A 72089-nucleotide genomic window follows, 5' to 3' on the forward strand; every position below is an offset into this window, starting at 1 on the left:
TTTGAGTACCAGCACGAATATGTTACCGTGTTATCCCAAAAAGAATAGAAAAGATGGTTTCCCGTAAATTTTATAACGTTAATTCCTTTAAGTGAGTCGTTATAACCATACTAGATAATGACAATTTCGCCTGCCTTGGCGTTTTTCAGACGCCGACGGAACAAGATAAGGTTTTTGTCACCCTAGACTGGCCTAGTCTAACTGTAGCGAACAGCTCAGGTGTGGGGTGTCACCCTCGTATAGATCTATACACAACTCCCGCTCTCCCTCCAGGAGACTCTGGTTATAACTACAGGCTATGATTGTACACTCAATAGGTGTGAACCGAAACGTCTCACTAGATCCTTAATCGAATTTACGCGAAAAAAGAAAAACATATAAGGTATATTCCAGGCCCAATAAACATGTAAGTGGACAACTAAGGCCCACTAAGCATGTAAATTACTTTTAGGCTCAAAAGGAATGAGAATATATATCCAGGCCGAATATACATGTAAAAGGACAACTAAGGCCCATTTAACATGTATATTATTTCCAGGCCTAATAAGGACGTGAATACCAAAATCGATCCGTGGTTTGTTACGTTGGTTGTTTAAGCTACATTGTTTACTAACGTGACATAAAAAGCTTACCTTTTTGCAAAAAAGTCATTTTTGGTCCCAAAAACCAAAAATTTACAATTGTGGCACCTTTTCGATAAAAATGACAATTTAGGTCCTTTAAGGACGAAATTTGCGTTTAAGGCTAGTTTTAAGTTGAAATAACATTTTTAACCCACTTTTGTCAAAAATATTATTTTTTGGCTTGGTTTTATGAAAATGTGCATTTTCGGCCCATTTATAAATAAATTCATCATTTTGGCCCAAGTTTTAATAAATTCACATTTTTCGTTCCTCTTATCAAAATTTATATTTTTGGCACAACTTTGTTGAAAATGACATTTAAGCCCACAAAAGTCAAAAATTTACAAACTTGGCCCAAAAATTCGTAAAAGCCCAAAAGAAGCCCATTTATGAACTTTTACACTTCTAGCCCTTTTAAGATCACAAATCTCATAAAGATTCATATTTATCAAAATACATTCTTTTTGGTCCCATAAAACCGTGAGTTACATAAAAATACCCCATTTTTGGTTATTTTGTCACTTTTGGCCCTCTTATGCAATTTTTTTAGTTTTAAGTAACTTTGATGTATTTTTAAACCTTTTCTTTGCATAATAAGTTTAAATGAGTGTTATGTTCTACAAATATCATCACATTTTAGTAGATCTTCAAGTTCATGGAGTTTATAACACATAATCACACATATATCATGAAAAACACACAAAATCATGCATACACACATAGATCTACACAAAACAACTTGTATTCTCCCCCAAAACATAGTAAAAACCGAAAATAGGGGGTATGAACTCACTTTTCTTTGGAGATTTCAGTTCTTGATGAAGGATGCATGAGATCTCGTCCCTAGAAGCTTCTTATGTGGAGTTTTTCGAACTTAAGATGGGTCTAAGGGCATGGATCATGAAATGATGTGTTAAGGAGTGAAGTTTATCATAAAGTGAAGTAAATCATCATAATTAGAGAGTAGCTTACCAAATGAGTGATGATCTTTGAAGACAAACTTGATGAACACACACACTCACTCGAAATTTTAGAGAGATAAAGAGTGGGAGAATGTTGAATGTTGAAAGGAAGTGAGTTGGAGTTGAAGTGGTGAATGAGGGTGGAGAGGGAGAGAGTGGCCGAGAATATTAAGGAAGAAGAAGAGAAGAGAGAAGATGAGATGTGACATGCATGGAAGTATGAGAATTGCTTAGATATTTTATGGGTAATTACATGGAAATCCACAAGATAAACATGATGTGTCAAGCCTTAATTAATCCCACCTTTTCTCTTTTTTTTGTTTTTTTGTTTTTGAGTGTGGGCCGTGAATGGGGTTTACGACCCAATGATATTAGGGAGATGAGTTTACGGCCCAAATTAAAATAGAGAGATGGGTTTACGGCCCACCATGAGGAAAGAATGGGGTTTATGGCCCAATAAGGCTTATGAACCCATTTAGGGCCCATTAAGGCCTATGATGACAAGGTGAGACATTTTAGGCCCAATAAGGCCCATGAGAAGTCTTATGGCCCAAAATGTTTATATTTAACGAATATAGGTCATATTAAGGTCCAAATAGGGTTCCTTGACCCAAAATAGTCAAATTCGAGAGTTTACTGGCCCATTAGGCCCAATAAGAAGATCCTGGTCCATTCCGAGTTTGAACCGGGTCATTAGGGTTTCAAACCCATTGCTGAGTATATGAGATGTATTTAATTAAGTTTTGAACTTCACTCAGGAATTTTGGGTTCAAATGGTTGATTTTGATTGAGCATAGCACTTGACATCAGTTCAGATTACAAGTTATATAAGAGTTGATTTCATGAATACAGAATTTCCAAGCCAAAAATGCTAGTTGTTACAATTTTTGGGACGTTACAAGTTGGTATCAGAGCCTTGGTTTGATGGATAAGGGCATACTCTCGGGTGTGCCTGAACTCAAACTGAGGGTTTGGTGAAATTTTTTATAAAATAAACAGTTGATTAAAATGGAATTTATAATCAAGAAAGGGGTGTGATGCGCGCAATCGGCCGAGCTCAAGTAAGTGGTTCCCAAAATACCAATACATGTTTATTATGACATATGATATGATTATGAGAATTCCATGTAAGATTAGGGCTAAGGATCTGCTCAGTATTATATGATAGGAGAGATGTATTTTATGTGCCTGATTGTATGAGCTTTAGAACTGCATGCTAAAATTTTGTGACAACCCGAAATTTCTAGTCTGTATAACCATTCACTTCAATAGAAGTCAGAACAGTTTCTACTAACTTTCAAGCTTTCTGGAATAAGTTTGAGGGTTTTAAGATTAGTACTTCAGGAGATATCAGGAGAGAGGATGCCCTAGGGTTTATTGTGCAACAATAATATTCCAAAACTCCAAGAGTTTGGAGTTTACGGCCTAAACAAAGGTGTTTACGGCCGTAAACCCCAAGGGTATAAATATGGCACTTAGCCATTTTTAACACTTTTTCACAATTTCAAAGCTAGAACTCAAATCCTCTCAAGTATCATCTGATTTTTCTTCTTGATCTTCAACTTTGTAAGTGTTTCTATCCCTAAAAAGTTGATATCTTACTTAATCTAGTGATCTTACATGATTCCATCCGTGAAATCTTTCCAAAAGTGTAGATCTTCAAGTTTCACCAAGAACACACACTAGTGTTCTTGGACTTTTAGCACCTTTCAAGCTTCTCTATTGTAAGTACTCTTACCCTAGTGTGTTATAAGGCTAGTTACACTTCTTAATCACCTAGAACACACATGGAATCAAAGGATCAAAGGTGTTTACGGTCCAAGAACACCTTGGACCGTAAACCCTAACAAAGGGGCCAAAGTGGCCCTAGTCCCTTACCAAGCCTTGGAAACTAGCCTAGACCCCTTCCTTGATGTGCTTAGTACTTGAAAACATCAAAAGACCATAAAACATTTTGGTTTACGGCCTTAAACCCAAGGAGAAGTGGTCCAAAGACCGTAAACTCCCTAAAGGAGTGAAATGGTGCCCTAATCTCTTCCTAAGGCTTAAACATGAAGTAGGAATGTTTCTTATGATCTTAATGGCTTCAAAACACCAAATGGTCAAGTACCATGAGTTTACGGCCGTAAACTCATGGGTTTACGACCGTAAACTCAATGAGTTATGGGTTTACGACCGTAAACTCAATAAGAGTTGGTCACAAAACCGTAAACTCCAAAGGAGTTTACCCTTGAACCCTAAACTCAATTACAAGGTCCTACCACCCTTAGATGCAATCCTTAGGACTTATAGCACTTAAATCAAGTGTTTTACATGTCTTAGGATGTCTTAAATTTGGTTAATTAGTTGTTTTATAATTAATTGGATACATATATGTGTGATTATATGTTAACTAGGATCTTTGTGTGTGTACAAGTCTTCACTTGACACCTAGCATCCTATCCATTCCGTTCATCCAAACCACCCACTACAGGTGAGTTCATACCCCCTTAATCAATCTTTTAAATGATTTTAAATGCTTTCATGGGGGGGGGGAATACAAGTAGAAAACAGGAAGTTATAGAATCAATCACATGTGATTTATAACTGTGTTTTCAAACAACTGATTTCACATACTTCAAAATGTGATAAACACAATGCTTTTCAGTTATTTTTACTTTGTTATCAACAAATTACTTTTGAATTATTTTATAAACTGGCATCAAGTCATTATTATTTATTGTTCAAAACTCTTAAATGTTTTACAAAACCTCTTTCAATTTACTGTTAAAAACCATATCTATACACTTATGTTTCATGTATATATGTATTGATATGAGAGCTTTCATTCTTTCTTCAGTTCCAACATTCTTGAGTAGGAAGGGTGTATAACACAGTCCGCATTCGCCAACTAGAGTCTGCTCATGAAAGGACTCTGGTCCACAATGCAGTTCTGCAGAGAGAACTTGCTGGAACCCAAGCTGAAGTCAGGGAACCTCGAGCTCAGCAAGTAAGATCTAACAGGCGTGTGAGGGACATAGAACGCCTTCTGTCGGGATCAAGAACTCACTCTAGTAGTTCTAGTCGCCGATAGAATCTCATCGACTTCTCTTTTGGATATAACCTAGTTATGTAAAACTCTGGTCTAATTTCCTATCTTTGTAAATCTTAGACCTGTTAGGTCTTGATTAGGTCGTAGTCCTGTCAAAATTTTCCATCTTGGTTGATGTAAGGCCTCCTACTAGGCCATTTTTCCCGAACTTGTTACATCTCTAATTCCAGTAATATTGACACGTACCTAATCTCATGGAAATTATTATCCAAATGCTATCATCTATTAGTTCTAGATCTACATTCAATCGTGTTGTTGGGCTATGAAGAGTTAGTCCATGAGTCATTTTCATCAACTTTCCTATTAAATTCTTATCAATATCTTTATCTTTCTAAACTTACAGTTAAAAGATGCCTCCTTGCAGAAATCCGAGGCGTAACAATAATAACGAAACACCGATACCACCACCTCCTCTGTTCGACGCTGCTATGTTCCAAGCAGCTGTCACGGCGGCCGTAGCGGCTGCCATGTCACACATCAATACTCCTGTCCCTAGTGGATCAGGAACTGGTGCACCTATTTCTAACCATGGCGAGAGCCATGGGCACTCCTAGGAATGCACCTACAAGGATTTTACGAATGCCAAACCTAAAAATTTCAATGGAACTGGAGGGGTTATGATCTTAAGGCAGTGGATCGAAAAGACAGAAGCAGTCTTTGAAATCTGCGCCTGCCCAGAGAGCAATAAGGTCAAGTTTGCTACTTGTAACTTTTCTGATAGGGCTTTAACTTGGTGGAATGGCCACGTTAAGTCACTGACTATGATAGTGGCAAATTCGATAAGCTGGGAGAACTTGAAGGCCATGTTGATGAGAGAGTACTGTCTACAAGGGGAAATTCAAAAACTCGAGCAGGAACTATGGGGTCTTGTAATTGTTGGTTATGACATATCAACCTATACTAATAGATTCTATGATCTGGCAATTCTTTGCCCTGATATGGTTGCTCTAGAGAGCAAGAAAATAGAGAGATATATTTGGGGACTGTCGCCCCTGATCCAGTCAAGTGTGTTAGCATCAAGGCCTGTTACTTTTGACAGCGCTAAAGAGCTGGCACAATCTCTTATAGATCACGGAAACTACCAGAACCCAACGATTTCTACACCCGAGCAACAAAAGGGAAATAACAACAACAACAACAACAATAACAACAACAACAACAAAAAGGGGTGGAACAAGAGGAAAAGCAGGACGTCGCAAGAATCCTCAAAGATACAACAACTAGTTACAATCAATGCTGCCACGGTAACTCCTGTTGTCCCTGCTAATCCCTTACCAGCAAAGCCTTATGCCGGTAATCTTCCGAAGTGCAACAAATGCACCTTCCATCACAACGGACCTTGTCGGGAAATGCAGTGCACCAACTGCAACAGAAGGGGGCATACTGCCCGTTTCTGCAAGACTCCAGCAACGCCGACCGCTCAAGTTCCTAACCCCGGTGTGGGCCAAGCTTGCTACGGTTGTGGCGAAGTGGGCCACTACAAGAGGAACTGCCCTAAGGCAGGGATAGCTGGCGGAGTAGGAAGAGTTCTGGCCATAGGCCACGAGGAAGCCGTAGCTGATCCTACAATAGTTACTGGTATGTTTCTCCTCGATAACTCATATGCTTGCATACTTTTCGACAGTGGAGCGGAGAAAAGTTTCGTAAACCAGAAATTTGCACACTTGCTTAAACAAAAACCACGTGCGCTAGATAAATCTTTCACTGTAGAAATGGCATACGGGAAAACAGAAAGTACTAACTGCACATACGTAGGTTGTACTCTAACTTTAGATGGCCATACTTTCAAGATAGACCTCATGCCGGTCCCAATTAAAAGTTTCGACGTCATTATCAGCATGGATTGGTTGAGTCTTCATCGCGCCGACATCTTGTGCTTTGAAAAAGCAGTTCGTCTTAACCTCCCTAACAGCGAAACCCTAGTTATCTACAGCGACAAACCTAGTACGAACCTTCGCATCATTTCGTGTATACAAGCTCAGAAGTGCTTGCGAAAGGAATATCATGCATTCCTCGCACACATCGTCGATACGAGTCAAGAAGTGAAAGATATTCAGAACATCCCAGAAGTACGCGACTTTCTCGACATCTTTCCAGAAGAACTTCCAGGATTACCACCCCAACGCCAAGTCGAGTTCAGAATCGAATTAGTGCCAGGAGCTACTCTAGTAGCAAAATCTCCATATCGTCTGGCACCAGCGGAGATGCAGGAACTTTCCAGTCAGCTTAGCGAACTTCTCCAGAAGGGATTCATTAGGCCAAGCTTCTCACCATGGGGAGCACCGGTCTTGTTCGTCAAGAAGAAAGACGGATCGTTTCGTATTTGCATCGACTACAGAGAACTCAACAAGCTTACCATTAAGAATCGTTATCCCTTACCCCGCATTGACGATTTATTTGATCAACTTCAAGGAGCCAACTACTTCTCGAAGATAGATCTACGATCCGGGTACCACCAACTACGAGTGTTAGAGGAGGATGTTCCCAAGACAGCCTTCCGAACTCGTTATGGGCACTATGAATTCGTAGTGATGTCATTCGGATTAACTAACGCGCCCGCAGTATTCATGGATTCAATGAATGGGGTGTGTCGTCCTTACTTGGATCAGTTCTTCATCGTCTTCATTGATGACATACTCATCTAATCTCGTAGTAAGGAAGAACATAGTCAACATCTTCGTCAAGTCTTAGAAACATTGCGATCGGAGAAGCTCTATGCGAAGTTCTCCAAGTGCGAATTTTGGATTCTAAGAGTCGAATTCTTGGGCCACGTAGTTAGTGAAGAGGGAATTCACGTGGACCCTTCCAAAATCAAGGCCATTGAGAACTGGTTAGCACCGAAGACACCTACAGAAATTCGTCAATTTCTAGGTCTCGCTGGCTACTATCGCAAGTTCATTCAGAACTTCTCCCGAATTGCGAAACCTCTTACAACACTGACCCAGAAAGGTGTGGCCTTTGACTGGGAAGAGAAGCAAGAGAGAGCGTTCCAAACGCTCAAGCGAGCCTTGTGCACCTCACCAATTGTATCCCTCCCCGAAGGGATAGAAGACTTCGTTGTCTATTGCGATGCTTCAAATCAAGGGCTCGGCTGTGTTCTGATGCAACGAGGTAAGGTCATCGCCTATGCCTCAAGACAGCTGAAGACACACGAGGTCAACTACACCACCCACGATCTTAAACTAGGAGCAGTTGTGTTTGCTCTGAAGATCTGGAGACACTACCTGTATGGTACAAAAAGTACTATCTTTACATACCACAAAAGCTTACAACATATATTCAACCAGAAGGAGCTCAACATGAGACAACGACGGTGGGTCGAGCTACTCAGTGATTACGAATGTGAAATTCGTTATCATCCGGGTAAAGCCAACGTAGTAGCCGACGCCCTAAGTCGGAAAGAATACTCTGGTCGTAGAGTCAAATCATTGACTATGACTATCCATTCACACTTGTCCATGCAAATTAAGGAGGCTCAGCTCGACACTTTGAAACCTGAAAATGTGGCGAGTGAAACCCTAAGAGGGATGGATAAGAATTTGGAAGTCAAGGGTGGCGGAGCCTTATACCTCATTAATCGGATCTGGACACCGAAACACGGTGGCTTCAGAGACTTGGTCATGACCGAGGCACACAACACTCGTTATTCCGTCCACCCAGGTTCAGATAAGATGTATCTGGATCTTAAAAAGCTATACTGGTGGCCTAACATGAAAGTAGAGATTGCTACCTTCGTAAGTAAATGCCTTACTTGCGCCAAGGTCAAGGTCGAATACCAGAAACCCTCCCGTCTTCTACAACAGCCGGAGGTACCTGAATGGAAGTGGGAGCGGATCACTATGGACTTCATAACCAAGTTGCCCAAGACAACGGGTGGACTTGATACCATATGGGTCATCGTCGACAGATTGACCAAGTCCGCACACTTCCTGCCTATCAAAGAAACAGAAAAGATGGAGAAGCTTACAAGAACCTACATTCGGGAGATTGTACGCCTGCACGGTGTTCCCATATCCATTATCTCGGACAGAGATAATAGATTCACTTCGAGGTTCTGGCAGTCGCTACAAAGTTCCCTAGGAACTAGGCTGGACATGAGTACAGCCTACCATGCACAGACCAACGGACAAAGTGAGAGAACTATCCAAACCTTGGAAGATATGTTGCGAGCCTGTGTGATCGACTTTGGGAAGGCATGGGATACTCATTTACCCCTTGTCGAATTTTCCTACAACAACAGTTATCACACGAGTATAAAGGCTGCTCCATTCGAAGCCCTCTATGGCCGAAAGTGCAGATCCCCTATGTGTTGGGCTGAGGTGGGAGATACCCAGTTATCTAAAGTACGAGTTCCTGAAAGCACTCTCACAGGTCCGGAGATCATTCGGGTAACGACAGAGAGGATCGTTCAGATTCGTGAACGATTGAAAGCCTCTAGAGACCGACAGAAAAGCTACGCTGATAAGCGAAGGAAACCGTTGGAATTCCAGGTGGGCGACCGTGTTCTTTTGAAGGTCTCACCCTGGAAGGGCTTGATACGCTTCGGAAAGCGTGGAAAGCTAAATCCAAGGTACATAGGGCCTTTCAAGATTCTCGGAAGAATCGGCCCTGTAGCTTACAAACTTAACTTACCACGCGAACTCAGTAACGTATATTCTACTTTCCACGTCTCGAACTTGAAAAAGTGTATGTCCGACGAGACTCTTGTAATCCCACTCGACGAGATCGAGATCAACAAGAGCCTCAGCTTCATGGAAGAACCAGTAGAGATCATGGACCGGGAGGTCAAGCAAACGAAACAAAGCCGCATCCCGATAGTGAAGGTTCGCTGGAACGCCAAGCGAGGACCAGAATTCACTTGGGAGCGAGAGGATCAGATGAAACTGAAATATCCTCGTCTTTTTACTTAGTTATTTGTAACTACTTATTTGCTTAAACTCTAATTTCGGGACGAAATTACTTCTAACGGGGGGATGATGTGACAACCCGAAATTTCTACTCTGTATAACCATCCACTTCAATAGAAGTCAGAACAGTTTCTACTAACTTTCAAGCTTTCTGGAATAAGTTTGAGGGTTTTAAGATTAGTACTTCAGGAGATATTAGGAGAGAGGATGCCCTAGGGTTTATTGTGCAACAATAATATTCCAAAACTCCAAGAGTTTGGAGTTTATGGCCTAAACAAAGGTGTTTACGGCCGTAAACCCCAAGGGTATAAATATGGCACTTAGCCATTTTTAACACTTTTTCACAATTTCAAAGCTAGAACTCAAATCCTCTCAAGTATCATCCGATTTTTCTTCTTGATCTTCAACTTTGTAAGTGTTTCTATCCCTAAAAAGTTGATATCTTACTTAATCTAGTGATCTTACATGATTCCATCCGTGAAATCATTCCAAAAGTGTAGATCTTCAAGTTTCACCAAGAACACACACTAGTGTTCTTGGACTTTTAGCACCTTTCAAGCTTCTCTATTGTAAGTACTCTTACCCTAGTGTGTTATAAGGCTAGTTACACTTCTTAATCACCTAGAAAACACATGGAATCAAAGGATCAAAGGTGTTTACGGTCCAAGAACACCTTGGACCGTAAACCCTAACAAAGGGGCCAAAGTGGCCCTAGTCCCTTACCAAGCCTTGGAAACTAGCCTAGACCCCTTCCTTGATCTGCTTAGTACTTGAAAACATCAAAAGACCATAAACCATTTGGGTTTACGGCTGTAAACCCAAGGAGAAGTGGTCCAAAGACCGTAAACTCCCTAAAGGAGTGAAATGGTGCCCTAATCTCGTCCTAAGGCTTAAACATGAAATAGGAATGCTTCTTATGATTTTAATGGCTTCAAAACACAAAATGGTCAAGTACCATGAGTTTACGGCTGTAAACTCATGGGTTTACGACCGTAAACTCAATGAGTTATGGGTTTACGACCGTAAACTCAATAAGAGTTGGTCACAAAACCGTAAACTCCAAAGGAGTTTACCCTTGAACCCTAAACTCAATTACAAGGTCCTACCACCCTTAGATACAATCCTTAGGACTTATAGCACTTAAATCAAGTGTTTTACATGTCTTAGGATGTCTTAAATTTGGTTAATTAGTTGTTTTATGACTAATTGGATACATATATGTGTGATTATATGTTAACTAGGATCTTTGTGTGTGTACAAGTCTTCACTAGACACCTAGCATCCTATCCATTCCGTTCATACAAACCACCCACTACAGGTGAGTTCATACCCCCTTAATCAATCTTTTAAATGATTTTAAATGCTTTCATGGGGGGGGGGGGAATACAAGTAGAAAACAGGAAGTTATAGAATCAATCACATGTGATTTATAACTGTGTTTTCAAACAACTGATTTCACATACTTCAAAATGTGATAAACACAATGCTTTTCAGTTATTTTTACTTTGTTATCAACAAATTACTTTTGAATTATTTTATAAACTGACATCAAGTCATTATTATTTATTGTTCAAAACTCTTAAATGTTTTACAAAGCCTCTTTCAATTTACTGTTAAAAACCATATCTATACACTTATGTTTTATGTATATATGTATTGATATGAGAGCTTTCATTCTTTCTTCAGTTCCAACACTCTTGAGTAGCAAGGGTGTATAAACCTACTTAGACATTCAATTTACATTCCAGTAAACTATTATAGGTATAGGTTAGGGGATACAAATTACTATTCCTATTACAAGGAATTATACAAGAGTCAGTTCATTTATGAGTCTATACTACTATATGGAGAGATACTATTACATGTTTCCAGAGAGAAATACTATATCTATACAGAGAGAAATACTATATATATACTATACGGGACTGACCATCCTACTCATGGCTGCTAGCTACAGCGGGACCTGTTCATCAATGGATGATCTCGGTTGTACTGTTCGGCGAGTTTCCACGCCGTGTTTATCCTAAGGCAAAAGGATACGATTTCAATGATTATATAATTTTCCCTATTACTTTTATTTTGTGACATATTCACATAAACGATGAAGTAGACTATATTTTTATAATAATAGTTGTTCAGGGAAAAATCTTCATTGATACAAAAGTGCAAACCTTCAAAGCATTCGGGTCTTGGTAGAAGACTACTTTTTATACTAGTAGGAAATATGGGATTTTCTAGGGTTTTCACACTTATACTAAATGTTTTATTAAACATTTACAAGTCTTTCATAACAGCTTTTCGAATCAATGACACCATAATACTTATGAATTCACCAGCTTTATGCTGATCTACACTTTCAAAATAACTTGTATTCTCAGGTCACCAGTAGACAGGTACGATGACCAGGTTTTGAGAAGACGGAGCACAGACAAGACTCGTCTTTTATTTTGATTACATATTTTGGTGTCTTATTACTATGAAAGAACACTCATGTATTAAAACTTTACTTTTAATTCAATGGATGATGTTGTTGCTTGTTTACTACTTTGCACTGTTATGATACTTACATGACGTCCTCCACCCCCGAACGTTTCCGCCGTTCCGGTTTTGGGGTGTGACAGTATTGATTCCTGATAAGAGGATAGAATGGCTTGAATAGAGTATGTTGGTTATTTATTCCGTTGTTCGAGTGCTGATTTCTTTGTGCTTTGTGGGACTCTTAGCAATGTGAGTTAGCTATTAAGTGAATATGCTAAGTCACATGTGCCACATACTGGATAATCTCAGAGTGATGGACTTGACCCTATTGCGCAACTCCCGTTTGAGTCCAATCGTTCTAGGATTGAGTCTTTTACTCGAAGGATGATCTGATCTTTGTTGCATGTAACTATATTCATGATGTAGCTAGTTGTTATTAATGGGAATCCTTCAGTAGTTGAGGGCAGGGTAAGGTCGGGAACCTAAGAAAGCCTAGGATGTGCTTCAGTGGGTTAGTGGAGCAGTTTAGTAAGTTTTGGCACATTGGTTTGAGGAAGCGACTTAGAGGATTCGGGAGGATTGCTGAGCAAAGTATGGATAGGTGTGGAAGGTAGTATTGGTATGGTACTACTGAAAGCACAAGATCCATACTCGAGTCGGTGAAAATCTTGGAGAATCTAAGAATCTTATGGGGGGAGGATTCTTGAGCATGTTTTGATTGTTGGCTTGTCATATTTCAGTGTGGAGATGAGCACTTAGGGTGATGGTTCTTGTTTTGGTTCAGGTTCTGGTTCGAGTTCCGGCTTAGGTGCAGGTGCTGAGCCGATTAGCGAGCAGTTGCGATAGTTTATTTCATCGGAGATTTCTCTTAGTATTTCGGAGATCTTGGATGAGCGCTTGGGCACGTTCCGTGCTGAGATTATGGCTGTTATTGGAGCTCGCACTCTTTCTTTCTGAGAGTTTCGTGCTTGTGGAGCTCCTGCATTCCATGGGGAAAGGGACCCCATTGTCAGTAAGAGGTGGTTAGCGGATATGGCCAACACGTTCATGACGAGTTTCTGCCCCGAGGAGGCGAATGTCAGATATGCTTCCTACCTATTGAAGGACAAGGCAAGGGATTGGTGGGAAGATGTTGGTAGTGAGTTGGATGAAGATGTTATTGATGCTATGTCATGGGATGACTTCTCGACCAGGTTCCAGGATGAGTTTGCTCTGGCGATTGAGGTACAGTAGTTGACGTGAGAGTTAATGGATCTCCGCCAGACTACTGAGACTGTGGCAGAGATCGCTGCCAAGTTCCGGGAGAGAGATTTATTGGTACCGATGTACACCGCAGATGAGGAAATGAAGAAGGTGAGGTATCATGATATGCCACGGGATGACATCAGGGAGTTCGTGAGTATTTCAGGTTGCGAGACCCTGAATGATATGGTTTCTAGAGCCCGAGAATAGGAGATCGACTTGGAGCACCTCGAGAAGAGGAGATCAGATCAGGTGCATATAGTGGAGGGTCCCGGGAAGAGACCCAAGATTTCCAATCAGCGTTTAAAAGGCCAATAGGGCCGGAGTCAGTGCAGCACGTGCGGGAAACTGCACGATGGAGTTTGTCGTTCTAGAGGCTTGGGTTGCTACAAGTGTGGCATTGTTGGTCACGTGTAACGTCTCAAATTTCAAGACCAAAAATTTCATCTTTGATATAACAATTAAGAAAACATTTATAAGAAAACAAAATTGAGTCATATCATTTCATAAAAACCATAATCTCATGTCTCAAAATCATATTGTAAAAATAGTAACAATGTCAGAGTACAATCCCAAGAAATCTCATGGTGCAGAAATCCTGCATGTGTGTGATGTGCCGCTACCGCGCCGACTCCTTCCCCTTCGTTGTAGAGGTACCTGAAGCAGAACTGAAAACTGTAAGCACGAAGCTTAGTGATTTCCCCCATCATATCACATACCATACAAAATCATAACAAAACATACTGCCGGGCAATTCTGGGGTAGCCGACCTACCCGGTCCGACCATTCTGGGGTGCCAACCTACCCTGTCAAGCAGTTATGGGGTGTTGACCTACCCATGTCAAGCCATTCTGGGGTGCTGACCTACCCATCGGTCCTAACAACCGAACCCTGGGGACTATCTCACCCCCTGCTACTACTACCACATATATCATAACATAACATACTGACAAGCATATCTGGGGTGCCCAACGTACCCTTCGGTCCTAACAACCGAACTTGGGGACTATTCCCCTCCTACTCCCACTATCACATGTAACATATCATGCTAGCACATACACATATCAGGTAGTAGCAAACCTAGATGAATATCACAAAGACAATCATCTAAGATACAACTCCAACTAGTGGGCCGACATTGTGGTCGTAGACCCACCGCTACTGGAAGGTAACTCATCTCGCAAAGCTGAGTGTCAAATCTCACGGGAAGTAACCTCTAACAGCTGCTCCGATGACTTCCGGCTATCAAAAACATAATAATACCCAATCAGCATCTATAACACCACCTAGGGTAAAATGACCATTTTACCCCTTGGTCCGATTGGAAAATTCATAAGTCCCAATTCTAGCTTATTAAGCCCGGCCCTATTATGGCCTAACAAGGACTCCCTAAGGGCCCACTAATTGCCCAATTTCTGAATTGGGCCGTAACCCCCAAATGGGCCCAAAAGTTCCAAGTCCGAAAATAATAATTCCAAAGGGGTCCAATTACGGCCCAATAGGCCCAATACTCTATTTCCAGATTCCCAAATTCAAACTTATACTTCTCAGTGGGCCACGAGGCCCAAAAGTGCAGGCTCATTTTCTTAAGGCCCAAAGGCCAAAAACATTCATTCTGCATGCGTACGCGCGGCGTACTTGGCACGTACGCCCAGCGTACGCTGGCCTTGACCAGAACGGGGAGTTGACCTGGTACGCGCGGCGTACCAGGGAGTACGCCCAGCGTACTGGCCAGCTTCTTTGGGACTTCATTCATGACTTATTCTATTAAGTCCTTATGTCCAAAATGCAGATCCAGATCCTTTAAGACATCCTAAACCATAAAGTCACGAACTTTATGTGCTTGCATGCATGGTTGGGGTCAAAACATGATTTTGGTCCTTTTAACAAACTCTAAGACGCACCAACACTTGCATGGTTGTGGCTTAACCACCAAGGTCTGATTTTTATGACTCTTAGTGCCTCTAAGAGCCCAAAAGGACAGCTATTATGGTCTGAAATCATTAAAATGCAAGAAGCCTCAACAATAGAGTCCATAAGTAACCTTAAACACCCCCATAAACAAATCTAAGAATATAATGGCCAAGGTTGGAACTTGATACCTCAAATAAGTCAGAAATGGTGTTAATCTTTTGGATCTACAAGCTCTTGGTGGATCCTTGCTCCTTCTTCAAGTTCCTTTCTCTTCCAAGCACAAAACTACACCAAATTACTCTCAAATGGCTTCCAAATCACAAGGACACACAAAAGTAGGCTAGGGTTTTCGTGGAGGCTGTATAAGGGTGAAGGGAGGCTGAACAAATAGGGGAAATGTTCTTTATATAGGGATTAAACCCTAATTTTAGGGTTTAAAGAGCTGCACACATACGTTGGGCGTACGTGCTTGGCCTCCGCGCTTCCTACTCACGAGTTCGTTGGGCATACCTGGCAATGTATGCCCCGCGTACCCAGTTTCCTCAGCCCACTAGCAAGGCCCAAAGGTCAAAGCCCAAACCAAACAACTCCACACTTTAATTAGGATGATTAATAATAATACCTGGAAAATCCTGGATGCTACAAATCTCCCCCACTTGAATTAGACTTCGTCCTCGAAGTCTGTGACGACCGTCAAATTCTGGTCAAGTCAAAGTCAAACTAAGGCAACAAGTCAAACCAGTCAACTCAGTCAACCCTTGTATATTAGAGTTTACAGTATGTAATTATTGAACAGTTCGCTAATTTAAAGAGAAAACATCAATTGGAAAATTCGTGTATTTAATTTTCCTTAGCCTTGATAGTGCTAAACAATGAAACAAAGCGATAAAACACTATTGCACACTCATCGGGAGTGTGTAGGACACTAAATCATGGCTTAACGGGGTTTACAGACCTTGCGTTGCGAAGCCGGATGCTCAAAAAGGTCATAAATGGAACCTCTCTAAATCTCCTTCACTCTATCTCTCTCTATTCGAAATCTCTCCCAAATCTCTCTCAAAAGTTCCCGTAACTTTTTGTAATCATTTGGGCCATCCCGACCCTTAACCGGGTCAAAAACCGCTTAAAACAGGGTAAAAACGGGTAAAATACCCTTAAGGACCCGAAACCTACCTTATAGGGCCGAAGCCTCTTAGGGCCGAAAGTCCCCTTAAGGGACCGAACTGCTGAGAAGCGAACCCCAAGAACCGAACCTGCCCTTCGGACCGAACCTCGCCTGACCCGAACCCGAAGCCTCTCGGACCGAACTCTACCTTCGCTTTCGCTCCTAAGCCTTTCGGTCCATTTCGCTTCTTACTCCTTTCGCCTCGTTTCGCCTTCGGGCCCAGCAGCCTTAGGACCGAACCTCGGCCTAGCACTGAGAGGTCTCGCAGGTTGCCATTTTCTTCCCGGTTTTCGACTAGTTTTGCGTTCTAAGCCCGATTTTAATTATTTTAACGCGGGATTTTCACCTAAAACTTTATTTTAACATATAAGGCCCCATATTTATTAATTAATCATGTTTCTCGGGATAAATCTTATCCAAGATTTAGTGGGTAAAGTACAAGAGGTGGAGTGTTGACTTTTCCTTAGTTTATGACACAAGCAACCACCTACACCCACTCTATGACCAGTCACACCTCCCCACCATCCCTAGTCACTTCCTTGTGCTTTCCCATCAATCATCAGCCCCTCCCACATTCTAAGAGCTGGAGCAAATCAACCTCTCTCCTCATTTTCACTCACTTGCTCTCATTTCACCAAAAATCAAACATAAGTTTTCTCTCAAACTTTTTCTCTCTATTTCGAGACTCCAAGGCTGATCATCAAGCTTTATTCTACTCTTGGTAAGTATAATTCATCCTCCTTGTGATTATTACACTTCATTCTACTCCAATCATCGATTGCTTACACAAACTCCATCACCTTGATGTTAGATTCTCAAAAATCTTCAAGGCATCTTCCAGTGTTCTCGAGTTGAACACTTCCCTTCTCCAACATTCATCTACTGAAATCACATAAGGTGAGTTCATACCCCTACATTTTCATGTTTTCTTATGTTTTAAGGGGGGGAATACAAGTTAAAACACCAAGAACACAACTAAATTCTTCTAACAACTTTCATCAGAAAATTTGGACTCCATTCACGGACTGTTTTGGTCAACTTAAACATTTTTGTTTTCAAAACTGTACAAGGTGCAAGTAGTTCAAGTTCTTAGCTTTAAAATGGATACTTGCACATCTCCATAAGATTTTTCTACAATTTATGGTGATTTTTACAAAACTGCCTATCATTTCAAGAATCAATCCGGACCAGTCTGTGATTATGGACGTTTTCACCTAAGTTGGATGTCACTAAAAATCGTGAGAAAATTTATGAACAAACTAGACTCATTTTCCAAACTCTCAGAATTTACGGATTCAGATTTGGACCTTTGATGATTTTTCTACAAATTTTCTTTGAACAGTAATAGAAATTGTTAACAACAGAAAAATGCTATCAATTTCATTACATCCTGTAACATGTTGAGCAAGGTGTATATCTTTATGTGATTATATGTTATTGCATTATATGACATTTTGCCTTAGTATAAGGACATACAACAGTTAACAAATGGATTTTTGCTAGATAAAGCATAGAAATAATAAGTTGTTATAATCAAGGTACATCCATTACATACAAACATTTGGATAAACTATGTTAAGTATAGTTTACATACATTACTACTACTACCCTTGTTTTGATAAACTATAATAGGTATAGTTTATGATACATTACATAATACATACATTTCAAAAGGGTACATTTATACAGAGAGGATTTTCATTACACAACACGTAATTCCGTTAATGACTTTGTGAGACATTCGCTTCACTATACAAATAAGTCCTGTATTGTAACCAGAGTCTCCTGGAGGGAGAGCGTGATAGTTGTATATAGATCTATATTGGGTCTGACAAACCCACACCTTAACTGCATGCAACAGTTAGACCGGCAGGTCTGGGGTGACATATGTCATAACATTTCCGACGCCTGAAGAACGTCGTTTCAGGCCAACTAGGTCATAGCATGGTTATAATAACTCACAGAAAGTATTAACAAACATAGGAATTTACGGGAATTTCATAGAAATCAAACGCGTTTATATCGATTTAAACTTACATTATTTTCTATAAGTAAGAAAGGTTACTTATACATTTTGGTCTTTGGATATAAGACTACATCACACATTTTAAGGAAAATATCGGATTTTTCTGGAACAAACATTACATTTACAAGAGAGAGGTTTTTATCAATACAAAACAAAAGCTTATGAACTCACCAACCTTTGTGTTGACACTTTTTCAAACAACTTGTATTCTCAGGAAATCACTAAACAGGTAACCAAGTGCATTTTGAGGATGGGACGTTAAGGCGTCAGACATTTCATATTTTTGTCAACATATTGTAATTGATTTGGAAACATGTAATTCATACAATGATGTAACTCTTTCAATTATATATGTTGGTTGTGTTTGCTTGAATTACTATTGCCATTGTGGTTATGATACTATACATGAAGTCCTCCACCCCCGGACGTTTCCACCATCCTTGGTGTGGGGGTGTGACAGATTGGTATCAGAGCACGGTTTATAGTGAATTAAGTATATCAAACCACATAAGATATATAAACTATAAACACGTTTGGGACTAAAAGTCTCTGATTTGAACATTTTCAAATGACTGTACTTTTAGAAAGTAAACGGTCTCTCGTTAAAAGTATAAGTACATGCATACATGCTCGCATAGAGTCGTAGTTTAGGAAAACATAAAGTAAAAGAGGAGGAGTTGTTAGTTACGAGTATGCCTTGCAATATGTGGTCAAGTCTGGGATGGATATAGCCTGATCAACTATATCTGTCCGAGAAGTGACCTGCATATATTGAGGGATAGTCGTAGTGGACAACAAATCTGACAACCTAACATCACCCTACAATGAATACGCTAAGAACCAAACATAACATTTAAAATACTATAGGAGTATTTTGAGAGTTTATAACTCGACATTTTAGATTCATTTCATACCTCTTACACCCCTATTCTCGAACAGACAACATGGCGGGATTCCATCTACCTGGAGACCCTTACTTCCCTAATGAGGGAAACGTTGGATGGCTCGAGGCAGAACCCGAGGAGATGATCGAGGAAGATCCTGAGGAAGACCCCGAAGATCCTGAGGAAGACCCCGAAGAGGTTGAGGAAGAAGAGGAACCTGAGGAAGAAGAGGAAATGGAGGACAACGAAGAAGAAGAAGAACCAGAGGAGGAAGTCATCAACCCTCCTTACATCGCCAGGGTGCCTGCGAACCGCTTTGGCTACAACGGGCCTGAACCCCATTGGGCAACAGTGATCGAGCGATGGGGCCGTCAGCAACGACAACGATCACCATTTGGTGATCAACGAGGTTACTACGACCTCAGCCACGGGGGACCGGCTGACAGAGCGCTTCCAGTCATGATTCAACAAATAACTAACATCAATGATCGCGGTAGGGCGACGACAGATCGAGTTCGGGAGCTGAGCGCCATCATAGAGTCTACCACTGCTCGTACTAGAGACATAGAGCGGGACTCCCACTACAAAAATCAACTCATTCAGGACCTTCTCGCTGCTCGCGCGGAAGCAAGGGAGTATCGGGAAAGATACTTGGCGCTTGAGGAGAGAATGGTTGCAACCGAACGGAGATTAGCAGAACTGCAAGGCGCATCGACATCATCCCAAGCTCCATCAGGGAAGGATCGTCGTGAGTAGGATTCATTACTACCCACACAACTTCGTAGTATAGGTTTATGAGCATGCGTTGGTGCTACTCTTTTGTATGTAGGTTGACCCTGCGATTAAGTGATTACACTATTCAAGGGGCTTTTGTGCTGTCGAAACTATCTTTTACAATGATGTAATGTAGACCTTTATGAGGTCAAATTTTCTCCAAAACAATGTGTACTAAAAGTTATCAATGAATTTGGCATGCATTTTACTTCATTGGATGTTGACATGAGATTTTACTATATGGTATTACAAACAACTTACAACTGATAAATCTAAGATTTTTAAGTGTACCTCGTCGTTATGTGTAATTAAAGAAGTAATCGACCTAGAAATGGTGAGTCCGCCTTAGGACCTGTTCCTTGTTTGGGTGGTGGATTTAGGGCAGACTCATTAGTATCAACAGCTTATTAAAATTTTAATTACACATAACTGGGGCACATCGAGCGAATCTTAGGAGTGGGTCAGACACGGAACCGAACACATGACTCCGTTTGAGTCACCACTATTTAATTCATAAGTTTAATTGCATAAACTTTTTCTATGAATTACTTGTTGATGCAATAAAGTCGAGATATAATACAAATGAGATAAAACAAGTAACACTCGACTCGTTATTACTATTGAAGTCTTACCGACTTGTCATTTTAAAAACTTGTGACAGAACTATGACGCCAAGGAGAAGACCAAGGCCTTCCAGCAGCGCAGCACCACCTCCTCCGCCGCCGCCTCCACAATTTGATCCGGCAATGTTCCAGGCTGCAGTAGCAGCAGCTGTGGCGGCAGCTATGTCGCAAATCAGCACAAATGGCAGTGGTGGATCTGGATCTGGTGCTACACCCTCTAACCAGGGCGACAGTTCGGGGCGCACAAAGGAATGCACCTACAAGGATTTCACAAATGGCAAACCCGACCTTTTCAATGGAACCGGGGGAGTCATCACACTAATGCAATGGTTCGAAAGGACCGAAGCGTTCTTCGAAGTATGTGCTTGCCCTGAGGCAAGCAAGGTCAAATATGCGGCTTTCACTCTCACTGGTAGGGCGCTCACTTGGTGGAACGGTCGAGTTAAGTCACTCACTCTCGCGATGGCTAACTCCATAAGCTGGGAAGACTTGAAAGCTTTGATGATGAAGGAGTACTGCCCGAGAGGCGAGGTTCAAAAGTTGGAACAAGAACTCTGGAACCTCAAGATGTCGGTCTCCGACCTTGAAACTTACACCACCCGATTTAATGACTTGGCTCTCCTCTGCCCAGCAATGGTCACTCCAGAGGAGAAGAAGGTGGAGCGATACCTTTGGGGACTGTCTCCTCAAGTTCAAAGTAGTGTTTTGGCTTCAAGGCCAACTACTTTTGACAGTGCCAAGGAACTGGCACAACAACTCATTGACCACCGAGCCAGTCATAACACTATAACCACTACCCACGATCAGTCAAGAAGAGAGAACAACAAAAGAAAATTTTGAAACAATAAAAAGAAGCAACCGACACAGGACCCTGCCAAGAAGCAACAGACTGTTGCTGTCCTTGCTGCCACTACTGCTACCACTCCAGCACCACCGAAGCAATATGCTGGAAATCTCCCTAAGTGCAACAAGTGCAACTTCCACCACAATGGTGCTTGTCGGGAACTGCACTGCAAAAACTGCGACAGGAAAGGGCATACCGCTCGTCTCTGTAAAGCGCCAGCACGACCGAGCAACCAAGTAGCCAATGTTGGGGCAAGCCAAACCTGCTATGGATGTGGTGACGCAGGACACTTCAAGAGAAACTGCCCCAAAGCACAAGCTTTTAATGCTGGTGGTGTAGGGAGAGTCCTGGCCATGGGACATGGAGAAGCAATCAAGGACCCCACGGTGGTTACCGGTACGTTTCTCCTCAATAACTCTTATGCATGCGTACTTTTCGATAGTGGAGCGGAGAGGAGTTTTGTGAGCCATCAATTCAAACATTTACTTAAACAAGACCCCCAATTACTAAAAGACACATACGTCGTAGAAATGGCAAACGGAAAGGCAAAGCGCGCTAGCGATATATACTCAGGGTGTACCCTCAGTCTAGATAATCATTCATTTAAAATAGACCTAATGCCGGTAACAATAAAAAGTTCCGACATAATCATCGGTATGGATTGGTTAAGTTCTCATCGTGCTGACATTCTATGTTACGAAAGGGCCGTTCGCCTCAATCTGCCAAACGGCGAAACCCTTCTCGTCTACGGTGATAAACCCAGTGCAAACTTACAAATCATCTCTTGCGTCAAGGCTCGAAAGTATCTCCGAAAGGAATACCACGCCTTATTAGCCCACGTAGTAGATAAGAAACAAGAGATAAAGGATATCAAAGACATTCCAGAAGTGTGCAACTTTCTTGACGTATTCCCCGAAGACCTTCCAGGCGTACCCCTCGCACGGCAAGTCGAATTCCGAATCGACTTGGTCCCCGGAGCTACCCTAGTAGCCAAAGCTCCATACCGCCTAGCACCGGCAGAAATGCAAGAATTGTCCAGTCAATTGAACGAGCTGTTAGGCAAAGGGTTCATCAGGCCGAGCTTTTCATCCTGGGGAGCACCAGTCCTATTTGTGAAAAAGAAGGACGGATCTTTTCGCATGTGCATTGACTACCGCGAGTTAAATAAGCTTACCATCAAAAACCGATACCCTCTACCCCGAATCGACGACCTCTTCGACCAACTTCAAGGGGCAAGCTACTTTTCAAAAATCGATCTGAGGTCGGGTTACCATCAGCTACGAGTTCAAGAAGAAGATATCCCCAAGACAGCCTTCAGAACTCGCTATGGGCATTACGAGTTTGTAGTGATGCCCTTCGGGTTAACCAACGCACCTGCGGTATTCATGGACCTGATGAACCGAGTGTGTCGACCCTACTTAGACAAGTTCGTGATCGTGTTCATCGACGACATTTTGGTCTACTCACGAAGCAAGGAAGAGCATCTCCAACACCTACGACAAGTGTTAGAAACGCTGAGAGCTGAGAAGCTCTACGCTAAATTTCTCTAAGTGCGAATTCTGGATCCGAGAAGTGGATTTCCTTGGCCACGTGGTTAGCGAGAAAGGGATACATGTGGACCCCTCAAAAATCAAAGCGATCGAAAACTGGTCAGCACCTACAACACCAACGGAAGTCCGACAATTCTTGGGACTTGCCGGATACTACCGAAGATTCATCCAAAACTTCTCCAAGATCGCTAAACCACTCACCACTTTGACCCAAAAAGGCGTGATGTTTAAATGGGAAGATAAACAAGAAGCTGCCTTCCAAACTTTAAAACGAGCCCTGTGCAGCGCACCGATCCTATCTCTGCCAGAGGGAACCGAAGACTTTGTAGTCTACTGCGATGCATCAAACCAGGGGCTTGGGTGTGTTTTAATGCAGCGAGGAAAGGTCATTGCCTACGCATCGAGGCAATTGAAAACACATGAGGTCAACTACGCCACGCATGACCTCGAATTGGGAGCAGTAGTGTTCGCCCTAAAGATCTGGAGGCACTACCTTTACGGAACGAAGTGTACCATCTTTACCGATCACAAGAGCCTTCAGCACATCCTCAATCAGAAGGAGCTCAACATGAGGCAAAGGCGATGGGTAGAACTACTAAACGATTACGAGTGTGAGATTCGTTATCACCCAGGTAAGGCAAACGTCGTAGCAGATGCCTTAAGTCGAAAGGAATACTCGGGGCGCCGAGTAAAGTCATTAACGATGACAATCCATTCACACCTGTCCATACAAATCAGAGAGGCTCAGCTGGAGGCCTTGAAACCGGAAAATGTGACGGATGAGGCATTAAGGGAAATGGATAAGAATCTTGAAGTCAAAGACGACGGAGTTCGTTACCTCATGAACGGAATCTGGACACCAAAGTTCGGTGGGTTCCGGGACGTCGTCACGAACGAAGCACACAAGACTCGATACTCCATCCATCCAGGATCGGATAAAATGTATCTAGACCTCAAGAAATTGTACTGGTGGCCGAACATGAAAGCCGATATTGCTACCTATGTGGGCAAGTGTCTGACTTGCGCCAAAGTCAAGGTGGAATACCAGAAACCCTCAGGATTGCTGCAACAACCTGATATACCATAGTGGAAGTGGGAACGAATAACCATGGACTTCATAACCAAGCTACCTAAGACCACGGGTGGGCTTGATACCATATGGGTAATCGTGGATAGATTGACCAAATCAGCGCACTTCCTGTCGATTAAGGAAACCGACAAGATGGAGAAGTTGACTAGAATATACATCAAAGAGGTGGTACGACTGCATGGCGCGCCGATATCCATTATCTCTGACAGAGATAGTAGATTTACATCGCGATTTTGGCAGTCTCTACAGAAATCCCTGGGGACTAGGCTTGACATGAGTACAGCCTATCACCCACAAACTGACGGGCAAAGTGAGAGGACCATTCAGACGCTAGAGGACATGCTTAGAACGTGTGTGATAGACTTTGGTAAATCTTGGGATACCCATTTACCACTTGTTGAATTCTCGTACAATAACAGTTATCACACTAGCATCACGGTTGCACCATTTGAAGCCCTCTATGGCCGCAAGTGCAGGTCACCTCTGTGCTGGGCTGAAGTGGGCGACACAGAACTAGCTAAGGGACAAGTCCTTAATAGCACCCTCACTGGCCCGGAGATAATAAGAGAAACCACAGAGAAGATCGTTCAAATTCGGGAAAGACTGAAAGCATCCCGAGATCGGCAAAAGAGTTACGCGGATAAGCGACGCAAACCCTTGGAATTCCGGGTCGGTGATCGAGTACTACTGAAAGTTTCCCCCTGGAAAGGAATGATACGTTTCGGTAAACGGGGGAAACTAAACCCAAGGTACATCGGACCATTCGAAATCCTTGCCAGGATCGGCCCAGTGGCATACAAACTCCGATTACCACAAGAACTAAATCACGTACATCCTACCTTCCACGTATCAAACTTAAAGAAATGCCTATCCGATGAGACCCTCGTGATACCACTCGACGAAATTGAAATCAACGAGAGTCTCCAATTCGTGGAAGAACCGGTAGAAATCATGGATCGAGAGATAAAAAGAACAAAGCAAAGTCGTATTCCCATTGTGAAGGTCCGCTGGAACGCTAAACGAGGACCCGAATTCACCTGGGAACGCGAGGATCAGATGAAACAAAAGTATCCACATATCTTCCCAAATTCTTGAAGTCCCATTCAAAAAGCTAATTTCGGGACGAAATTCCTTCTAACGGGGGGATGATGTGACGACCGTCAAATTCTGGTCAAGTCAAAGTCAAACTAAGGCAACAAGTCAAACCAGTCAACTCAGTCAACCCTTGTATATTAGAGTTTACGGTATGTAATTACTGAACAGTTCGCTAATTTAAAGAGAAAACATCAATTGGAAAATTCGTGTATTTAATTTTCCTTAGCCTTGATAGTGCTAAACAATGAAACAAAGCGATAAAACACTATTGCACACTCATCGGGAGTGTGTAGGACACTAAATCATGGCTTAACGGGGTTTACAGACCTTGCCTTGCGAAGCCGGATGCTCAAAAAGGTCATAAATGGAACCTCTCTAAATCTCCTTCACTCTATCTCTCTCTATTCGAAATCTCTCCCAAATCTCTCTCAAAAGTTCCCGTAACTTTTTGTAATCATTTGGGCCATCCCGACCCTTAACCGGGTCAAAAACCGCTTAAAACGGGGTAAAAACGGGTAAAATACCCTTAAGGACCCGAAACCTACCTTATAGGGCCGAAGCCTCTTAGGGCCGAAAGTCCCCTTAAGGGACCGAACTGCTGAGAAGCGAACCCCAAGAACCGAACCTGCCCTTCGGACCGAACCTCGCCTGACCCGAACCCGAAGCCTCTCGGACCGAACTCTACCTTCGCTTTCGCTCCTAAGCCTTTCGGTCCATTTCGCTTCTTACTCCTTTCGCCTCGTTTCGCCTTCGGGCCCAGCAGCCTTAGGACCGAACCCCGGCCTAGCACCGAGAGGTCTCGCAGGTTGCCATTTTCTTCCTGGTTTTCGACTAGTTTTGCGTTCTAAGCCCGATTTTAATTATTTTAACGCGGGATTTTCACCCAAAACTTTATTTTAACATATAAGGCCCCATATTTATTAATTAATCACGTTTCTCGGGATAAATCTTATCCAAGATTTAGTGGGTAAAGTACAAGAGGTGGAGTGTTGACTTTTCCTTAGTTTATGACACAAGCAACCACCTACACCCACTCTATGACCAGTCACACCTCCCCACCATCCCTAGTCACTTCCTTGTGCTTTCCCATCAATCATCAGCCCCTCCCACGTTCTAAGAGCTGGAGCAAATCAACCTCTCTCCTCATTTTCACTCACTTGCTCTCATTTCACCAAAAATCAAACACAAGTTTTCTCTCAAACTTTTTCTCTCTATTTCGAGACTCCAAGGCTGGTCATCAAGCTTTATTCTACTCTTGGTAACTATAATTCATCCTCCTTGTGATTATTACACTTCATTCTACTCCAATCATCGATTGCTTACACAAACTCCATCACCTTGATGTTAGATTCTCAAAAATCTTCAAGGCATCTTCCAGTGTTCTCGAGTTGAACACTTCCCTTCTCCAGCATTCATCTACTGAAATCACATAAGGTAAGTTCATACCCCTACATTTTCATGTTTTCTTATGTTTTAAGGGGGGGAATACAAGTTAAAACACCAAGAACACAACTAAATTCTTCTAACAACTTTCATCAGAAAATTTGGACTCCATTCACGGACTGTTTTGGTCAACTTAAACATTTTTGTTTTCAAAACTGTACAAGGTGCAAGTAGTTCAAGTTCTTAGCTTTAAAATGGATACTTGCACATCTCCATAAGATTTTTCTACAATTTATGGTGATTTTTACAAAACTGCCTATCATTTCAAGAATCAATCCGGACCAGTCTGTGATTATGGACGTTTTCACCTAAGTTGGAGGTCACTAAAAATCGTGAGAAAATTTATGAACAAACTAGACTCATTTTCCAAACTCTCAGAATTTACGGATTCAGATTTGGACCTTTGATGATTTTTCTACAAATTTTCTAAGAACAGTAATAGAAATTGTTAACAACAGAAAAATGCTATCAATTTCATTACATCTTGTAACATGTTGAGCAAGGTGTATATCTTTATGTGATTATATGTTATTGCATTATATGACATTTTGCCTTAGTATAAGGACATACAACAGTTAACAAATGGATTTTTGCTAGATAAAGCATAGAAATAATAAGTTGTTATAATCAAGGTACATCCATTACATACAAACATTTGGATAAACTATGTTAAGTATAGTTTACATACATTACTACTACTACCCTTGTTTTGATAAACTATAATAGGTATAGTTTATGATACATTACATAATACATACATTTCAAAAGGGTACATTTATACAGAGAGGATTTTCATTACACAACACGTAATTCCGTTAATGACTTTGTGAGACATTCGCTTCACTATACAAATAAGTCCTGTATTGTAACCAGAGTCTCCTGGAGGGAGAGCGTGATAGTTGTATATAGATCTATATTGGGTCTGACAAACCCACACCTTAACTGCATGCAACAGTTAGACCGGCAGGTCTGGGGTGACAAATGTCATCACATTTCCAACGCCTGAAGAACGTCGTTTCAGGCCAACTAGGTCATAGCATGGTTATAACAACTCACAGAAAGTATTAACAAACATAGGAATTTACGGGAATTTCATAGAAATCAAACACGTTTATATCGATTTAAACTTACATTATTTTCTATAAGTAAGAAAGGTTACTTATACATTTTGGTCTTTGGATATAAGACTACATCACACATTTTAAGGAAAATATCGGATTTTTCTGGAACAAACATTACATTTACAAGAGAGAGGTTTTTATCAATACAAAACAAAAGCTTATGAACTCACCAACCTTTGTGTTGACACTTTTTCAAACAACTTGTATTCTCTGGAAATCACTAAACAGGTAACCAAGTGCATTTTGAGGATGGGACGTTAAGGCGTCAGACATTTCATATTTTTGTCAACATATTGTAATTGATTTGGAAACATGTAATTCATACAATGATGTAACTCTTTCAATTATATATGTTGGTTGTGTTTGCTTGAATTACTATTGCCATTGTGGTTATGATACTATACATGAAGTCCTCCACCCCCGGACATTTCCGCCATCCTTGGTTTGGGGGTGTGACAAAGTCCGTTGCCACTGCTGAAAATAACTCAGGATAGTGCTCTCTCATCTCATCCTCCGGCTCCCAAGTCCATTCCGACCCTTTGCGGTGCTGCCAGCGTACCTTCTCCAGCTCTACTTCCTTGTTCCTCAGTGCTTTCGTCTTCTTATCTAGAATGGCTATCGATCGCTCGATGTAGTTCAGACTATCATCCACCTGAATATCCTCGAGAGGTACCACTGCAGAGTCGTCTACCAAGCATATCCGCAGCTGGGAGATGTGAAAGGTGCTATGAATCTGACTAAGCTCGGCTGGAAGATCCAGCCTATACGCCACCTTTCCCACCCGAGCAACAACCCTAAAAGGACCGATATACCTGGGGCCTAACTTTCCCCGTTTCCTGAACCGGATGACACCTTTCCAAGGTGACACCTTCAGGAGGACCATATCCCCGACCTGGAATTCCAGGTTCGAACGACGCTTGTCGGCATAGCTTTTCTGCCGAATCTGAGCAGTCTGAAGCCTACTCCTAACCTGCTGAATCTTCTCTGTCGTCTTGAGCACCACTTCGATGCTGCCTATGACCCTCTGTCCGACTTCACCCCAACATATCGGGGTCCTGCACTTCCTTATGTACAACATCTCAAAGGGAGGACAGTCAATACTCGCAAGATAGCTGTTATTATAGGAAAACTCAGCCAAAGGAAGGTACGTATCCCAACTACCTCCGAAGAATAAAACACACGCCCGCAGCATATCCTCCAGAGTTTGGATGGTCCGCTCACTCTGACCATCCGTCTACGGGTGAAAAGCAATGCTGAAGTGCAGACGAGTACCCAACTCGTCGTGAAACTTCTTCCAGAATCTAGAAGTAAACCGCACGTCTTGGTCCGAAATCACCGAAACTGGCACTGCGTGCCGAGCCACTACCTCTCGGATATAGATATCGACCAATTTCTCGGCCGAGATGCTCTCCTGGATCGTTATGAAGTGAGCACTCTTGGTCAACCGATCCACGATGACCTAAATCGAATCCACTCCTCGTGCAGTCCTCGGAAGCTTAGTGATGAAATCCATAGTAATATCTTCTCATTTCCACATGGGAATGTCTAGCGGCTGCATCTTGCCGTGTGGCCTCTGGTGCTAGGCGTTGACCTTCCTGCAGGTCAAGCACCACTCTACGTACCAGGCGACATCACGCTTCATGCAGGGCCACCAGTAATCGGGTCGAAGATCTCTGTACATCTTCGTCGCCTCGGGATGAATCGAGAATCGGGATTTGTGCGCCTCCTCCATCAGAACCTGGCACACACCCCGGTGGTATGGAACCCACACCCTGTGGTGTAGTGTCAATAACCCTCGGCTGTCGTAATCGAAGGAGGAAACCTGACCCACAATACGCTCGCTCTTCCGATGTTCCTCCTTCATGGCCTCCAGCTGGGCCTCTCGGATCTGCTCCAATAGTGGAGTCACTAAGGTCATCCGCAAGCAAATATCTCTAATCGACGCTGCCTTGCGGCTAAGCGCATCGGCCCTAACATTGGCTTTCCCCGGGTGGTAAAGGATCTCACAATCGTAATCCTTCACCACGTCTAACCACCGACGCTGCCTCATGTTCAGATTCGGCTGATCCATGAGATACCTCATACTATTGTGGTCCGTGTAGATGGTACATAAAACCCCATAGAGGTAGTGTCGCCAAATCTTGAGGGCGAAGACGACCGCCCCCAACTCCAGATCATGCGTCGGGTAGTTTGCCTCGTGAGGCTTCAACTGCCTCAAGGCGTAGGCGATGACATGCCATCTATGCATCAAAATTGCGCCCAAACCCGAAATGGACGCATCGCAATATACCACAAAATCCTCCACGCCCTCGGGCAGGGCGAGAATCGGTGCCTCGCACAGTCTCTGTCTCAGTGTCTCGAATGCCGCCTGCTGCTCAGGCCCCCAGCGGAAGACAACAGCTTTCTTCGTCAGTCGGGTTAAAGGTACGGCTATCTTGGAGAAGTCCTGAATGAATCTCCAGTAATAGCCCGCCAATCCGAGGAAACTTCGAATCTCAGATGCAGACTTCAGAACCTCCTATCTCATCACGGCCTCTACTTTGGCCGGGTCAAATAAAATACCATTCTGGTTGACAAGGTGCCCAAGAAAGTGCACCTCGCGTAACCAGAATTCACACATGGAGAACTTGGCGTACAAGCTCTCCCTCCTCAAGGTATCCAACACCTCTCGCAATTGCTCCTCGTGTTGCTCCTGTGTCTTAGAGTAAACCAAAATGTCATCGATGAAAACTATGAGATACTGATCCAACATCGGTCTGCATACGCAGTTCATGAGGTCCATGACCGCGGCAGGAGCATTGGTGAGCCCGAAGGGCATCACCACGAACTCATAGTGGCCATAGCGAGTCCGGAATGCAGTCTTCTATACATCCTCATCTCTGACCCTCATCTGATGGTAGCCTGAATGTAAATCTATCTTGGAAAACCAAGATGCCCCCTGTAGCTGGTCGAAAAGATCATTAATCCTCGGGAGTGGATAACGGTTCTTCACCATTACCTTGTTCAGCTCCCGATAATCTATACACATCCGATGCGACCCGTCCTTCTTCTTCACGAACAAAATCGGGGCTCCCCAGGGTGAACTGCTCGGTCTGATGAATCCTTTGTCTAACAGCTCCTGCAACTATGTAGACAACTCCTGCATCTTGGGAGGAGCCAACCGATATGGTGCCTTGGCTATCGGGGCTGCACCAGGGACCAGGTCGATCCTAAACTCCACCTGTCTCTCCGGAGGTATTCCAGGCAACTCCTCTGGAAATACATTTGGGTACTCTCGCACCACCGGCACATCACTCACAGTCGCCTTACCCTCCTCCCGGGTATCCATGACGTAGGCAACATATACGGCGCAACCCTGCTGAAGGTAGCGCCTAGCCTGCGCTGCTGAGCATAGGGATGGTCCATGGTGTGGCCTCTAGCCCTGAATCACTAGCTATCCCCCACTTCGGGTCCTGACGCGTACCAACTGTTGCGCGCAGTCAATCACAGACCCATTAGGGCTCAACAAGTCCATACCGATGATGACCTTGTTCCCACGCAATGGTATGGGAACCAAGTCTACCAGATAGCGCTCCTCGAACAACCTCAAAACACAATCTTTGAAAACCTCTGATGCTCGAACTGATCAGTTGTCAGCAATCTCGACCTCTAGAGGGCAATCCAACATGCCCGAAGACTCAGAGAACCTCTTGCTAAGTGCAAGAGAAACAAATGATCGGGTAGCACTCGAATCAAACAACACTTGAACTGGAATACCATTCACAAGGAACGATCCCGTCACCACATTGGGTGTGTGGTGCGTGCCTCCTCGGTAGTCAATTGGAAGGCTCGGCTCCTCACCACTGGAGCATCTGTTTTGCCCTGCCGGCCATCAGTAATCCGCAGGGTCGCTGGAGCTGGCGCCTTCACTGGCGCTGCTGCTGTCAACTGAGGGCAATTGTCCTTTTTATGGCGTCGCTGGTTGCAGTTGAAACACAGCAACTCTGATGTCTGGAAAGTGGGCGCAGGGGCGGTACAATCCCTGCTGAAGTTCCCCGTCTAGCCGCACTTGTAGCAGCCAGACGCTCCCAATCTACAAGCTCCCTCATGTGGTATGTCGCATTTCCTGCAGTGGCCCTGGCCCTTTGGCATAGTGTATGCTCCCTTGGGCTTCTTCCCCGAAGCCCCAGTAGACTGCTCTGTCTCAGCCTTCCTATTTCGGATGTGCTCCAGATCAATCTCCCTCTCCCTCGCCATGGCAATCATGGATTCCAGGGTCGGACATGCTGACAAGCTGACATGCTCCCGGATATCAGCTCTCAACATGTCGTGATAGCGGGTCCTCCGCATATCTTCATCTCCCGCATACTGGGGCACCAGCAATGCCCTCTCCCAGAACTTGGCGGTAATCTCCGCCACCGTCTCTGTCGTCTGCCTCATATCAAGGAATTCCCTGACCAAGTGCTGTAGCTCCACAGCTGGCGCAAACTCAGCCCTGAACCTGGTCACAAAGTCCGACCAAGTCATAGCCTCAATAGCAGAGGCTCCCAACGAGTCATCAACCGACTCCCACCAATCCATGGCCTTATCTCTCAAACAACCTGCTGCATATCGCACCCTCGACCCCTCAGGGCAGAAGCTCATCAACTGTGTAGACTCAATGTCTGCAATCCATCTCCTGTCTACGATAGGGTCCTTAGCCCCATGGAAATCCGGCGCACCACTGCCCCTGAAGTCCTTGAAGGACAGTGTGTGTGATCCTGACTGACTGAATGTCATATCGCTCCTGAATGCCCTGAGGCGATCCTCCATCAGGTCAATGATCCCTTCCTTGATCGACCCGAAAATCATCGGGGTCGACTCAAGGATACCTCTCGTGATCTCAGACGCGATGAAATCGCGTAGTCCCTCGTCCACTGGCTCGGAACCTGCCCCCGAGCCCGATCCTGAACCGGATCCTGATCCTAAACCTCCCCCTCCATGATGTGTGATCATCACCATTCTGAAACATAACACAAAATCGTCAGCATCATACATAAACGTCAGGAGGTCTCATACACTCTACAAGTTTCCTGGTTCCATCTCGAGCCTCCTTGACTTGAGTACGGATCCTCTGCTTTCAGTAGTACGGGCCCATACTACCTTCCACATCTATCCGTACTTTCCTCGAGGATTGCCTCGACTGCACCAAGTCCCTTCTACTACTATTGTTCTCTGCACTAATCTCATCCTAGGCTTACCCTAGGGTAACTCTCCAACCCACCCTTCGCCATCAGCTGCATAAGAAGTCCTTGCTACCTTCACCCAACTAACTTGCAAATAACATCACATATCACTAAGACTAGACAATTCTTCGAATGAGAGGTTCTGCCCTACAACGGTTGGACTCAAACAAGAGCTGCGAAATAGGGCTAAACCTAACCTTCTGAAATTATTTAATCCTCACAATATGTAATGTAACGTATTCGTTTATTAGTTAGGTAAAGATAACTAGAACTCCTATTAGCACAAAGCAAGCAGCATTCGGGCGTTAAGTAATCCAATCAAACTTACTTTATCCAAGCTATCTTATAACTGACTAATCAGTATTATCTTGCAGCTCAATAAACACGTATCACAGGCATATCAGGCATCTTCCTAGATCCTCAGCCCTAATCTGGCATGCAGTTCTCATGTACAACAATAGGCACATAAGGCATCATTCCTAGATCCTTAGCCCTAATCTAGCATGCAATTCTCATATACAAATCATATCGTAACATAACATGTATGGGTATCTTGGGGAAAACTTACCTGAGCTCGGCTGATCGCGCACATCACACATCTTGTTCTTTTTCAAAGTTCTCTTCTCTTTTCAACATCTTTTCATAAAAATGATTTCCTTGTTCTAAAAAAAAATTAATACCAAGTCCTCTGTTACCAACTTGTAACGTCCCAAATTTGAAGACCAAAAATTTCATCTTTGATATAACAATTTAGAAAACATTTATAAGAAAACATAATTGAGTCATATCATTTCATAAAAACCATAATCTCATGTCTCAAAATCATATTGTAAAAATAGCAACAATGTCAGAGTACAATCCCAAGAAATCTCATGGTGCGGAAATCCTGCATGTGTGTGATGTGACGCTACCGCGCCGACACCTTCCCCTTCGCTGTAAAGGTACCTGAAACAAAACTGAAAACTGTAAGCACGAAGCTTAGTGAGTTCCCCTATCATACCACATACCATACAATCGCATAACAAAACATACTGTCGGGCAATTCTGGGGTGCCCGACCTACCCGTTCCAACCATTCTGGGGTGCCGACCTACCCTATCAAGCAGTTATGGGGTGCTGACCTGCCCATGTCAAGCCATTCTAGGGTGCTGACCTACCCATGGGTCCTAACAACCGAACCCTGGGGACTATCTCACCCCCTGCTACTACTACCACATATATCATAACATAACATATTGACAGGCATATCTGGGGGACAATTCCCCTCCTACTCCCACTATCACATGTAACATATCATGCTAGCACATAAACATATCAGGTAGTAGCAAACCTAGATGAATATCACAAAGACAATCATCTAACATACAACTCCTACTGTGGGCTGGCATTGTGGCCGTAGACCCACCGCTACTAGAATGTAACTCACGTCGCAAAGCTGAGTGTCGAATCTCACGGGAAGTAACCTCTAACAGCTGCTCCGATGACTTCCGGCTATCATAAAAATAATAATACCCAATCAGCATCTATAACACCATCTAGGTTAAAATGACCATTTTACCCCTTGGTCCGATTGGAAAATTCATAAGTCCCAATTCTAGCTTATTAAGCCCAGCCCTATTATAGCCTAACAAGGACTCCCTAAGGGCCCACTAATTGCCTAATTTCTGAATTGGGCCTTAACCCCCAAATGGGCCCAAAAGTTCGAAGTCCTAATATAATAATTCCAAATGGGTCCAATTACAGCCCAATAGGCCCAATACTTTATTTCCAGATTCCCAAGTCCAAACTTATACTTCTCAGTGGGCCACGGGGCCCAATAGTCCAGGGCTATTTTCTTAAGGCCCAAAACATTCATTTTGCATGCGTACGCGCGGCGTACATGGCACGTACGCCCAGCGTACGCTGGCCTTGACCAGAACGGGGAGTTGACCCAGTACGCGCGGCGTACCAGGGAGTACGCCCAGCGTACTGGCCAGCTTCTTTGGGACTTCATTCATGACTTAATCCGTTGAGTCCTTACGTCCAAAATGCAGATCCAGGTCCTTTAAGACATCCTAAACCATAAAGTCACGAACTTTATGTGCTTGCAGCATGGTTGGGGTCAAAACCTGATTTTGGTCCTTTTAACAAACTTTAAGACCCACCAACACTTGCATGGTTGTGGCTTAACCACCAAGGTCCGGTTTTTATGACTCTTAGTGCCTCTAAGAGCCCAAAAGGAGAGCTATTATGGTCTAAAATCATTAAGATGTAAGAATCCTCAACAATAGAGTCATTAAGTAACCTTAAACACCACCATAAACAAATCTAAGAATATAATGGCCAAGGTTGGAACTTGATACCTCAAATAAGTCAGAAATGGTGTTAATCTTCTGGATCTACAAGCTCTTGGTCGATCCTTGCTCCTTCTTCAAGTTCCTTTCTCTTCCAAGCACAAAACTACACCAAATTACTCTCAAATGGCTTCCAAATCACAAGGACACACAAAAGTAGGCTAGGGTTTTCGTGGAGGCTGTATAAGGGTGAAGGGAGGCTGAACAAACAGGGGTAATGTTCTTTATATAGGGAGTAAACCCTAATTTTAGGGTTTAAAGAGTTGCACACGTACGCTGGGCGTACTCCTTGTACGTTGGGCGTACGTGCTTGGCCTCCAGGCTTCCTACTCACGAGTACGCTGGGCGTACCTGGCAATGTATGCCCCGTGTACACAGTTTCCTCAGCCCACTAGCAAGGCCCAAAGGTCAAAGCCCAAACCAAACCACTCCACACTTCAATTAGGATGATTAATATTAATACTTGAAAAATCCCGGATGCTACATCACGTCAGCAGGGATTGTCCTCAGGGGCAAGCCTGTTATGTTTTATCTGCGGTCAAGTGGGCCACAAGAAGGTCGCTTGTCCGATGTTGAGGGGAGGAGCAGTAAGTGTACCTGCTCCGACTACTTTGAGGATCACCGATAGATGCGGGAGTAGGGTAGGAGTCTCAGTAGATAGGACTCGGATCTTACAGTGTCAGATAGGGGAGGTCAGGATTCCAGCGGGCGACATTGCGGGTACGTATCTTTTGTTTTCTTTCGGGTTATATATATATATATATATATATATATATATATATATATATATATATATATATATATATATATATATATATATATATATATATTTGTTATTATGTTGTTTGGAATCTTGCATTAGTTTGGGTAAGCGTATATTTGGTTTATTTCTCTACTTATGTTTGGGTTATATCTTCAACGAATGTTATACGCCATTTGCATGCCATGAATTATTAATGGTTAGTGAAAGTTTGTTTCTACTATAGCGGGTTTGAAGTGTTCAATGTTGTCTTGGTCTTTAGTCGAGATCGGTTCAGGGGCATTGTGTGGAAGGTCTGTGGTCAAGGTTCAGCAGGTTGGTTATCCGGCATCATCAGGATTTGGTGGTTTCAGTCATTATGCTCGAATTGACTTATGGGGTCGCCAAGAGAAGTGGTCTATTGCTAAGATTTTGGTCTGAGCATCTGTTATTTGGACTTCAAGATTTGAGTGTGATATCATTTTGAGCATCGGGGGTTATCAGTGTTGCTGGAATTCAGGAAGTGTTTCAGCTGGTCATTAGGGGCTGTGCAGTCTCTTAGGATAGTTAGTGACGAAACACTAGCATCGGTAAGCTCTGGTTGCCAACAGATCAATCATTAGAGGGTAAGAAGGATTAGGAATCCTTCAATTCTCGTGTGCTGTAAGATCTTAGTCGAGTCAAAGTGGGGGAGAATCGTTCAGGTGTTCAGGTTCAGAAGTAGGTGTGAAACCAGGGTGAGTTTCGCATCCCCTTCGGGAAGGAAGGCGGCTGAAGTGGCTGTTTGGATTGAGGAATGTGTGAGTTGGGAGTTCGGAAAACTTCCCAACTTTGGGTTCGCATCTTCTTGGTGTTTGATAGCAGGCTTTGGGGAATCCAGGTTGGGGTTCCAGCCAGGACTAGATTTCAGCTGGGTGTTTGTTCGACTCTGGATGTGTTCGAATGGATAGATCAGTAGTAAGGAATTGGGTGGCAGTTGTAGCTAGATGGAAGTGTTGTAAGATTGTGGGGTGGCTCGTAGCATTCACTGGTTAGCAGTTAGAGTGGAAGTGTTGTAAGACTGCAAGGTGGCCCGTAACATTCGCAAGGCTGTGGGAGGGCCACAACATGTTTGGAATCAGGAATTGGTAGGTCGTGGGAGACCGGGTATGAGGTAAGACTACAGTTGGTTCTGTAGCGTTTAGATTAGCATCGGGTTTGATGTCGAGTTGGTTCGGGTAATAATTGCCAGTCGAGGTTTCCCTTTGGAAGTCGCATTGGGCGACTGGATGAGTGTCTTTTGGCTCAGCAACCGGACAGGAATCCGATATTTCAGATAGTTGGCAGACAAGTTGGAACCAGGGAGGTCTCGGCTGCTTTGGAAAGCACCTAGAAGGTGGTGTGATGTTTCGAGCAGTAGTAGCGATTTGAGATTATTGTGCGTGGGTAGCGTGTTGTCCTGGAAATGCTAAATCGTTTGCAGTTGGATTAAATAATCTCAGTGTAATTGATTTGACCATGTTGCGCAACTATCGTTTGAGTTTAACCGTTGCAGGGATGAATCTTCTACTCGAAGGATTATCTGAGTCTTCTCTCAGGTATAAGTGTTCTGCAGCTAGTTTTGGTCAGGGGCTTTGTTTTCGTAGGTCGCATCAAGATACTCAGGGTTGGAATTGGTTTATGCATTGAGTTACAAATTTTGTAGAAAATGTTCCGTTTGAAGCATACAAAAATGAAAGTCCTTGGATATCTATTCAAATAATGAAATATGCAAGAAGAATGAATATGTTTCCTAATGTGTTGGTTGGATATATGATATTGTTGACGGTGCGGGTTACGGTTGCTTCAACTGAAAGAAGTTTTTCAAAATTAAAGCTTTTGAAATCGTATCGGGACTCAAGAAAGATTGTATGGATTAGCAATTTTAAGTATTGAAAGTGATGTTTTTATAAAATATTGATTATTGTTAAAACAAGGGACGTTTTCGCTTCAAAAAATACACAAAGACACCGTTTTATGTGATTTTTGTAGTGTTTTGTTTGTTTTATTTGTTTAATTATAAAATTTACTGTATTTTTTATTCTATAAATTTTTTATATATACCTTTTCGTTATCGTACAGTACACAACGGATATAAATTTTTTATATATATAAGGATATAAATTTTTTATCTCGTCCCCATAGTAAACAAAACGGACGACCCTGTTCTTGTTATAAATTATTAACCATTAATTAATTTACGAATAGTGAAACTTTTTAATAAATTGCTGACGTTGACATGAGGATATTTAGCAAATGAAAAGAATCTTGAAATGATATTGGATGTCGAACAAGGACACATGGGCTGACGTGGATTATATGGCTGTAGGCCCCACTATTCGACTACTCCTTCATCATGGTCCGTGGATTAGAAATCTTATTTTTTAAATGTCAGTTTAACATTTTTGTTGATTCTACAACATTTTGACCATGTTATATTCTTATTCATTGATATACATAAGGCCATATATTATATTTCAAATTTGTTTTAATAGTTTGTCATAAGTTAGGTCCTTCATGTGGACCGATTTATGAGAATGTCTATGTCGGTTTTGTCGAACCAGGAAGGAAAAATATGTACAATGTTGTCCACACGCTAGTTCTAAAAAGTACATCATGTTTGTCAAATCTAAGTTTTAGAATAAGATAATTAATCAAGGCAAATAATTGATGTTAGCAATATCTAAGTAATTTATATTTTTACTCTAAAAATATCAGAATTGAAAAATCTGATACTTTTTGGAAGTCAGCTTCAAGACTTAAGAGCCAACACCTATGATCACTATCAAAATCATAAATTTGTTATCATGATTCATGCAACCAGTTTCTAAAAACCTGCAACATTATAACAAAAACACATCGATCACTTGAGCCACAAGGATGAGAAGGCAACTTACTACAAATTTTCAGCCAAGAAAAACAAAAACATACACTAATAATTGGAGCATTATTTACCAGTACCCTAATAGTTATTGTCATTGTCTTAAATGTATTTATATGTCAGCAACTGGTAAATCTCTGCTGACTCCAGATTCATGTATTCACATGTCGGAGGTAATCTATATTAAATAGTCACTCTACCACCCAAAGTGGTCACCAGTGCCCATATTTGCCTTCCCTTACGTCATTCTAATGAGATTATAGAACTTGATGTTGATTACTTGATTTTGATACATCTGCAAAGTGGGGACTTATGTGCGTCTCAATCAATGTAATTTTTTTGAGCCTCTATTATAAATACAACTAAATGGAGACATGTTGATGTGACATACGACGCGTTGCATATAATATGTGTCACAAATGACTTTTTGCAACGGGGTTGGGGTAGGTTTAGCATTATTGATTCGATGTTTTGGCATTAAGAATGGGGTTCATGGAAGAAGTTTGATTGTTGGATTAATCTTCCATGTTTTTTTGGAGAATACACTGGTATCGGATGGGATGGCATCGACATTTAAACAAAATGGTAGTTTTGATGAATGGGTATGGTGGATCGCTAATCTAAACAAGAAGGCTCCTCTAAATGGAAGTGATAATCGGTTTAGGGGTGAGTCATGTGGTGATTATGCAACCCCAACGGAAAAGCGCTGGGAAAATGTTTTATCTACTTTTTTATATTACTAATTTTCCACCGGAGATGAATTCTCTGATCTGTGGAAGTTGTGTGCCAATTCTCTGATTTTTGTATTGGTCATACACTAAAACCTATAGGTTTTTTCTGGGAGGGTGCAATACATGAATCGTAAATTAGATAACGGGTTTGCGAAAAAGACACCATTTTACAATTTAGACACCTTACATACTTTTTAGGGTATTTTTATTGGTTGAAATTATATTGTTTTTTGAAAAAAGTGATTATAATAGTTAACTATAGATTAACTTTTGATAAAAGTGTTAATAGGATGTCTAAAGGGAGTCTTAATAGCAACACCCTTAGATAATTGTCCTGGTCAAGTGTACAATATGGAAGGGTGAGGTCCTATTCTAATGTGGTCAAGGGTGTGCGTAATCAAGATTTAGAAGGTGTGGGTAATCGATAATCCAATTCTTTTCATAGTTACTAGACGTAAAACTCATGTATTATAAAAGTTGATAAAAAAAATATGAAATATGAAAGTCTAAACAATAAGTATTTTTTCAAAATAAAATTTTGAAATAATAAATAAAGAAACGTATTAATGATAAATTACTATTACATTTATTACATTTAATATTTTACATATATATATATATATATATATATATATATAACTATTATATGGTTTTTCAATTTTAAAATTGAAAAAAAAACCAGAAATTGACATACGGATATTATATATTTCAAAAATATCACAAAATAACAAGTGTCAAAAGTCATGTGATATTGACATATGGCAAAATAGATTTTTTTCATTTATTGTAGTAGATGAAGAAGATTGATTTCCAATGGAATGATCTTTTGGTACGACTATAAAATCATTCTTGGCAAGGTACCTGAAGTTATATATATATATATATATATATATATATATATATATATATATATATATATATATATATATATATATATATATCATGGTTGTCAAAATCACGATCCTGATCGTAGGATCGTACGTCCTAGGTATGAACAACGATCTGGATCTTAAACGGATCGTATTTGGGGTAGGATCGTAAGATCGTAGGTAGGATCGTATGATCGGGATCCGATCCGGTCCTAAATTCCCTTGATTATTATTATTATTATTTTATTTTTTTTTGCAAATGAATTTTTTCTACCACTTTATATTTTTTACCTTTACCAATTTACAGTTTTTCATTTTGTGTTGTGACTTATGACTAATATTTTAAAGTTTTTATAACTTTTGAATGAAAAATTAAATGTTTGAAATATTTTTCATGTTTAAAAATTAAAAATTAAAATTATATTTTATCTTGTGGGATCTTAAGATCCCGATCCCGATCTTACGATCCTGATCTTGCAAACTCAAAAATGATCATACGTATGATCCTGATCTTGACAACCTTGAATATATATATATATATATATATATATATATATATATATATATATATATATATATATATATATATATATATAGGGCTAGGTTAATTTGTTTCTTACATTTATTGTGTACAAGAATGTATCAATAGAAATTTAGTAAAATTAAATAATTATATAATTAAATAAAGATAGATACTAAATAATTTCCATAATTGTATGTATATTAAATGATATCCATAATTATAATTGTTAGAACAACGTTCTATTAGGATCAATAGATTCTAAGCAAATAAACAATAAAAGATGTAATTAAGAACACATGAATGGCTTTAAAGATGTCGTATGATTAAACTTTAACACCTCAGAAGAGCTCGATTAAGAACTTCGACTGTAGAGGTGTTTAGGGTTACAAAACAATAATAATGATAATCAAGAGCATATCTAATGCATACATGCATGCACTATTTATAGTTTAACCCTACTAGATAATCACGGATGGACAAGCCCAATCCGGATATACAAAATAAGCCCATGACGTGTCACACCCGCAAACCAAGGATGGCGGAAACGTCCGGGGGTGGAGGACTTCATGTATAGTATCACAACAACGAATATAATAGTGCTCAAAGTAAATACAATCATCATAAATATAATTGAAAATGTTACACCATGGAATAAGTTTACATGTTTCAAAATCAATTACATTATGATGACAAAATGAAACGTTTGACGACTTATCGTCCCATCCTCAAAATGCTGTTGGTTTTCCTGTTTCACTGATTTCCTGAGAATACAAGTAGTTTTGAAAAAGTGTCAACAATTAAGTTGGTGAGTTCGTGAGAGTTTTGTTCGAGAAAGAAACTGTTTTCCTTATAAAAGCGAAAAAGTATGTTTCCAGAAAATCCAATATTTTCTTTATTAAGTGAAATGAATGTTTCTATGTTATGCGATAATGAACCCTAGAAAGACCCATAGATTTCTTCTATAATCGCCCAGCGTATATAAGTTGTACAAAATTTAAGTTAAATAAATCGTTGAATATAATGGGTCTGCCCTAGGTCCACAACCAAACAAGGAACATGAGATGAGGCGGGTCCACCAATTCTAAGTCGATTGTGACTAAATTTTTATATACTTCTATCATATACACTTAGCAATTATAGCTGAAGTCTAACAATTATAGATGAAATAGTTTTGATAGAAATATGATCCAAAGAAAATCCTATATTTTCCTTATAAAAGTTACGTAGTCCTAAACCCCAGGACCGAAAGTAAACAAGCATTTTCCATACTTAAAGATATAAAAGTGATTTTAGATCGGCATAAATCCCTTTTTAAAGTTAGGTGGTCCTAAATCCCAGGACCGAAAACAAGTATATTTCCATACTTAAAGATGTTTCATGTAAGTTAAATCGACATAACTCGCTAATTTAAACAGAACCCGTAAATCTTATGATTTATTAATACAACATGTGAGCTATTATAACCATGCTAAAACTAGTTTAGATGGCCTCGTAACACGACGTTCTTCAGGCGTCGCACGTTAAATGACACTTGTCACCACAGACCTGCCGGTCTAGCTGTTGCATGCAGCTCAAGTGTGGGTTGTCAAACCCAATATAGATCTATACACAACTATCACGTTCTCCCTACAAGAGACTCTGGTTATAATTTACAGGACTTTTTGATTTATTACTATGAAGGTAACTCGAAGCGAATGACTCACAAATTTGTTCATTAACAGATTTACGTGAACTTAACTGAAAACCTTTGGTAAATGAGTTTGAAATGTAAATGATACATAAACTATACCTATTATAGTTTATCCAAAACGTTTGTACTGAAAAAGGACTCTTTTATGAAAATACATTAGTGCTATGAATCCATAAACTATGTTTATTATAGCTTATTATATGTGTTCGAAATGAATGAAAAGTCTTATCATGAATGACTAAATTTCAGTTTATGACGATAAACTAACAAGAAATTACATTCAATATTTAGAACTTATTGTTATACACTTTGCTCAACATAATACAAAGTGTTATGAAAGTTATAAGTTGTTAACTAGTTTTTAAGCTTTCTGCACTGTTTTAGAAAAATCATAGAAAAATCATACGAAGTCGAACACTGAATCCGTAAATTCTGAGAGTTCATAAAATGTGTCTAGTTTATTCATAATTTTTATTATGATTTTTAGAAGTCTTTAACTTGTGTTAAAATGTTCATATTCACAGACTGGTCCGAATTTATTTCTGGAACGATAGACAGTTTTGTAAAAATCACCATAAATCGTAGAAAAATCGTATGGTGATGTGCAAGTAGTCATTTTAAAGGTATGAACCTGAACTATTTGCACCTAATACAGTTTTGAAAACTAAAATGTTTAAGTTGACCAAAACAGTCTGTGAATGGAGTTGAACTTTTCTGATGAAGGTTGTTAAATGAGTTTAGTTGTGTTCTTGGTGTTTTAACTTGTATCCCCCCCCCCCCTTAAAACTTAAGAAAAACATGAAAAGATAGGGGTATGAACTCACCTTGAGTGATTTCAGAAGATGGATGATGAAGAAGAGAAGTGTTCAACTCAAGAACACTTAGAAGATGCTTGGTGATTCGAAGATCTAACAACAAATATGACAATATTTGTGTAAGGAACTCATGATTTGAGTGGAGAAGTGTAAGGAAATCAAGTGTGGGAAGAGGTTTACTTACCAAGAGTGGAAGAAAGCTTGATGATCAGCCTTGGAAGTCTCGAAATTGAGAGAGAAGAGTTGAGAGAAAAGTGTTTGATCTTTTGGTGGAAATGAGAGAAAATGAGTGAAGTGAGTAGAGAGGGTGTGTTTTCCGGCACTTAGGACGTGGGGAAGGCTGGAAAATGATGGATAAGTACATTGACATGACTTAGGTATGGTGGAAGGAGTGTGGCTGGTCATGGAGTGGGTATGGGTGGTTGTTTGTGTCATAAACTAAAGAAAAGTCAACACTCCACCTCTTGTACTTCACCCACTCTTCTTGGATAAGATTTATCCCCAAAAACGTGATTAATTAATAAATATGAGGTCTTATATGTTAAAATAAAGTTTTGGGTGAAAATGCCGCGTTAAAATAATTAAAAACGGGCCTAAAATGCAAAACTAGTCGAAAACCCGAAAGAAATGGCCTACCTGCGAGACCTCTCGGTTCTGGGCCGAGGTTCGGTCCCAATGCTGTTGGGCCCGAAGGCGTAGTGGAGCGAAAGAGGTAAGAAGTGAAGGTCCGTGCGAGGTTCGGTCTCGGCTGCGCAGGCTCGCTCCTCGGACAGAAGATCAAGTCCTCTCGGACCGAAGGTCAAGCCCTCTCGGGCCGAAGGTGGGAAGGGGAGAGTCTCGGTTCAGCATGATCAGGGGACCGAAATAGACCGACGCTCGGTCCATTTCGGTTGAGAGGGTTTCGGTTCTCAGGAGGTTCGGCTCCTAAGAGGAGTTTCGCCTCCTTAAGGCTGTTTTTCGCGTAGACTTCCGTTTTCGAGTTGTTTTCATCAAATTCGAGGGTCGGGATGCCCCAAATGATTATGAAAAGTTGAGAGAGATTTGGGAGAGATTTGACGTTCTTGGAGAGATTTCTCATACGGAGAGAGATTTGGGAGAGATTTCACATTCTTGGAGAGATTTCTCATACAGAGAGAGATTTGGGAGAGATTTCATATTCTTGGAGAGATTTCTCATACAGAGAGAGATTTGGGAGAGATTTCACATTCTTGGAGAGATTTCTCATACAAAGAGAGATTTGGGAGAGATTCCACATACTTGGAGAGATTTGGGAGAGATTACACACACTTGGAGAGATTTCTCATACAGAGAGAGATTTGGGAGAGATTCCACATACTTGGAGAGATTTGGGAGAGATTTCACACACTTGGAGAGATTTCTCATACAGAGAGAGATTTGGGAGAGATTTCACATACTTGGAGAGATTTGGGAGAGATTTCACATTCTTGGAGAGATTTGTCTTACTTATAGAGTTGTGGGAGGGTTAGAGTGAAAGAGATTGGGAGAGACTTCTTTTATGACCTTTTTGAGTGTTTGGCTTTGTAACGCAAGGTTTGTGAACCTCGTTAAGTCTTGTTATGATTGTTATATGCCCCCGAGGGTTAAGGAATAATGATTTATCGAGTAGTTTCATCACTTGCCCTAATTAGGGTTTAGAATTTCCGAACACGTGAAAACTCTAAGTGATACTTTGCATTAAGATTGCGAGTTGTTCAATAAGAAATATAATGGAAACCGTAATAAACAAGGGTTAGATGAGTTGACCGGTTTGACTCGTTGACTTTAGTTGACTTTGACTTGGCCAAAAATTAACGGTTGTCACATCATCCCCGCGTTAGAAAGAATTTCGTCCCGAAATTAGTGTTTCGACTGGGACTTCAAGAATTTGGGGAAAAGATGGGGGAACTTCTCGTAGTATAAGGAATTGATATGGTGGGGAACAACCCGCTTGACGTTAAATGACGACCTTGGAATTTCTTATTGTAACTTAAGCTGAGTCGATTTAAAGGAGTTATTGTTTTGGAATGATAGTGTATCTTACGTGTGTCTTTATGCTCTACGCTTTATACTTCGTATTACCACTATGAATATTTTATAATGTAGTTAGCGAGTTCCAGCATTACGAATGTTTCAACAGTTTGTGACGAAATTTGCATTATAAGTCGTACCAGTTCTTTTATAATCGCTTGGTGTAAACTAGTCGTATATCATTAAGATTGCGAGGGCATCCGGATGGGTGACCCCGCCTTAAGCCCACAACCAAACAAGGAACAGGGAATGAGGCGGAATCACACATTCTAAGTCCATAGAATCTTAATGAGACATGACCATAATGTTTACACTAACCATCATAGATTCACTACTAAAACCCTGTGTTTTTATATAGAAGGTAAGATTTATTCGGGTTTTGTCGGGTTCTCGAGGTGCTTTCAGCCTTTCTCGATTTTGTACTAAGCAATAAGTGATAACTTCTCCTCGGAGCGCTGCATAGGGTCTGCTTTAGTGTTTCTCGTTTGCTTAGTTCGGTAGGGAACATATGGGTTCGGTTTACACGACTAGGCTTATTCGGATGATAGGGCGTTCACTTGCACTCCTAGGTAACCTGGTCCCGAAGTTCGTGGTAGGACTAGTACCTGGTCCATCTGTCATCAACTTGCGCATATAGGTCGTATGTAATTAAGGCTGGTGAGACAGTTGGATGGGTGACTCTGCCCCAAGTCCACAACCAGACAAGGAACAGGAAATAGGGCGGAAGCACACATCCAATGTCCGTAGAATCCTAATTATACATTATCCTCGCGTATACACTTAGTGGTGATAGACTAACCGTATTCGTCCCAAGCTTCTGTGCTTGAACCTTATTTGCTGCATGCGTGACATTCCCGAAAGGTCTTCTGGAAATACTGGTGGTAAGGTTTCAGAAGGTATAATACTCCTCTGGTGAGTGTTTTTGGGGTTTCGCAGCGAGAGATGGCCCGGAGGTCCGTGTTGGATTTGTGTTTATGAGAGACGAAGGTTTTTCGAGATTAGGTGAATGGTCTTTTCGTAGCCGTTTAGTCAGGAAAGTGAGGACTATATCAATTGGAATCGAATGACGACAACAATATCTTTTTAGGTAAAACATGTGTTAAGCTGTATTCGTAAGAAGTGCTCATTAGGGTGATAGAGTATCTTGTGTTTCTTTTCAGTGTGTTCCATTTCGTTCGATGTTATTATTACTACAGATGATTCCTACCAAAGCGTCTAGCACTGGTAGTGAGTGTATTCTGATAGCTAGCAATGATACTTGATATCATGATCCCTGACAGGTCACTCTATGGTCGAGCGGTATATGTAAGTCGTATGTAATTTGATATTGGTGAAATCGTCGAGTGGGTGGCTCCACTCAATTCCCACTACTAGACATGGAACAGGAGTCTAGATGGAATTATTTGCTTTAAGTCTTTACTATTTTGATTATAATTAACCCCGATGTATGTACAAAGTCATCACAACTTACAGGTAATGATCCTAAGGTCATATATGAGTGTCTTTGATTTGATTTGAACGAGAGAGTATTTTAACTACTTTTTGAAAGACGGTAGTTTTAGCAAGCATACCAAATTCATTACAAACATATGGTACTTAAACGTTTTTGTCGTTGGAAACATTACAAAAGTCCTAATATGGTTCCCTTGTTGCTCCTGCTGGTTTGTTCATCACACTCCTCCTGCTCCTCCGTCATTCTTCTCAGTTGGACATTCCCTCTTGAAGTGTCCCTTTTCACCGCATAGGTAGCATACTGGGCCTACCTTGGTGTTGGTGATTGAAGGGAGGTGCTGGGTTTGGTTTCTGCAGAAGCGGACAGTATGTCCGTTCTTGTTGCAGTTTTTACAGTGCATTACCCGACAAGCCCCATTATGATGGAAGTTACACTTGTTACACTTTGGGAGTGTTCCCATATATGGTCTGACCGGTGCTAGGGTGACAGATCCTGTGGCTAGTGTTGAGGCATGTGTCGTGACTGGTGTTGTAATGGCAGGGGCAGCCACAGACTGCTGTCTCCTAGCAAATTTTTGAGGTAGGTTACACTCCTTTTTGTTCCAAAACTCTCGTTTCTTGTTCGTAGGTTTGTGTCCTGAGGCGCCTTCATTGTCAGACACCCGTCGGTGTTCCTGATTGTTACAACAATTCGTATTGTCGGCACCGCTTCCATCTCTGCTGGCATTGTTACATTGAGTTGCGCCATGACGGCTGCCAATGCTGCCGTGACTGCAGCTTGAAAGGTAGCAGGGTCTATCTGTAGGCTTGCTGCCTTGCTTGTTGGCTGGTTACCTTCTTGGGAAGACATAATCCTGTTGTATGAGGAGAAACGATGTCGTGAGTAGGGATGATTATTTCTAATTATATCCTTACCATTTATATACACATATATAAATTTCTCACTTTACTGAACTATTCTCAGTGTTTCTGCTAACGTCCCTAAGACGGAGTTATGGTAGTGGGTAGAAGTGGGTTTTGTACGGGCGTTAAGGTTTACTCATCATGTTGCTCGCGCGAGAATAGGGGTAGAAGAGATAATTAATAGGCGTCTAATCCTATAATTACTTATAGGGGGTGATCCTCATCAGTTATGTCTATAATCACCTAGTGCATACCAGTTATACATAATCTGAGATGGAATAGTCCTTCGAATAAATGACTCTACTCTAAGTGCACAACCAAACAAGGAACAGGAAATAGAGCAATAATCATAGATTCTGAGTCTATAATATCTTTAATTATGTATAACCTTAGCGTATGCATTCAGGCATTATAGACCTAGTAATCTGTCACACCCCCAAACCAAGGATGGCGGAAACGTCCGGGGGTGGAGGACTTCATGTATAGTATCACAACAACGAATATAATAGTGCTCAAAGTAAATACAACCATCATAAATATAATTGAAAAGGTTACACCATGGAATAAGTTTACATGTTTCAAAATCAATTACATTATGATGACAAAATGAAACGTTTGACGACTTATCGTCCCATCCTCAAAATGCTGTTGGTTTTCCTGTTTCACTCATTTCCTGAGAATACAAGTAGTTTTGAAAAAGTGTCAATAATTAAGTTGGTGAGTTCATGAGAGTTTTGTTCGAGAAAGAAACCGTTTTCCTTGTAAAAGCGACAAAGTATGTTTCTAGAAAATCCAATATTTTCTTTATTAAGTGAAATGAATGCTTCTATGTTATGCGATAATGAACCCTAGAAATACCCATAGATTTCTTCTATAATCGCCCAGCGTATATAAGTTGTACAAAATTTAAGTTAAATAAACCGTTGAATATAATGGGTCTGCCCTAGGTCCACAACCAAACAAGGAACATGAGATGAGGCAGGCCCACCAATTCTAAGTCGATTGTGACTAAATTCTTATATAAATCCTTATAAAAGTTACGTAGTCCTAAACCCCAGGACCAAAAGTAAACAAGTATTTTCCATACTTAAAGATATAAAAGTCATTTTAGATCGACATAAATCCCTTTTTAAAGTTAGGTGGTTCTAAATCCCAGGACCGAAAACAAGTATATTTCCATACTTAAAGATGTTTCCTGTGAGTTAAATCGACATAACTCGCTAATTTAAACAGAACCCGTAAATCTTATGATTTATTAATACAACATGTGAGATATTATAACCATGCTAAGACTAGTTTAGATGGCCTCGTAACACGACGTTCTTCAAGCGTCGCATGTTAAATGGCACTTGTCACCACAGACCTGCCGGTCTAGCTGTTGCATGCAGCTCAGGTGTGGGTTGTCAAACCCAATATAGATCTATACACAACTATCACGCTCTCCCTACAAGAGACTCTGGTTATAATTTACAGGACTTTTTGATTTATTACCATGAAGGTAACTCGAAGCAAATGACTCACAAATTTATTCATTAACAGATTTACGTGAACTTAACTGAAAACCTTTGGTAAATGAGTTTGAAATGTAAATGATACATAAACTATACCTATTATAGTTTATCCAAAACGTTTGTACTGAAAAAGGACTCTTTTATGAAAATACATTAGTGCTATGAATCCATAAAGTATGCTTATTATAGGTTATTATATGTGTTCGAAATGAATGAAAAGTCTTATCATGATTGACTAAATTTCAGTTTATGACAATAAACTAACAAGAAATTACATTCAATATTTAGAACTTATTGTTATACACTTTGCTCAACATAATACAAAGTGTTATGAAAGTTATAAGCTGTTAACTAGTTTTTAAGTTTTCTGCACTGTTTTAGAAAAATCATAGAAAAATCATACGAAGTCGAACACTGAATCCATAAATTCTGAGAGTTCATAAAATGTGTCTAGTTTATTCATAATTTTTATTATGATTTTTAGAAGTCTTTAACTTGTGTTAAAATGTTCATATTCACAGACTGGTCCGAATTTGTTTCTGGAACGATAGGCAGTTTTGTAAAAATCACCATAAATCGTAGAAAAATCGTATGGTGATATGCAAGTAGTCATTTTAAAGGAATGAACCTGAACTATTTGCACCTAATACAGTTTTGAAAACTAAAATGTTTAAGTTGACCAAAACAGTTCGTGAATGGAGTTGAACTTTTCTGATGAAGGCTGTTAAATGAGTTTAGTTGTGTTCTTGGTGTTTTAACTTGTGTGGGAAGAGGTTTACTTACCAAGAGTGGAAGAAAGCTTGATGATCAGCCTTGGAAGTCTCGAAATTGAGAGAGAAGAGTTGAGAGAAAAGTGTTTGATCTTTTGGTGGAAATGAGAGAAAATGAGTGAAGTGAGGAGAGAGGGTGTGTTTTCCAGTACTTAGGACGTGGGGAAGGGTGGAAAATGATGGAAAAGTACATTGACATGACTTAGGTATGGTGGAAGGAGTGTGGCTGGTCATGGAGTGGGTATGGGTGGTTGCTTGTGTCATAAACTAAAGAAAAGTCAACACTCCACCTCTTCTACTTCACCCACTCTTCTTGGATAAGATTTATCCCCAAAAACATGATTAATTAATAAATATGGGGCCTTATATGTTAAAATATAGTTTTGGGTGAAAATGCCGCGTTAAAATAATTAAAAACGGGCCTAAAATGCAAAACTAGTCGAAAGCCGGGAAGAAATGGCCTACCTGCGAGACCTCTCGGTTCTGGGCCGAGGTTCGGTCCCAATGCTGCTGGGCCCGAAGGCAAAGTGGAGTGAAAGAGGTAAGAAGCGAAGGTCCGTGCGAGGTTCGGTCTCGGCTGCGCAGGCTCGCTTCTCGGACAGAAGATCAAGTCCTCTCGGACCGAAGTGTTGAATCATAAAAGTGACCCTCTTGAACTTTGCTACCGCAGCCACTTCAGCACCCGCAGTCAGTCTCTTTATCAACATCAGCAACTGGAGTCAGCTACCACAGTCAACTTAGATAGATTACTTTACTTGTCTTTTTTGTAATACACTCTATTGTCCAGTATGTCTTGCACGGCTGCTTATAGAGATGTAATCTAGTGCATTTCTGAGTCTCTATAAATAGAGACTTATTCTCCTGTATTGAAGATACTCTATCACCGATAACATATGCATTCTATCTGAATACACATTCTGAAATTATCTCTCTATCTTTCTTCACTCATCTCTTGTTACTTAAATCTTATCATAATTCTGCTGATCATAATCCCTCTTCGGAGCAAGTCTTTAAGACTTAATCACTAAGCTTGATCTTCCTTATTAACTTGGAGTGAATGCATTCCTTGTTATGAATCAGCTTAAGTGTCTTCTTGATATAACAATTGCTGTCATTTCTATTCCTTTACATTTCCGCAACTAACTCTCTAACTACCTAACTATATTATTGTTGAGCTTTTAGATCCTTTGAGATTAACTATTCCGCATTATACTTGTTCTAATTTTTGTTCAAGTGTGTCTCCAAGTTTTTCTCTCAACAATTGGTATCAGAGCCAAAGTGGTTGCTTTTTGAAAACGGAACTCTGATTATTCAAAGAGCCTTCTATACCACTAAAGCTCATTTCTTCAAACAAAAAAAAACCAATTTCAAATGGCACAATCATTATCTCTGAATGTTTCCAACAGTGTTGGTGGTTCTAACCGAGCCCCAATACTAGTCGCAAATGAATATCATCACTGGTCTCAAAGAATGGAAAGGTACTTGAGGAGACTGGGTAGAGATGTATGGCGATCCGTAGAAGAAGGACCACATGTTCCAGTCCTTACACCAGTCCAAACTGACGGCGCTGCAACCAGGCTAGGAGGAGGTCAACCAGCCATGAGCCGTCCCACCAAGGATGATCTCGATAAAATGGAAAATGATGCTGTTGCCTTTTATGAAATCTCCTGCGGAGTTGCTCCTGACAACTTCGATATTATCATAAATTGCAAATCAGCAAAAGAGATCTGGGATGTTCTCAAGAACCTGTACGAAGGCACAGAAGAAGCACAAGATAAGAAGCTTACTACCGCACTCAATGAGTTCAACAACGTCAAAGCTCATACTGGGGAAAGTTTGGAAGACTCCTTCAAAAGGTTCAACCTGATAGTCACCAAGTTATCCAATGCGGGCACCATCCGCAGTAACGATGAAACCAATCTTCAGTTTCTTAATGGTTTGGGCAGACATTGGACTACGGCCAAGATCATAGTCCAAGGTGATAGAAAGATTCACTCCTTGTCACTTTACAAGCTCTATGGAGAACTGCAAGCTCAAGACTCCACCGTACTCAAAGATTGTGCTGACTTCGGAGGACCACTTGCTCTCATATCACAAGCTCCACCGCAGTCACCTTACTCTTCCTCGTATGACACTCCACCGCAGTCATACGAAGCGGATTCTGAATATGATGATGAAGAAGATTTTCAGAAGGCTATTGCTCTGGTTAGCCAACAGTTCAACCGTCTACCACCTCCTTCCTTCCGCAAGAATCAACAGTTCAACAAACCTCCATTCAACCGTAACTTCGGTTCTCAGAACAACCACCCTCGATATCCCAAAAGTTCTCATCCTCCACCACAATCTTAGAATAATCAACCAAAGGAGGTACCGCAGTCTCCTCAAATCACTGACTCCGGTACTCCTTCAGAAGACAAGACTGATGTTGTAATTTGTCACAAATGCAACAAAGAGAATCACTTTGCACGAGATTGTAAGGCCAATGTAGTGAAAGACAGAGCATTCTACCTTAGAATGGCTCAAGAGTTGGAAGACAAAGAAAAAGCTGAAAAGGCAAGGGCATACGTGGCCCATGTCAAAAGAGATCATCAAGTCTGGTCATCCGGAGACGAAGATGAGGCCATCAGCAGTGTCAAAGGAAAAGGGAAAATCTGCATACTGGCCACTGCGGATGATGATGGGTCTACAATGTTGAACAAGAACTACTACTACATGGCAAAGGATGGAACACTAAGCATCGTCGAACAGGTAAAACTCATGATCCAAACTCTAAACTATAGCATGCATGACTGTCAGCCTTACATAGATGATCTTAATGACACTAGTGCTGCCGTCCTTACAGACTATAATAAAGCATTAGATGAGAAGAACATTGCGTCCCAAGAGATGTTCCACGTGAGAGGATGACTGGATAACAAAAGACTTAAGATGGCTATGTTAGAGAAGGACCTAGAGTTAGAAAAGGATGCAAGAATGTTAAGTGAAACCCAATTAGAGATAGCTTTGAACCAGAGAGATTTAGCTCAGAGAGAAATTGTACGCTTAAATCTCTTAATTGAAAAATTGTTTAATGAAAGTGAAGCTATTGAAAATTTGGTAAACAATGGAACCGTGGACAATACATACAATTGGGGTTGGTCAAATGGATATCCTACCGCAATGGATTCCTCACCCCGGTTCAACAAAGACAAACTGTATGTCCCTCCGGACCGAGAATTTCATTTCCCTGTCAATGACAAAACCTTTCCCGAAGATATCAAAACACACTTCGGTAGACTGCATAGTCTAAGCAATAACTGTGTCATTGAGGAAATAGCGCCTGAGGTTTCGGGTTACACATGTGATCTAATTCTTATCTGTGGCACCGTCTATCCAAATTCTCAAACTTCATCCGTAGTTGATGAAGAGATTGTTGTTGAGGGCCCCGAAGTCTCAAAAGACTTTCCATCTCTGTCCTCAGACCGCAGTGTCTCCCACTATAGTCAAATGTCCCACAAATGTCCCACCGAAGTCCCATCTAAGACTTATTCAGCAGTAGTCAAGTCATCCCTACCGCAGTCATCAGTTGAAGGAACTGTAACTCTTCAGCCAATATTTCATGAGCTACCTATAGAAAATTTTGAAGTAGGTCAATGTTCTCAAATTCCTGAATCCTCAAGTTCTGATGACTCAAGTCCGCGTTCTCAAAATCATTTTAAGAATTCCAGGAAACCGCAGTTGAACAACAATGATTGCGGTTCACCAAAATCTTTGGCAAAAAAGGCTTTTAAAGAAGAAATCAGATCTCGTGGTACTAATAGACAAACGTTTTCAAAAAACAAGAAGCAAGTCAGATTTCCTAAATCCAAAAGTCCTGAAAAACTTGTTTTCTCTCACTACATTTCAAAAAACTCTCCTGTCAAGAAAACAAACAAAAGGAATGTCAAATTTCATCAGTCATTTCCAGCTCGCCTGACAAAAATCAAAAGAGTGTAAAGTATTTTCAAATCAATGGTTTTCAAATATATTCCGTGGACGACCCAAAATGGAAGGGTATCTTACCTATTCCAACACTTTTAAAGTCACATCAAAATTTCAAAAGATGGAAGGATATTTTACCAACTCCACCAAAAGGAGTTCAGAAATCTACACGTGCTAAAACCTTTCAAAAACAGACTTTTTCAAAACCCAAAAACACTCGTGTCAGGAATTACCCATCTCGGACCGGTAACAGATCCAAAACATCCTTAAAACCGCTGACCAATCACAGTGTCAGATCAAAAGACAAAATCTCCTTTTGTAAATGTCAGTGTAGTTGTCAAAAGGTTTTATCTCATGTCAAATCGAGTCATAGTCAGAAACCTCGTATTTTTTCAAAAAATCACAACACTCCAAATCTACTTAAACACCCAGGACTAGGCTCAAAAGTTGACAAGAGACCTGTCCCTGCAACCTCGGACCATGCATCACTCAGAAACACATCAATTGTCCCAGGCTCCAAACTTGTTTGGATGCCTAAACTAACCGTGTAATTCTCAGGCTTTGTGTAAGGAGGAACAAGAAGAAGAGTGGTTAATTGACAATGCCTGCTCCTTGCACATGACAGGAAGGTTAGAGTACCTTCGGGATTTCAGGCCTATATGCCATGGTGGAAATGTCACGTTTGGTAACAATGCAAACGGTGTCATCTGAGGTTACGGTGTTCTCACTACGGGGACCTTTTCTATTCAGAAGGTTGCTTATGTAGAAAGCCTTAAACACAATCTCATCAGTGTTGGCCAACTATGTAAAGCAGGACATCGTGTTGAATTTGATGATCAATTTTGCTATGTAATGACAAGTGACAGAAAGACATGCCTGATCAAATCCCGATTCGAAGGTACCATGTACCCTTTGGATGTCTCTCTGATCATTGGTAGACCGCAGTTGTGCTTCCTATCCAAAGCTGTATCTGAAGTCAGCTGGCTATGGCACCGCAAGCTAGCTCATCTCAACTTCAGGTACATCAACAATCTAGTCACCGAAGAACTAGTTTGCGGTCTCCCTATTCTCAAATTCAGCAACGATACTCTCTGTCCGGCTTGTGAATGTGGTAAACAATCCAAAGCAAGTCACCCTCTGATAATGGACTCTTCTATTTCTGAACCTCTGGAGCTATTGCACGTTCATCTCTGTGGTCCATCAACCGTAGCCAGTCTCCACCACAAGAAGTATATACTGGTTATTGTTGATGACTATACACGCTTCACATGGATCTTCTTCCTCAGACTCAAATCAGAGACACCGCAGATCTTCATCAACTTCATCAAAGAAATCGAACTTCAGATCAAGCTTCCAGTTAGACGCATCCGCAGTAATAATGGAACCGAGTTCACTAATCATCTTCTCAACAGTTTCTTGGTGTCCAAAGGCATCTCTCACAACTTCTCAGCACCCTACACACCGCAACAAAATGGTGTAGTAGAAAGAAGGAACCGCACACTGGTAGAAGCAGCCAGATCCATGCTTATCTTCGCCCAACTTCCTCTCCACTTCTGGGCTGAAGCAGTAGCAACCGCATGCTTTGTCGAAAACCGAAGTATCGCGTGCAAACGCCTCAATAAAACACCATATGAGGGCCTTAACAACCGCAAGCCCAATGTTCGCTTCTTTCATATTTTTGGGTGTAGATGCTTCGTGATCAACAACAGAGATCAGCTCAACAAGTTTGCACCGAAGTCCGACGAAGGCATCTTCCTTCGTTACTCCACTAACAAAGTTGCTTATCGAGTGCTCATCAGGCGTACAAGGCTGATCATTGAAAGCTTCGATGTGAAATTTGATGATTCTCACATCCGCGATGCCCCTCCATCCACTGAAACCACCGCAATCATGGAAAGTGACATTCATGCCTCTTCAGGTCCCTTGAATCTAGTTGAAGTCAATTATGATGATCTTTTCGATCCTGTTGAAACGGCGAAACTATCCGAAGTTCTTGTGTCACCCGCAGCTCAACAACAACATGCTGATGTTTCTGGACCATCTCTATCTGAAGTAGCCTCTCTCAATACTTCCACCTCTCCGGTTGAGTGGGAAAGCTCTCCTCCAGATCTAGCCGCAACCGTCGAGGTTCCAGTACTTGATGTTGTTCAAATTCCTGTTCGCAGAGAAGCATTACCATCAAACGTATCTTCGGATTCGGATGATGAACTCATAGAAAATATCGACACTAGAACTGATCCAAGGATTGTCACTCTCCCATCCGCAGTCCAGGGGGAACCTTCTCAGGTTCCAGAGGAACTCCCATCTGCAACCCACGGGGAACCTCTCCCAACTGCTCAAGAAAATTCCGTTCCAATAGATCAAGATGACTCAGCAGGATGTTCTCAAGTCAAGGGGAACCTTCTCAGGTTCCAGAGGAACTCCCATCTGCAACCCAGGGGGAACCTCTCCCAACTGCTCAAGAAAATTCCGTTCCAATAGATCAGGATGACTCAGCAGGATGTTCTCAAGTCCAGGGGGAACTGCCATCTGCAACCCAGGGGGAACCTCTCCCAATTGCTCAAGAAAATTCCGTTCCAATAGATCAAGATGACTCAACAGGATGACTCAGCAGGATGTTCTCAAGTCCATAGAATCTTAATGAGACATGACCATAATGTTTACACTAGCCATCATAGATTCACTAGTAAAACCCTGTGTTTTTATATAGAAGGTAAGACTTATTCGGGTTTTGTCGGGTTCTCGAGGTGCTTTCAGCCTTTCTCGAATTTGTACTAAGCAATAAGTGATAACTTCTCCTTGGAGCGCTGCATAGGGTCTGCTTTAGTGTTTCTCGTTAACTTAGTTCGGTAGGGAACATATGGGTTCGGTTTACACGACTAGGCTTATTCGGATGATAGGGCGTTCACTTGCACTCCTGGGTAACCTGGTCCCGAAGTTCGTGGTAGGACTAGTACCTGGTCCATCTGTCATCAAGTTGCGCATATAGGTCGTATGTAATTAAGGTTGGTGAGACAGTTGGATGGGTGACTCTGCCCCAAGTCCACAACCAGACAAGGAACAGGAAATAGGGCGGAAGCACACATCCAATGTCCGTAGAATCCTAATTATACATTATCCTCGCGTATACACTTAGTGGTGATAGACTAACCGTATTCGTCCCAAGCTTCTGTGCTTGAACCTTATTTGCTGCATGCGTGACATTCCAGAAGGGTCTTCTGGAAATACTGGTGGTAAGGTTTCAGAAGGTATAATACTCCTCTGGTGAGTGTTTTTGGGGTTTCGCAGCGAGAGATGGCCCGGAGGTCCGTGTTGGATTTGTGTTTATGAGAGACGAAGGTTTTTCGAGATTAGGTGAATGGTTTTTTCGTAGCCGTTTAGTCAGGAAAGTGAGGACTATATCAATTGGAATCGAATGACGACAACAATATCTTTTTAGGTAAAACATGTGTTAAGCTGTATTCGTAAGAAGTGCTCATTAGGGTGATAGAGTATCTTGTGTTTCTTTTTAGTGTGTTCCATTTCGTTCGATGTTATTATTACTGCAGATGATTCCTACCAAAGCGTCTAGCACTGGTAGTGAGTGTGTTCTGATAGCTAGCAATGATACTTGATATCATGATCCCTGACAGGTCACTCTATGGTCGAGCGGTATATGTAAGTCGTATGTAATTTGATATTGGTGAAATCGTCGAGTGGGTGGCTCCACTCAATTCCCACTACTAGACATGGAACAGGAGTCAGGATGGAATTATTTGCTTTAAGTCTTTAGTATTTTGATTATAATTAACCCCGATGTATGTACAAAGTCATCACAGCTTACAGGTAATGATCCTAAGCTCATATATGAGTGTCTTTGATTTGATTTGAACGAGAGAGTATTTTAACTACTTTTTGAAAGACGGTAGTTTTAGCAAGCATACCAAATTCATTACAAACATATGGTACTTAAACGTTTTTGTCGTTGGAAACATTACAAAAGTCCTAATATGGTTCCCTTGTTGCTCCTACTGGTTTGTTCATCACACTCCTCCTGCTCCTCCGTCATTCTTCTCAGTTGGACATTCCCTTTTGAAGTGTCCCTTTTCACCGCATAGGTAGCATACTGGGCCTACCTTGGTGTTGGTGACTGAAGGGAGTTGCTGGGTTTGGTTTCTGCAGAAGCGGACAACATGTCCGTTCTTGTTGCAGTTTTTACAGTGCATCACCCGACAAGCCCCATTGTGATGGAAGTTACACTTGTTACACTTTGGGAGTGTTCCCATATATGGTCTGACCGGTGCTAGGGTGACAGATCCTGTGGCTAGTGTTGAGGCATGTGTCGTGACTGGTGTTGTAATGGCAGGGGCAGCCACAGACTGCTGTCTCCTAGCAAATTTTTGAGGTAGGTTACACTCCTTTTTGTTCCAAAACTCTCGTTTCTTGTTCGTAGGTTTGTGGCCTGAGGCGCCTTCATTGGCAGACACCCGTCGGTGTTCCTGATTGTTACAACAATTCGTATTGTCGGCACCGCTTCCATCTCTGCTGGCATTGTTAGCATTGAGTTGCGCCATGACGGCTGCCAATGCTGCCGTGACTGCAGCTTGAAAGGTAGCAGGGTCTATCTGTAGGCTTGCTGCCTTGCTTGTTGGCTGGTTACCTTCTTGGGAAGACATAATCCTGTTGTATGAGGAGAAACGATGTCGTGAGTAGGGATGATTATTTCTAATTATATCCTTACCATTTATATACACATATATAAATTTCTCACTTTACTGAACTATTCTCAGTGTTTCTGCTAACGTCCTTAAGACGAAGTTATGGTAGTGGGTAGAAGTGGGTTTTGTACGGGCGTTAAGGTTTACTCATCACGTTGCTCGCGCGAGAATAGGGGTAGAAGAGATAATTAATAGGCGTCTAATCCTATAATTACTTATAGGGGTGATCCTCATCAGTCATGTCTATAATCACCTAGTGCATACCAGTTATACATAATCTGAGATGGAATAGTCCTTCGAACAAATGACTCTACTCTAAGTCCACAACCAAATAAGGAACAGGAAATAGAGCAATAGTCATAGATTCTGAGTCTATAATATCTTTAATTATGTATAACCTTAGCGTATGCACTCAGGCATTATAGACCTACTAATAGGGGTCTTTAGTTTTCACATAAGTTAGTTATAGTATCACCAAAATACTCCTATAGTATTTTAATATTATGTTTGGTTCTTAACGATTTTCTTGTATGGGCGTTGGCAAGTTGATAGACTTGTCGTCCACCATGACTATCCCCCGGCACATGTTAGTCATTTCTCGGACGAATATAGTTGATCATGCTATATCCCTCCCAGACTTGATTGCACATCCCAGGGCATATTCACATTGCACAACTTCTCTATTTTTAACTTTTGTGTTTTCCTTAGACGTGACACTAAACCGGTATGCGTGTATGTACTTTTAACAAGAAACTATTTATTTCAAAAAGTATAGTTATTTGAAAATGTTAAATCAGAGACCTTAGTCCCAATGCATTTATAGTTTGTATATCTTATGTGGTTCGATATACTTAGTTCACTATAATCAATGCTCTGATACCAATCTGTCACACCCCCAAACCAAGGATGGCGAAAACGTCCAGGGGTGGAGGACTTCATGTATAGTATCACAACAACGAATATAATAGTGCTCAAAGTAAATACAACCATCATAAATATAATTGAAAAGGTTACACCATGGAATAAGTTTACATGTTTCAAAATCAGTTACATTATGATGACAAAATGAAACGTTTGACGACTTATCGTCCCATCCTCAAAATGCTGTTGGTTTTCATGTTTCACTGATTTCCTGAGAATACAAGTAGTTTTGAAAAAGTGTCAACAATTAAGTTGGTGAGTTCATGAGAGTTTTGTTCGAGAAAGAAACCATTTTCCTTGTAAAAGCGACAAAGTATGTTTCCAGAAAATCCAATATTTTCTTTATTAAGTGAAATAAATGCTTCTATGTTATGCGATAATGAACCCTAGAAAGACCCATAGATTTCTTCTATAATCGCCCAGCGTATATAAGTTGTACAAAAAATAAGTTAAATAAATCGTTGAATATAATGGTTCTGCCCTAGGTCCACAACCAAACAAGGAACAGGAGATGAGGCGGGCCCACCAATTCTAAGTCGATTGTGACTAAATTCTTATATAACTCTGTCATATACACTTAGCAATTATAGTTGAAGTCTAACAATTCTAGATGAAATAGTTTTGATAGAAATATGATCCAAAGAAAATCTTATATTTTCCTTATAAAAGTTACGTAGTCCTAAACCCCAGGACCGAAAGTAAACAAGTATTTTCCATACTTAAAGATATAAAAGTCATTTTAGATCGGCATAAATCCCTTTTTAAAGTTAGGTGGTCCTAAATCCCAGGACCGAAAACAAGTATATTTCCATACTTAAAGATGTTTCCTGTGAGTTAAATCGACATAACTCGCTAATTTAAACAGAACCCGTAAATCTTATGATTTATTAATACAACATGTGAGCTATTATAACCATGCTAAGACTAGTTTAGATGGCCTCGTAACACGACGTTCTTCAGGCGTCGCACGTTAAATGACACTTGTCACCACAGACCTGCCGGTCTAGCTGTTGCATGCAGCTCAGGTGTGGGTTGTCAAACCCAATATAGATCTATACACAACTATCACGCTCTCCCTACAAGAGACTCTGGTTATAATTTACAGGACTTTTTGATTTATTACCATGAAGGTAACTCGAAGCGAATGACTCACAAATTTATTCATTAACAGATTTACGTGAACTTAACTGAAAACCTTTGGTAAATGAGTTTGAAATGTAAATGATACATAAACTATACCTATTATAGTTTATCCAAAACGTTTGTACTGAAAAAGGACTCTTTTATGAAAATACATTAGTGTTATGAATCCATAAACTATGCTTATTATAGCTTATTATATGTGTTCGAAATGAATGAAAAGTCTTATCATGAATGACTAAATTTCAGTTTATGACGATAAACTAACAAGAAATTACATTCAATATTTAGAACTTATTGTTATACACTTTGCTCAACATAATACAAAGTGTTATGAAAGTTATAAGTTGTTAACTAGTTTTTAAGCTTTCTGCACTGTTTTAGAAAAATCATACGAATTCGAACACTGAATCCGTAAATTCTGAGAGTTCATAAAATATGTCTAGTTTATTCATAATTTTTATTATGATTTTTAGAAGTCTTTAACTTGTGTTAAAATGTTCATATTCACAGACTGGTCCGAATTTGTTTCTGGAACGATAGGCAGTTTTGTAAAAATCACCATAAATCGTAGAACAATCGTATGGTGATGTGCAAGTAGTCATTTTAAAGGTATGAACCTGAACTATTTGCACCTAATACAGTTTTGAAAACTAAAATGTTTAAGTTGACCAAAACAGTCCGTGAATGGAGTTGAACTTTTCTGATGAAGGCTGTTAAATGAGTTTAGTTGTGTTCTTGGTGTTTTAACTTGTATTCCCCCCTTAAAACTTAAGAAAAACATGAAAAGATAGGGGTATGAACTCACCTTGAGTGATTTTAGAAGATGGATGATGAAGAAGAGAAGTGTTCAACTCAAGAACACTTAGAAGATGCTTGGTGATTCGAAGATCTAACAACAAATATGACAATATTTGTGTAAGGAACTCATGATTTCAGTGGATAAGTGTAAGGAAATCAAGTGTGGGAAGAGGTTTACTTACCAAGAGTGGAAGAAACCTTGATGATCAGCCTTGGAAGTCTCGAAATTGAGAGAGAAGAGTTGAGAGAAAAGTGTTTGATCTTTTGGTGGAAATGAGAGAAAATGTGTGAAGTAAGGAGAGAGGGTGTGTTTTCCAGCACTTAGGACGTGGGGAAGGCTGGAAAATGATGGAAAAGTACATTGACATGACTTAGGTATGGTGGAAGGAGTGTGGCTGGTCATGGAGTGGGTATGGGTGGTTGCTTGTGTCATAAACTAAAGAAAAGTCAACACTCCACCTCTTGTACTTCACCCACTCTTCTTGGATAAGATTTATCCCCAAAAACGTGATTAATTAATAAATATAGGGCCTTATATGTTAAAATAAAGTTTTGGGTGAAAATGCCGCGTTAAAATAATTAAAAACGGGCCTAAAATGCAAAACTAGTCGAAAACCAGGAAGAAATGGCTTACCTGCGAGACCTCCCGGTTCTGGGCCGAGGTTCGGTCCCAATGCTGCTGGGCCCGAAGGCGAAGTGGAGCGAAAGAGGTAAGAAGCGAAGGTCTGTGCGAGGTTCGGTCTCGGCTGCGCAGGCTCGCTCCTCGGACAGAAGATCAAGTCCTCTCGGACCGAAGGTCAAGCCCTCTCGGGCCGAAGGTGGGAAGGGGAGTGTCTCGGTTCAGCATGATCAGGGGACCGAAATAGACCGAGCGCTCGGTCCATTTCGGTTGAGAGGGTTTCGGTTCTCAGGAGGTTCGGCTCCTAAGAGGAGTTTCTGTTTCTAAGAGGAGTTTCGGCTCCTTAAGGCTGTTTTTCGCGTAGACTTCTGTTTTCGAGTTGTTTTCATCAAATTCGAGGGTCGGGATGCCCCAAATGATTATGAAAAGTTGAGAGAGATTTTGAGAGAGATTTGGGAGAGATTTGACGTTCTTGGAGAGATTTCTCATATGGAGAGAGATTTGAGAGAGATTTCACATTCTTGGAGGTATTTCTCATACAGAGAGAGATTTGGGAGAGATTTCACATTCTTGGAGAGATTTCTCATACAGAGAGAGATTTGGGAGAGATTTCACATTCTTGGAGAGATTTCTCATACAAAGAGAGATTTGGGAGAGATTCCACATACTTGGAGAGATTTGGGAGAGATTACACACACTTGGAGAGATTTCTCATACAGAGAGAGATTTGGGAGAGATTCCACATACTTGGAGAGATTGGGGAAAGATTTCACACACTTGGAGAGATTTCTCATACAAAGAGAGATTTGGGAGAGATTCCACATACTTGGAGAGATTTGGGAGAGATTTCACATTCTTGGAGAGATTTGTCTTACTTAGAGAGTTGTGGGAGGGTTAGAGTGAAAGAGATTGGGAGAGACTTCTTTTATGACCTTTTTGAGTGTTTGGCTTTGTAACGCAAGGTTTGTGAACCTCGTTAAGTCTTGTTATGATTGTTATATGCCCCCGAGGGTTAAGGAATAATGTTTTATCGAGTAGTTTCATCACTTGCCCTGATTAGGGTTTAAAATTTCTGAACACGTGAAAACTCTAAGTGATACTTTGCATTAAGATTGCGAGTTGTTCAATAAGAAATATAATGGAAACCCTAATATACAAGGGTTAGATGAGTTGACCGGTTTGACTCGTTGACTTTAGTTGACTTTGACTTGGCAAAAAATTGACGGTTGTCACATGACGCAACACAATAATACCCAACAATCTCCCCCTTTGCGTCAATGGAGCCGAAAGCTCACTTCGGTTGAGCTGCAGAAGACTTTTTGACTGTCTTGAACACCTTCGGTATGATGGCCAAAAGAGTATGACGAAACGTGATGTACCACGGAAGCATGTCCGTGAAGTTCTTCTTGTCTGCATCAGAATTCTGCTTGCACAGATGAATAATACTGATAATGTGCTCTAAGCAGTCTGTTGAGAACAAATGTTTGTCAACAAGAGCAAATAGAAAACGATTGGCTTCGCCTCTTGTGAACATTACAGTTAGATGTGTAGAGTCAATTTGGCCCATCCTCATTTTATTCACATCTCCTGGTTTCGCTGTTGGCGTTACAGTCGGTTTCTTATTCATCACTTTTACTATCTCATGATCCATAGCAGCAACCTCATGGATATAAGAAGCCAACATCCTCTTCAAATGATCCAGGATCGGCTCATATTCTTTTGGATTGGTGAGCAGAATGTTAAACAACAAGATCCAATCATGAGGATTCAAATTTGGAAGATCTGCCAGGGAAATAACTGAAACCGAGTTTGCTGATCCTCGGGTGATTTTGAAACTAACATTTATGAATTTCCCGGCAGGCGAAGGTTTTAGTACCTTGACAGTAACAATCTTCTGTGCACTCCATGTCAAGTACTGAGGCTGACCGAACTTCAAATAAAAATCAATTAGTTCGCGATCAACTTTCGGATGAGGGAAAGGAACTTCAACAGTCGAATCAAAACAATGAAATGTAAATGCCTTTCGTGTTAGACAATTTCATAAAAGACCACTCAAAAAATAAAATGAGATTTCATCAGGTAACAGGTAAGATCTTGAATATAAAGATTCACCGTCAATTCATTGTTGGTGTTGGATTTTGGGTTTCACTCAGCACGTGGTGTACGTATCTAAGATCATAAACACAGATTTTATGCAACCATAAACCTCAGTGGTAAAGACCGAGAGTCTCAAGGGTTACAGTGGTGAACCGAAAGTAAGCAAGGTGGAAAATGAACCGAAAGTACCTCTGCTATATAAATGTGACAAAGCAGAAAACTCTTAACTCATGTGAGAAGAGAAAGGTAGCTCTGACTTAAGTGGATTTTAACAGCCAGATTGGGAAGAAACGATATGTATTGATCGAATCATTAAGGCCTAACTCTTAGTCGTAGAGGCTTCGGTCGACATGCAGCAACATGCTTCTAGGGACTCTTAACTAGTTCAGATGTAAAGAATCATACCTGCCTTAGCTCCAAATTATGTTGCACTGAAGTATATGGGACCTAATTAAAAGAACAAGCAAACAAACACACCACACAAACAAAACAAACAAACCAAACAAAAAAAAACGTTTAGAAAAATATTTTTGGAGTTTTTGAAATTTTCTGAAAAATATTAAAAACAGAAAGATAAAGGAAAATATTTTTGGATTTTTGAAGATTTATGAAAAATAATTAAAACAGAAACATAAAACAAAAAGAAATTAACACAAAACACTCTAAAAAAATAATAATAAAAGAAAATGAAAGAGAAAATAGAGTATGAAAATAGACTTAAAAGAATAAACAAAATGTACAACCGAAACCAAATCTTCAAAGAATGAAGCGAAATAAGCCGAGCGTTCGGTTCATTTCGGTTCCTTAAAATTTCGGAGCCGAAAGAGACCGGGCGCTCGTTTTTTTCGGTTCCTGAAAATTATGGAGCCGAAATAGACCGAGCATTCGATTCATTTCGGTTCCCGAAAAATCCGGAACCGAAATAGACCGAGCGTTCGCTCTATTTCGCTTGTCTAATTTTTAGAGAGAGAGATTTGAGGATTCGGTACCGACTCTGCTTCCATCATTCCCAAACCTTGTAAAATTTTATTGAAGCTTGCTTCTGGTAAGGCTTTAGTGAATATTCCAGCCAATTGATCAGAGGACCGAACGAAATGTACTTCCATGTTCCCATCTTCCACGTGGTCCTTGATGAAATGGTATCTTAGTGCAATATGCTTTGTCTTTGAGTGTTGCACTGGATTGTGGCATATCCTTATCGCACTTTCAGAGTCACAATAGAGAGGTATTTTCTTCATACTTAGCCCATAATCTCTTAGTTGGCTTTGTATCCATATTACTTGAGAGGTACAGGATGCTGCAACTATATACTCAACTTCGACTGTTGAAAGTGACACACATGTTTGCTTCTTGGACTGCCAGCTAACAAGTTTACCGTCAAGGAATTGGCATCCACTAGTTGTGCTCTTTCGGTCCAGACCATATCCTCCAAGATCGGCGTCAGAAAAGGCTTGAACAAAAAATCCAGATCTTGCAGGGTAGCAAAGACCGAGAGAAGAGGTTCGCTTCAGACAACGAAAAATGTTTTTCACAGCCACCATGTGAGGTTCTCTTGGATTTGCTTGAAACCTGGCACAATGACAAACAGAAAATATAATGTCTGGTCTACTTGCCGTTAGATACATAAGAGACCCTATCCTTTGACGATAGAGTGTTACGTCAACAGTAGGTTTTTCCAAAGATGGTGTTAACTTTGTGCCAAACGCAATAGGAACCTTCACTTTCGAATCTCCCGTCATACCGAATTTTTCCAGCAAGTTCTTCGTGTAGGCCTCCTGGTTGATAAAAATACCTTCTGGTCCATGTCTTATATTCAAACCAAGGAAAAAATTAATCGGACCCATTGCGCTCATTTCAAATTTAGTCTCCATCAACTTCCTGAATTCAGCTACTAAGCTAGGATTCGTGGAGCCGAAGATGATGTCATCGACATAAATCTGAACTATCATTAGATGTTCGCCTTTTTTCTTTCAGAAGAAGGTTGGGTCAAACAAACCTTGCTTAAATTTCGACATTTTCAAAAAGCGAGTTAAAGTTTCATACCAGGCCCTCGGTGCTTGCTTCAAACCATATACAACTTTATCCAACACATAGCAATGATCAGGGTATTTCTCGTTCACGAACCCAGGTAGTTGCTCAACATACACCGTTTCTTCTAGTTCTCCATTCAAGAAAGCACACTTCACATCCATTTGGAAAACTTGGATGTTTTTATGAGCAGCATATGCCACAAAAATTCTAACTGATTCCAACCTTGCTACTGGAGCGAAGGTCTCCTCATAATCTATTCCTTCTTCTTGGCAATATCCTTTCACCACCAACCGAGCCTTGTTGCGAATGACGTTCCCCTCTTTGTCCAATTTATTCCTAAAGACCCATTTTAATCCGACCACCGAAGCATCCTTTGGCGTGGGAATCAACCTCCAAACTCGATTACGTTCAAACTCATGGAGTTCATCTTGCATAGCTTGTACCCAATCAGCATGATCAAGTGCATCATTAACTGTCTTCGGTTCGACTTTGGATATAAGCGAATTAAACATACAGAATTCAACCTTAGAGAATAATGCAGTTTGTTTCTCTTTCAATTGAGAACGTGTTAGAACTTTTTCAGATGATTCACCAATTATTTGTGCTTTTGGATGGTCCTTAGTCCATTTCATTAAAGGAGGGTAATTAGGGTCATAAGCTGGATCCAACTCTGCGTTTACTTCTTCTTCAAGTTCTGATTGATCACCTTCGTCAGTTGTGTTCTATTTCTCCCCCTCAAATGGCGAAGTGTAACCCTTGTCAGGTTCAGAGTTTTCATCCTCTGTGGGAGTTGGTTTCTCCCCCTCGATTGGACTATCATTGGGTGGTGTTGGAGTTGGATTCTCCCCCTCGGCTGGACCGTTACGGGTTGGGGATGGAGTTGGATTCTCCCTCTCGAAGGACATTTCGGTTGTCTTAGGTGCAGATGAACCCTCCCCCTTCAACATTGAGCTGTTGTTTGGAGAGTCAGTTGAGGGTTGACCGCCAGTCGGTTTAGGAGGTTTATTTTCCATTTCTTTTGCAGCTTCATCTATGATCGTTTTGAGATTGTCGATTTTGTTTTCTGCTGCTTTCGCCTCCGAGTGTGCAGCCTTCTCAGGTTCATCAAATAGCCTTATGTACTCTTCAAACAGGTTGGAAATTGGAACCGAGACTTGTCCTGACTCAGGAAATATTTCCCCCAACGCACTTTCGGTTCTTTGAACTTTCTTCATATAGTTATCATCAAAGGTTACATAGTATGTTTCTTTAATTCGTTTAGAACGTTTGTTCAAAACTCTGTATGCCTTTGAAGTGAGTGAATAACCAAAAAAAATTCCCTCATCAGCTTTGACGTCAAACTTGTTTCGGTTCTCTTTGATGTTGGGCTTTCGATTGTTCAGAATCTCATATGGAGTGATTGATAATCATTTGTTAAGCAAGGATCTGTTCTGAGTATAGCACGCGGTTGCAACTGCATCAGCCCAGAAGTATAGCGGAAGAGAAGCGAAGCTTAGCATGGTTCGGGCTGCCTCACATAAAGAACGGTTTCGTCTTTCAACAATCCCTTCTATTGTGGTGTATAAGGGGCCGAAAAGTTGTGAGAAATTCCCTTTTCAGCCAGAAAATCCTCGAAATCTTTATTCTAGAATTCAAGCCCATTATCGCTTCTAATGTTCCTCACCAGCTTTCGCAGCTGCACTTCCACTTGCTTGATGAACGTCTTCAACTTGGGAGTTGCGTCTGATTTCTGTTTAAGAAAGAAAACCTAGGTGAAGCGTGAAAAATCATCTACTATGACAAGAATGAACTTACTACCACCGAAGCTTTCGATAGCCGAAGGTCCACATAAGTCAATATGCAGAAGTTCAAGAGCTTCAACTATCTTTGTATTGATTCGTGTAGGATGGCTCTTTCTGCTTTGTTTGCCCATCTCACACGCTGCACACAGATGTTCCTTATCAAACTTGAGAAGAGGAAGGCCTCGAACGTGATCACCAAGCACCAACTTATTAATGTCTTTGAAGTTTAGGTGCGATAGCCGTCGATGCCATAACCATCTTTCATCAGTGTTCGCCTTTGACAGTAGGCATATTGCTGGTTTTCCTCGAATTGGATTGAGATTTAAAGGATACATCTCTCCCTTGCGTTCAGACTTCAACATAACCTTTTTGGATTTCTTCTCAATAATTTCTGATCCCTCATCATCGAATGAAACCTTCAAACCTGTTCCCACAACTAATTGTGATACGCTGATGAGGTTATGCTGCAACCCTTCCACATAAGCTACTTTTCGAATCGAGAAGTCTCCGTTGGTTATCATTCCATATCCTTTTATTGTACCATAAGAGTTATTGCCATACTTCACACATCCACCATCTTTTAGGGACCGAAACTCCCTCAGCTCTTCCTTCCTTCCTGTGATGTAACGCGAGCAGCCACTGTCTATGTACCATTCGTCATCGAACTGCTCGTCACTAATCACCTGTAAATTCAAGCAGATTTAGGAACCCAAAGTTTCTTGGGCCCTGGTGAGTCTTTCAAAGAAAAAGGAATTGCAGTAGAAATATCAACCAAATAAGTTCTTTTTATTAGAGTGGATTGATCTTTTCTTTTGATGGTATACACCTTGATTTTGGTTTTATCTTGTTTAATTTTTGGTGTATTCGATGGTGTTTTGTTAGATGGTTTTGGAATTTTCTTTTGAATCCTAGGGTTAGCTGACTTTTTCTTATTATTGAAATCAGAATCTGAATCAAGCTTTCCCTTTCCTTTGATGTCCTTCACCGAATTCGATTTTCTTTGGGAGTTGGAAGGACCGAAACTTGACTTGGGACCGAAATTGGACGTTCGGTTGTTAGCCTTGACGTTGGGACCGAAGCTAGATGTTCGGTTCTGCGTGCTTGTTTTGGAACCGAAAGTAGACGTTCGGTTCTGAGCTTTGGAATAGTAGGAGCTTGGACTAAAATTCTCTTTTTCTTTTAGCTTTTCCTTTCCTTTGCCAATTGATTCTTTCTTAGGAGGTACGTAGTTGGGATTTTGAGATTGCCAATAACGTTTTCGCTCATACAGATTTTTCATGTATCTTTGATTTCTTTGGCGTTTCTGTTCAGCTAACTCCTTCTGAGATTTGTGGATATTGAAGCTAGCCTTTGGCTTTTCCTTTTGAGTTTCGGTTGTCTTGGTAGGAACATTCGGTGTTCTCATTGGTTCTTCAGGGATCTCTTTTGTTCCACTTGTGCTTGGTTTGTCGAAACTCGAGGGTTTGTTGATAGGTTCAACAACATATCTTCCTTTTACCCTCCATGAGGTTTGCTCAGATAAGCCGATGGTTTCATCTGCGTTATCAATAGGGGCTGACCAGAAATAATCGTCGCACCCTTCAGCATTGTCTTTGTCGACCAAGATTTTCAATTCTGCTGTTTGTTTTGTAGTGACCCCTGTAACAGCATATACCTGATTCGGCACAGTTTGAACCTTATGATAAACCATTGCTTTCTCTTTGAGTTTCTGTGGCTTGTCCTGTGACAGGCGAGCGTATTCAACCGAATTTTCAGATATGAGGGGTTTCTCATTCTCGGTTTCGCTTTTCATAAACTCAGAGCAATCAATCACGTCTTCCACTGAGATTTCGCTCATCTCACTTTCCTCATCAAATTCAGAAGTATTTTCTATGTTCATTTTATTTTCTGAAATTAATTTAGCGTTCGACGAATCAAATGATTGAATGGTCTCGGACTTAATTTTTAACCTATCATTTTCATCTAAAAGATTTTTGAGCATACACTTATGTTCCTTAGAGTCAATGAAGGTCTCTATCTTGTCCAGTCCGATTTTGTAAGCGATGGATGTCTCTTCTGAGGACACTATTGATTCACATTCAACAATGACCTCATCCTCCTTAAATTCAAGGAAGGGTAAGATCATCTTATGAATCTTTTTCCCTATTTCACAATTTAAGTGCAATTGAGAAATATTAGTATATAAGCGCTTAGCAATTAAACAAAAAAAATTCCTTTGTTTTAAAAACTTTAAATTGTCTCGTTGCAAATAAATACTTTCATCCCTAGCCCTATTTAACTCCGCATCCTTCAGCTCAATCCACATCCTTCTCTGCTCACTCTTTGAAGACACCCTGCTGAGTTGGTCAGTTAGGTTAGAGTTCGCTAAGCGAGTTTTCATGATACTACCACTTAAGTTAGAAAATTTAAATTTTAATTCACTTAATTCTTCTTCATAATTTGTTACTAGAACTTTAAGTGATTCAAGGATGGATTGTACCTTTTTGATCAGCCGATCACAGTCGTTGATCTTCTCCTCACGGGCTTGGCTACAAAGCACTTGTCCTCAGTTAGGTTCGGCTCCTTACTCTCACTTTCGATTGATCTACCAGCTGTAACCACCAAACATCTTCCAGCCGAACTTGCATCCCTTGCCACATAAGCTCTTCCATGCGTGGGCTTTCTCACCTCTTCATCCTCAGAATCGGTTGACCAGACTTCAACGCCACCGAATTCATCCTCATCTGCATTTTCTTGCACAATCAAGGCATTCATTGAACTGTTAGTTGCCTTCTTTTTCTTGATCTCTTCCAACTTTCGCATGTAGTACGCCTCATCATCTTCACCATCTCTTTTCTCAGCCATCTTCCTCAACATGCAATCTTTGGCAAAGTGGTTCTTGCCATGACAGTAATTGCAGTCGAATGCAGAGTCTCCTGCAAGCTTGCTCTCCTTCTTGTCTTTATCCTTTTGAGAAGTATTCTTCGCTTCATCTTTCACCTTCTCAGAACTGTAGCTTCTCTGCCAGTTTCGGTTCTTATTGACATGAAATTTCCTTCGTGCAAACTTCTTTGGATTGGTGAGCATCATAGCATATTCTTCGCTTGTAAGGTCACACTCAGACATATCCGACTCCTCCTCTTCTTCTGCAACGCTTTTTCCTTTTGAAACAAGGGCCAATGATCCCACACCCGAAACTACCTTTGCTTCCTTGGTTACCACACTCTCATGGGACTTAAGTATTCCCACAAGTTTCACTAGTGAGTAAGATTTAAACTGTTCATGTTCTTTCACTGTTGAAACCACAGCCATCCATTCTGGTCTCAAACCATTCATGAAGGTTACCTTTTGCTCGATCAACTTCCTTTCTATACCATGCTTGATCATCTTGCTTAGGAGATGATTGAAGCGATCGAAGGTTTGTATCAGTTTCTCTTCTGGTTTCTGTTCGAAAACACCAAATTCTGAGAGCAGCAAGGTTTGCATAGAGTGTTCTAGATCTTCATCGGTTGAGTAGAGTTCCTTCAACCTATCCCAGATTTCTTTAGCCGTCGTGTATGAACCAACTAACCGAAAGGTGTCAGATTGCAAAGCAAATCTGATCATTCTCATGGCCTTCACATTACATAACAACTTGTCCTTCTCATCCTGCGACATTTTATCTACGTCCGCCACCAGCTTATTATATTCTTTTTGACTCTTCACAGTCGTGTTCATTCCAGAGTGAACAAACGGCCCAAGCGTAATGGCTTCCCAGATGAGATA

This window comes from Lactuca virosa, chromosome 3, assembly GCF_052849685.1.
Source record: "Lactuca virosa cultivar CGN04683 chromosome 3, Lactuca_virosa_CGN04683_v6, whole genome shotgun sequence".
Lineage (NCBI taxonomy): Eukaryota > Viridiplantae > Streptophyta > Magnoliopsida > Asterales > Asteraceae > Lactuca > Lactuca virosa.